Raw genomic sequence first — 72,089 nt, 5'->3', positions numbered from 1 at the left:
TATATATATATATATATATATATATATATATATATATATATATATATATATATATATATATATATATATATATATATATATATATATATATATATATATATATATATATATATATATATATATATATATATATATATATATATATATATATATATATATATATATATATATATATATATATATATATATATATATATATATATATATATATATATATATATATATATATATATATATATATATATATATATATATATATATATATATATATATATATATATATATATATATATATATATATATATATATATATATATATATATATATATATATATATATATATATATATATATATATATATATATATATATATATATATATATATATATATATATATATATATATATATATATATATATATATATATATATATATATATATATATATATATATATATATATATATATATATATATATATATATATATATATATATATATATATATATATATATATATATATATATATATATATATATATATATATATATATATATATATATATATATATATATATATATATATATATATATATATATATATATATATATATATATATATATATATATATATATATATATATATATATATATATATATATATATATATATATATATATATATATATATATATATATATATATATATATATATATATATATATATATATATATATATATATATATATATATATATATATATATATATATATATATATATATATATATATATATATATATATATATATATATATATATATATATATATATATATATATATATATATATATATATATATATATATATATATATATATATATATATATATATATATATATATATATATATATATATATATATATATATATATATATATATATATATATATATATATATATATATATATATATATATATATATATATATATATATATATATATATATATATATATATATATATATATATATATATATATATATATATATATATATATATATATATATATATATATATATATATATATATATATATATATATATATATATATATATATATATATATATATATATATATATATATATATATATATATATATATATATATATATATATATATATATATATATATATATATATATATATATATATATATATATATATATATATATATATATATATATATATATATATATATATATATATATATATATATATATATATATATATATATATATATATATATATATATATATATATATATATATATATATATATATATATATATATATATATATATATATATATATATATATATATATATATATATATATATATATATATATATATATATATATATATATATATATATATATATATATATATATATATATATATATATATATATATATATATATATATATATATATATATATATATATATATATATATATATATATATATATATATATATATATATATATATATATATATATATATATATATATATATATATATATATATATATATATATATATATATATATATATATATATATATATATATATATATATATATATATATATATATATATATATATATATATATATATATATATATATATATATATATATATATATATATATATATATATATATATATATATATATATATATATATATATATATATATATATATATATATATATATATATATATATATATATATATATATATATATATATATATATATATATATATATATATATATATATATATATATATATATATATATATATATATATATATATATATATATATATATATATATATATATATATATATATATATATATATATATATATATATATATATATATATATATATATATATATATATATATATATATATATATATATATATATATATATATCTTTACACAAACATAAAATATTTAGTGTACGAAAGCAGGTCTAGTCAGTCAATTCAATTAATTATTATTTATAGCCAACCGGGGCCCTTCTTTGGTTTTCTCATAGAATTTGCAGATCTAATCACAAATTTAGCTACTTCTTTAGACAAAGCATTAATTGTTGTCAAAGTGAACACTATGTGACAGGGTGCAATAACATGCCGGAAATAACCATTAGAAGATGGTCAATTGTGGCCACGAAGGGATGCACATGGCCATCAAGATTTTTCAAATAGGCTGTGGCAGTGTATAAAAAACAGCAATGTAATGTCAGGTCAGCACTCTGTCAACCTGTGCATCAGCAAGGAAAAATTATCCTTTGTGACAGTGCAGGTGAATGTGCATGAGTGATTGTGTGGCCTTAAAAGCATTTGCAATGAGACTAAACACATCATTCTCGGGTGCGACAATGTTGCGGATGCTTGTCGCCCTGTTCCTTTTGGAGGAAACCCGAAAGATGCGATGCCCAGTAATAATCAGCCTGACTGTGGAGAATCCTCAGGGTTCAACTCAAGGTTTAAAGTGGCCATGTCTGAAATCCTACAGGTCTTTAATTTAGATGTTTTAGTTTAACTGTTACAGTGCTGGATTAAGAAAAATAGAGTTGCATTGGAATACACTGTTGAGCTGACTCTCACAGAGTCTTATCAAACATTTGACTTGTTACACCCAAAATTAATAAATAAATCTACTGAAATTAGAAATGGCTATGAAATATTATTTGCTTATCAAACACTTTTAGTGTTTAGTTTCAGTGAAAGTGGCATTTAATGTGGTTAGATTTTATTTAAGTGTCTGTGGAATAAATGGTATTTTGTTGCTATAGAGTACAAGACACTTTACTATAACTACCATAATTTCCAGACTATTAAGCGCACCCATATATAAGCCGCACCCACTGAATTTTACAACGGTTTTTATTTTGAACATAAATAAGCCACACCTGTCTATAAGCCTATGTCTACACTGAAACTAATGAACTTTACACAGGCTTTAACGAAAGACAGTGTCTGTTACACGGTGTAACTGGTGAAATGTTGTGGCTCCTTTAATAGCAGTGCGGTATTTTGGGAACAGGCTGCCGCCGCATTTTTCCGGTATTACTGCATGTGTGCAAGACCAAGGAATATGTCCTTATTATTTTCTGATGCTCATTTCTAAGTTTCTTTGACTAACCCCTAACGCTGTTGCCAAGAAAAATAAAAAAGCACGAGTTTTGGAAACACACAGGTGAAGTGCGTTTTTTCGTTTCCGTTCGGAAATTTCATTGGTCTAATGTTATGTCTCTCAGTTTTTTGGCTTGAAGTTTGTGAAACCGGGAAAAAGCCAGGAAAAATTAATTAATAAGCCGCTTCATTGTTTAAGCCGCGGGGTTCAAATCGCGGGAAAAAAGTAGCGGCTTATAGTGTGGAAAATACTGTAAATATTGCCCTTACACTTAGATTTTAACAGCAAGCCTGAAACATTTATAAACATTTTCTACATAGATAAACCTGGTACTATTGAATATATTGCCTGACAGTGGACAACATTTTGTGGACACCTGACCATAGGTTTCTTTGTTTTTTTAAACATCTTATTCTACATTTAGTCCACATTTGCTGTTATCATAACCTGCAATTTTCTTCAATGTCCTTCCAGATTTTTGAGTGTGCTTGTGGAGATTTGGTCTTATTCAGCCACAAGCATGTCAGTAGCGTCAGGTACTGATGTAGGGTGAGGAGGGCTTGACTGCAGTCAGCCTTCCAATTCATCCCATAAGTGTTCAGTGGGCTTGAGATTAAAAATCTATAGCAGGACACTCTCCATGTATACCACATTTTCATGTAGTTGGCTTTGTGCAAAGGGGCACTGTCATGCTGGAACAGGTTTAAATTTACTGTAATGTTTCTACATTCAAAAACATTTGTGTGACTTTGTGGTAACGGTTTGGGAAAGAATCAATAATAACTGAAAAATTCAGGTGTTCCAATACCTTTTGTCCATATTTTGTTAGAAAGTAATTTTTAGATTAAGAAAAATGTTTTTCCAGTTGATCTGATGCGTGCACACACAAACACACACACACACACACACACACACACACACACACACACATGATGTTAACAAAGTGTTTATATAATATAATTTACTTTTCGTGAAAGTGACACGTTCATTTGTTTCATTTTGCACTGCAGCCACAAAGCTAAAATTGCTAACAAGGATTACGATGTGTAACACTCGGTGTAAAATGTCTTGTTTAAAAATCTTTCAACACATTGTAATTAACTAGGGCTGTAGCTATCGATTATTTTAGTAAGTACACACATCACTGTATATTTTACATATATAAACAGAAGATTGGCAAAGAAATAACCCAAAGTTTAAAACTACATAATGTAATAATATCTGTCTGATATACTGTAGTCTGTCAGGTCTGCTGAAAGCTCAAACTCAGAGCAACTCACACACTCACATGCCCTTTATCACCCAGCTACCAATGAAGCAAACCTGTTACATACATAGACATTTCTGCCAGATATTATAGGGACTTTCAGTCACACACCCTATGCAGTGTTAGTGCTGTTGTTTTTGCACTCCAGTTGTACTAAATCTTGATTCCATTGATTGATTCTACGCTTTTGTATCTTGTTTGCTGATTTGCTGGAAATATTTCAGAACAGAGTTGCTTTTACACTGAAGTGACAGTGCCCATTCATGGAAAATAAACATGCTTTATTAAACAAATGTATAATGTCAATTCTGTTATAAATTTTTTTAATAAAGCATGTTTATTTTCCATAAATGGGCACTGTCACTTCAGTGTAAAAGCAACTCTGATCAGAAATATTTCCAGCAAATCAATTCAGTAACCCAGCCATTAGGGTTGCACAAGCCAGTGCACTCTTAGTGCCAGTCCCAAGCCCGGATAAATGGTAGGGTTGCGTTAGAACGGGCATCCAGCATAAAACATGTGCCAAATCAAACATGTGGATCACGAATACGGATGATCTGCTCCCTAATGGGAGAAGCCGAAAGAAAGTTTTATAATGTCAATTCAGTGCACTGCTAAATCAAGCTACCATCTTCAGTAGGAAAGTTTATTTGTCAAGGCTGTAAATGCTATCCAGTATTTTATGTAGCATTGGAGAAAAGACAATTCCATACTTCACAACAGTTCATTGTCACTTGAGCACTAACCCATGTTGATAAGCACTGATCATTGGCCAACTGTGCTGAAGGGCCACACTGTGGCCACTGCACATGGTCACATGATCATTGTTCCTGTATTGCAACCACTGTTACAAAGTCATGTTCCTTTTAGTGGTTAGTTTGTGTTTTGTTTTTTTGTGTTTTGCACAATTGCACATTTGCAATTATTAAAAAATGTCACTTGCATTGTTTTTCACTTCCCTTACAAGACACTTACAATTTTTAATGCAATTTGGAAATAGGTTACATGAATTAGATTCAGCAGTGAGTGTGCATAAGTGAAGTGTAGCCCAGTGGCCTGAAAATAGACTTATGCAGAATTATTTTTTCAGGCAAACTCACCTTGCTGCCATCATCAAAAATCTTTTTTTTTATCATTTTTGCAGAGCTTTAATAAAGTGTTAGACCTAGTTTCACATTCATACTTTTTAATATTTTTGATAGGAAGCAAAAGTTAAAGTAATAATCACCATTTTCAAGTTATAAAATATTTGAAAACCCAAAAGAAAAATCTCTTCATATTAGGTTTTTGTAGTATATTACTGTCAGGGAACCACCTGCCATGCCTTCCCTCGAGCCTTTACATGCCCGCAGCACCTCACCATCATACATAGTATCTGCACCTGGCGCTCATCTCCACTCACCCTATTTAACATTTCCCAGAAAGTCCCCGTCCGTTCTACAGGTTATGCTGAGGACTTTCATGGACTCTCAACTAGAGAAACTAACCCTACATTGGACTTTCCTTCCCTACGGATTATCCGAGTTCCGTTGGACCTTCCTGTTCCAAGGATTATATCAGTTCGCTCGGATCCTACCTCGCTCCCTCACGAGGATTCCGGATTTTTTAGAATCTCTCGGTGCGGTGGATGGTATTTGTGTTCTGTTTAATAAAACCCGATTCTTAAGTATCTTCGCTTTCGTGGCTAAGTTCTTCTAGCCTAACAGGAGAACGGACCTACACCGAAAAGAGAGGAAAAGAAAAGCATTACCACACATGGATCCACAGGTGGGTGCCACCGCGGATACGATCAAGGAACTCGCCGCCGCTCTCCGGAAAGCATTTTGCGCCGGCTTCCACCAGCCAGGCTTCACCACCTCCCTCCAGTAGCCTGATGGTTCTCCCGGCCACGTTTTCCGGGAATTCCGGGGCCTAGTGTCATGGCTGCCTGTTCCAGGTGTCTCTCTACATCGAGATGCAACCCCACAAGTTCCCATCCAACCACGCTAAGGTGGCATTTCTCATCTCGCTGCTTTCCGGGAGAGTGCTCGAATGGGCGAGAGCACTCTGGAGCGTCAACAACGCAGCTATCGCCTCCTTCGCCCAATTCACGAATCATTTTACAGAGGTATTCTCTACCGCATCAGGAGCCCTTACCACCACGGATCAGCTGCTAAATCTACACCAGTGGAACGACAGTACTACGGACTACAGACTTTGTTTCCGCACTCTGGTGGCCACTAGCGGTTGGAATGAGGCTGCACTCCTGGAAGTTTACCGATTGGGGTTGAGCTAAGACATCTGGTTAGCCATTGCAATCTATGAAGACATGTTGGGGTTGGAGGCATTTATCCAGTGGTAAATTCGCACCTCACAGTGCCTCACAGCCTGCCGATCCCAGGAGCCAGCCTCAACCCTTGCTCCAAGCACCGTTCCAGCTTCTGAACCAGAACCCATGCAGGTGGGTGCTCAAAGGCTTTCTAAGAGTGGGAGGGAACTTCGCCTAGCAGTAGGAGCATGTCTATACTGTTGAAAGCAGGGACATCTCATTGCGCAATGCCCTGCTGGATCACAATGCCCAGCGTTGAGTACCGTAAATTTCTCATCTAACATCTCACCATTGTCCAAGCTCTTGTTCACTCTTCTAACTTCTGCTATATCCGTCCGGGTCTCTTCCCTAGTCGACTCCAGTTCCACTGGCAACTTCATCTCCCAGGCATGCCTAGAGCGGCTTCAGCTACTCCGGGAGAGGGGAACCCAGGAGCTGGCGGTCTAGACCATCCAGGGAGATAAGGTTTCTCGTCCTCAAACACTCTACAGTAAGCGGCATTTTGGGTTGACTCTGGCTTTCAAAGCACGCTCCCAGGTGTTCCTGGGACCCGTGTGACATTCTCGAGTGGAGCCCCTGGTGCCAGAAACATTGTTTGCTTCCCTCTCCACACCTGAAAGCCATGACCCTAGCGGCTACACTCAATTTTTTTCTTAGGTAAAGGCTCAGATCTGGAGGGAACATGGATATAGAGTGTTTGGTGAACTGGTATATTTGTATGCTGTCATCCCCTCACATTCACACGTTCACTCAGGTTTGTTGACGGTGGTGTGGTGGGTCGTCTCTTATCCCAGAGATCCCTCATGTCTGTGTTACCTTCTGGTTCTCCCTTTTAGTTATGCTGCCATAGCGAGTCTTGCCGGAGTCCAAACTGCACAGTGACATTAACTTTCATACAACAATAAGGACACATAATAATCCATATCCTTCTCTTCCAGTTGCTCATCAGGGACAAATGTACTTACAAAGAACATATTTACTTTTAATCACCACATTATCTGTGTAAAGCTGCTTTGAGACAATGTTCATTGTTAAAAGTGCTATACAAATAAAAATGAATTGAATTGAATTGAATTGACTCGTGGAAGGCTCCCCAAAACCATTACAAGTGGAGATCCCGGTGGAGTACAGTGCCTATGCGAATGTATTCAGCGAACAAGCCGCAACCCGCCTACTACCTCAAAGACCCTGGGATTGTGCGATTAATCTAATGCCAGGAGCCAAACTGCCCAAGGGGCGAGTTTACCCCCTGTGTCGGCTCCCGAGAGTGTGGCGATGGAGGGATACATTAAACAAGCCCTACAACAAGTTTTCATAACCCCTTCTTCGTCCCCTGCAGCCTCCAGCTTCTTCTTCATAGAGCCGAAGGCCCTGCACTAACTACAGGAACCTCAATGCCCAGATCTCTCCTCTTCCGTATCCGCTCCCATTAATCCCGACCACCCTGGAAGACCTATGAGAGGTGCGCATCTTTACCAAACTAGATCTAAGGAGGGCGTAAACCTGGTACGCATTCGCGAAGGTGACGAGTGGAAAACCGCCTTCATCACCCCCGCCAGTCACTATGAGTACCAAGTCATGCCGTACAGCTTATCGCTCTCTCCAGCCGTATTTCAAACATTAATAAACGAGGTGTTTCGACCCTTCCTGCACCAGTTCGTTATAGTGTACATAGATGACATTCCCATCTTTTCTTGGACACTCAAGGAACATCATGACCAGGTGATTAGAGTCTTGGAACTTCTACGAAAACCCCACCTCTATCTAAGTCTCAGAAAGTGCGAGTTCCATTGCTCCGAAATTCAGTTTCTGGGTTACGTCATCAATGTGACGGGGATCCAAATGGTTGTTAAGAAGGTGAAGTCGGTCCAGGAATGGCAGCGCCCCACCTTGGTAAAAGACCTACAGAGATTCTTAGGTTTCGCAAACTTCTACCACCGGTTTATCCAGGGATTCAGTCAAGTGACTGCCCCACTCACTTCCCTACTCCGAGGGATGGCAAAAACCCTCACCTGGACCCCTGAGGCCAAAGAGGCTTTTGGAGAAATACGCAGAAGGTTCTGTGTCGCTCTCTTGCTAGGCCACCCGGATCCCCAACTCCCATTTGTGGTGGAAGTGGACGCAGCCACCACGGGCATAGGGGCCGCGCTATCCCAATGATCGGGGAATCCTGCCAGGCTACATCCTTGTGCCTTCCTCTCACGAAAGCTCTCCTCGACTGAACAGAACTATGAGATCGGCATACTTATGACCAGGTGAACCAATACTTTTGGCAATATAGTGTATTTATATATAGAAGGCATATTATTGTTTTGTTGTTTTTATGTACATCTTTATGTATATACCTTAAATGTAAGCTTGCTAGAAAGGCAGTGTGGCCTCTTGCTGGAATCATAAAGATCAAGTTCATTAAAGTGATTCCAATAGGAACTGACACAACAAATACAATATAATGTGATTGCACAGATGTCTATCACAGATAGCTGATGAAACATATTACTGTAATACCAAATTATGGTACCTGTATTGTGTTTTCATAGGATTAACAGATTGATATAAAATCTGGATTTAGAACATCTTATATAACTACATCTGCTGCATTCTTTTTGCCATGTTGAGTGCCTCATATGCCGAAATGGCATTAAATCTATACTACTACTTAAATTTTTTCACATTTTGCTACCCACATCACTGTATATTTTACATATCTAAACAGAAGATTGGCAAAGGGTTAGGATTACTCACACATTTACATGCCCTTCATCACCCAGCTACCAATGAAGCAAACCTGTTACATACATAGACATTTCTGCCTGCCAGATATTATAGGGACTTTCATGCACACACCCTATGCAGTGTTAGTGCTGTTGTTTTTGCACTTCACTTGTACTAAATCTTGATTTCATTGATTGATTCCACGCTTTTGTATCTTGTTTGCTGATTTGCTGGAAAATTTCAGAACAGAGTTGCATTTACACTGAAGTGACAGTGCCCATTTATGGAAAATAAACATGCTTTATTAAAAATGTATAATGTCAATTCAGAGCACCGCTAAATCAAACTACCATTTTCAGTAGTAATGTTTATTTGTCACTTAGGCTGTAAATGTTATCCAGAATTTTATGTAGCATCGGAGACATTATGGAGCATCGTAAAGACATTTCCATACTCTATCACAACAGTTCATCGTCACTTGAGCACTAACCCGTGTTGATAGGCACTGCTCATTGCCAACTGTGCTGAAGGACCACACTGTAGCCACTGCACATGGTCACATGATCATTGTTCCTGTATTGCAACCACAAAGTCATGTTCATTTTTTGTGATTAGTTTGTGTTTTGTTTTTTGTGTTTGTATTTCGCATTTGCAACTATAATAAAATGTCACTTGCATTGTTCTTCGCTTGCCTTACATAACACAAGTTTTCATGCATTTTGGAAATAGGTTACATGAATTAGATGACACGCTCAGACCAGCCCAGCCCACAGTCCCAGCATTCTGAGATACAGCCAAGTGTCATTTAGGATTCTCAGCAATGAGTGTGCATAAGTGCAGTGTAGCCCAGTGGCCTGAAAATGCAGGATTCCTTTATTCAGGCAAACTCACCTTGCTGCCCTCATCAAAAATCTGTTGTTTTAATCATTTTTGCAGAGCTTTATTAAACTGTTTGACCTACTTTCACATTCATACTTTTTAATATTTTTCATAGGAAGCAAAGGTTAAGTAGTAAGCACCATTTTTAAGTTTTAAAATATTTGAAAACTCAAGAAAAAAATCTCTTCATATTAAGTTTTTGTAGTATATTATACTTTGTTCAAAACTTATATTATCATCTATGTGCATTTTTTCCATGCATTAAGATTGTGTGTTTTTGTGCAAATTCTGCAGTTAAAGAAAATGCAAAAATATAAATGGTTCATGAAAAGGTTTTGAATGACCTTTTCGCATGATGACCAGCTTTTCTTGAAAAGTTCGTCTTATAAATATCCTTGTAAGTGAATCTGCGACCAAATAAATTTCTTCTCCTGCTTCAGGAGATGGCCATTGCCTTGCTTGTTTTGACTACTGCTTTGTCTCTCTGCTTATCTCTGGATGTCAATGAGAAGCCATGTATGCGAGCAAAGCACAACAATGCTCATGCCACCTTCCTCAAGCGGCATCTGTCTGATGGTTTGCCAAAGACATGGGACCAGAATGTGTGGAATGCACTGCTCAGGCAAATTAAGACATGTGGCAGACCCACGCAGTCCTTTTTCCATGAGAATGACAGAGAGCGTGTGAATGCAATGTGCACCAAGTCTGGTGGAAAACAGCACTTTGCCAACCTGTGCATAAGCAAGGAGAAATTCTCCTTTGTGACAGTGCGGGTGAATTTGCATGAGGGATTGTGTGGCATTAAAAGCATTCGCAATGAGACCAAACACATTATCCTCGGGTGTGATGATGTTGCGGATTCGTGTCGCCCTGTTCATTTTGAAGAAAACCCAAAAGTTGCGATGCCCAGTAAAAATCAGCCTGACTGTGGAGAATCCTCAGGGTCCAACTTAATGTTTAAAGTGGTCATGTTTGAAATCCTTCAAGTCTTTAATTTAGATGAACTGTTACAGTGCTGGATTAAGAAAAATAGAGTTGTAATGGAATAAACATTTGACTTGTTACACCCAAAATTAATAAATACATTTACTAAAATTAGAAATGGCTATGAAATATTATTTGCCTATCAAACACTTTTAGTCTTCAGTTTCAGTGAAAGATTCATTTGGTGGCATTTAATGTGGTTAAATATTATTGAAGTGTCTGTGGTATAAATGGTATTTTGTTGCTGTAGAGTACAAGACACTTCACTAGAACTACATATTGCCCTTACACGTAGATTTAAACACCAAGCCTGAAACTTTTATAAACATTTACTGCATGGATAACCCTGGTACTATTGAATATATTGCCTGACAGTGGACAACATTTTGTGGACACCTGACCAAAAGTTTTTTTAGTTTTCTTAAACATTCTATTCTAAATTTAGTCCCAATTTGCTGTTATTATAACTTGCAATTTTCTTCAATGTCCTTCCAGATTTTTGAGTGTGCTTGTGGATATTTGGTCTTATTCAGCCACAAGCATGTTAGTAGCATCAGGTACTGATGTAGGGTGAGGAGGGCTTGGCTGTAGTCAGCCTTCCAATTCATCCCATAAGTGTTCAGTGGGGTTGAGTTTAAAAATCTATAGCAGGCCAGTATCCATGTATACCACATTTTCATGGAGTTGGCTTCGTGCAAAGGGGCACTGTCATGCTGGAACAGGTTTAAATTTATTGTAATGTTACTACATCCAAAAACAGTTCTGTTTATAGCTGAAAAATTCAGGTGTTCCAATACCTCTGTACATATTGTGTGTAATTTTTTGAATAAGAAAAATGTTTTTCCAGTTGATTTAATGCGCATGCACGCACACACACACACACACACACACACACACACACACACACACACACACACACATGATGTTAACAAAGCTTTAATATAATATAATGTAACACTTTGGGAACACGCCTGAGTGTTCATGCTCTGAAATAATGTGTGTAATCAGTCAAAAATTTGACGCTGGCAAATATACAGTGCCTTGTGAAAGTATTCGGCCCTCTTAAACTTTGCGACCTTTTGCCACATTTCAGGCTTCAAACATAAAGATATAAAACTGTAATTTTTTGTGAAGAATCAACAACAAGTGGGACACAATCATGAAGTGGAACGAAATTTATTGGATATTTCAAACTTTTTTAACAAATAAAAAAACTGAAAAATTGGGTGTGCAAAATTATTCAGCCCCCTTAAGTTAATACTTTGTAGCGCCACCTTTTGCTGCGATTACAGCTGTAAGTCGCTTGGGGTATGTCTCTATCAGTTTTGCACATCGAGAGACTGAAATTTTTGCCCATTCCTCCTTGCAAAACAGCTCAAGCTCAGTGAGGTTGGATGGAGAGCATTTGTGAACAGCAATTTTCAGTTCTTTTCACAGATTCTCGATTGGATTCAGGTCTGGACTTTGACTTGGCCATTCTAACACCTGGATATGTTTATTTGTTAACCATTCCATTGTAGATTTTGCTTTATGTTTTGGATCATTGTCTTGTTGGAAGACAAATCTCCGTCCCAGTCTCAGGTCTTTTGCAGTCTCCATCAGGTTTTCTTTCAGAATGGTCCTGTATTCGGCTCCATCCATCTTCCCATCAATTTTAACCATCTTCCCTGTCCCTGCTGAAGAAAAGCAGGCCCAAACCATGATGCTGCCACCACAATGTTTGACAGTGGGGATGGTGTGTTCAGGGTGATGAGCTGTGTTGCTTTTACACCAAACATAACGTTTTGCATTGTTGCCAAAAAGTTCGATTTTGGTTTAATCTGACCAGAGCACCTTCTTCCACATGTTTGGTGTGTCTCCCAGGTGGCTTGTGGCAAACTTTAAACGACACTTTTTATGGATATCTTTAAGGAATGGCTTTCTTCTTGCCACTCTTCCATAAAGGCCAGATTTGTGCAGTATACAACTAATTGTTGTCCTATGGACAGAGTCTCCCACCTCAGCTGTAGATCTCTGCAGTTCATCCAGAGTGATTATGTCCCTCTTGGCTGCATCTCTGATCAGTCTTTTTCTTGTATGGGCTGAAAGTTTAGAGGGACGGCCAGTTCCAGTGGTCTGATACTCCTTCCATTTCAATATTATCGCTTGCACAGTGCTCCTTGGGATGTTTAAAGCTTGGGAAATCTTTTTGTATCCAAATCCGGCTTTAAACTTCTCCACAACAGTATCTCGGACCTGCCTGGTGTGTTCCTTGTTCTTCATGATGCTCTCTGCGCTTTAAACGGACCTCTGAGACTATCACAGTGCAGGTGCATTTATACACCATTTATAGACTTGATTACACACAGGTGGATTCTATTTATCATTAGTCATTTAGGTCAAAATTGGATCATTCAGAGATCCTTACTGAACGTCTGGAGAGAGTTTGCTGCACTGAAAGTAAAGGAGCTGAAAAATTTTGCACACCCAATTTTTCAGTTTTTTATTTGTTAAAAAAGTTTGAAATATCCAATTAAATTAATACATTTTGTTCCACTTTATGATTGTGTCCCACTTGTTGTTGATTCTTCACATAAAATTACAGTTTCATATCTTTATGTTTGAAGCCTGAAATGTGGCAAAAGGTCGCAAAGTTCAAGGGGCGAATACTTTATGAGCACTGTATATATATATATATATATATATATATATATATATATATATAATATACAGTGCCTTATGAAGTATAATACATTATATATATATATATATATATAATGTGTGTGTGTGTATGTATACAAGCGTGTCTGCTCCCAGGAACATATATATATATATATATATAAATATAGGCTCGTAGAGCTATGGAGTTGGGCGGAGCTAGGTCGGTTCCTGAGGGACGCGGCTGCGCACATTCTGTGCATGATCTGCGTTTATTGTGCCACGCACATTGTGCCGCTCATGCGATCCCTCCACTCCTGGAGAGTACTCCTCAAGGGGTGCTCTCACTCCTCATAGTAAAATAAAATAAAATAAATTGAAAATAGTAATAATAATAATAATAAATTATATATATATATATATATATATATATATATATATATATATATATATATATATATATATATATATATATATATATATATATATATATATATATATATATATATATATATATATATATATAGAGAGAGAGAGAGAGAGAGAGAGAGAGAATTAATTGGTCGGCTCATGAGCAGAAAGTCCCTCTGCTGGACGAGCACTTTTTCTGACACCAGGTTGCAACCTCCATGTCGGGATTTCCCGTTCTTTCCGGACCTCTACACTGAAGTGTCATGGTCAAAGGGTGGCCCCTTCAGCCCCTTTCAACATTGTATTCACACGTTATGGGGCGGAAAGTACACGGCTATGGTGCGATGCTGCAGGTTGAAGAGACGCTTGCGAGCTATCTCTCTCCCGGGATTGCTTCCTCTGTCAAGACCCCGAAATAAGAGTGGGAGGCAGCCATTTTGTGGAGCTTCGCCGTATGGCGGATCTGGCTCTCAGAACCATTAAAGAGACCGCTAGGGCCATTGGCTGGTCTATGGCTGCCCTGGTGTCCACCCATGCTGCTTACATAGGGCTTCTTGGCGGGGCAGCCCCAACCGCAGCCCTCCACCTCCTACCAGGGGGTGCGGAAACACAGCGTCGCGTCATGCTCTCCCCCTAGAGCCTTTTCAGGGCACTGCCCTGGCTCTAGGCACACCAGAGGTCAGTCTTGAAGGACTGATACCCCTAGGGCACTTTCTGGCAGCTTGGAAAGCTTTTCCAGATGTGTCTCAGTGGGTCCTGCACAAGCCGTAGATCGAGGCTACTCGATTCAGTTCGGGTCTCCTCCGCCCCATTTTCACGGGGTTCTTTCCACCCTGGTGGGAAGCCAGCAGGTTCTGGTCATAGAACAGAAGTAAACACTCTTCTGAAGAAGAAGGCCATCAAGGTGGTCCCTCCATCAGGACGAGAGTCCGGGTTATACAGCCGGTACTTCATAGTTTCCAAAAAGGACAGAGGGTTGCGTATTCTTAGATCTACATCAGTTGAACCGCTCTCTCATAAAACTCAGATTCAAGTTGCTGACCTTCAAGCAGGTCATGCTTCAAATCAGATCCAAGGAATGGTTTTTCACGGTAGGTCTAAGGGATGTATACTTTCATGTATCCATCCTACCTTCTCACAGGAAGTTTCTAAGGTTCGCTTTTAGTGCCAAAGCTTACCAGTACCGGGTTCTTCTGTTTAGCCTTGCCCTTTCACCCCGTACCTTTACAAATAGGTGGATGCGGCTCTGGCTTCCCTGAGGTCTCAGGGCATCCACATCCTCAAATACATCAACGATTTGTTCATCGTAGCTCAATCAGAGCAGTTGGCGGTATGGCATCGAGATGTCTTTCTCGCCCACATAAGGCGTTAGGGTTTTGGCTGAACACCGGGAAGAGTGTGCTATCTCCATTACAGGGAACCACCTGTCTCTGTGTCATATGGATTCGACTACTTTGCACGTGCAGCTTTGCCCTGCCCGCATTGGGGCCATCCTTATGGCCGTCAGGAAGGTCAGCCTCTCACTCTCACTTTTTCTCACTCTCACTGCTAGGGCTTATGGCAGCTGCATCCAGTGTGATTCTACTTGGCATGCTGTACATGAGACCCCTTCAGTGGTGGCTCAGGCCCCATGGATTCTTACGGAAGGGCAATCCCCTCCGCACCATCTTTGGGCCCAGGGGAAACTTCTCTCTTGGAGAGCAGTTGATTTCCTGGGCCAGTTAAACAAGGCAGCAGACACCCTGTCGGGGTAGGTGTTGAGACCTGGGGAATGGCGGCTCCACCAGGATTTGTGAGAAATTTGGAAGAGCCAAGGTGGATCTGTTCGCGTCTCGAGAGACGTCACACTGTCCCCTCTGGTTCTCCCTTACTCCATGGCTCAGGCGTGGCCGAGGCTGCGTCTGTATGCCTTTCCCTCTGTCTCGCTGCTTCCAGGAGTTCTGGAGAGTGTTCTCCGGGACAAAGTCCATCTCCTCCTGGTAGCTCCAAGGTGGCCGAGCAAACCACAGTTCGCGGACCTGGTAGCTTTCCTCAAGCACCTTCCTTTCCCGACTTTCCTGCCATTTTTCACCCCCGACCGAAGCTGTAGAGGCTGTGGCTGTGGCCCCTGAGGGGGCACAGCTCCGAGGTTCTGGTCTCTCCACCAAGGTGGTAGAGACCATTCTCCACTGCAGAGCTCCCTAAATTAGGAGGTCATATGCCGCCAGGTGGTGTCTGTTCTGCTCGTGGTGTGAGCACCACCAGCTGGATCCAGTCCACTACCCAGTTGTTTCAGTGCTGGATTCCTCCATGGGCAGTTCACCAAGGGGTTGGCTCCATCCACCCTGAAAGTCAACATGTCTGCCATTTCGGATTATCACGCCCCCGTGGCCGGGCAATATCTGGCAGAGTCCCGATGGTAACGTGTTTCCCCGGGACGACCTAGAGTGCCTGGGTGGGATCTGGCTGTCATTTTGGGGGTCCCCCCCTCCCCCCCTTCTAAGCCTCTAGCTGAGGCATCTTGGGGCACCTTTCTATTAAGACCCCGTTCTTGTTGGCCATCTGCTCTATCAAGAGGGTGGGGGACCTGCAGGCCCTTTCTGTGGCACCCTTCTTCCTGGAGTTTTCACTGGGTACCACCAGTGCCTTTCTGTCACCTATACGGGTTACATCCCCAAGGTGCCCTTGGTCATCCCATGACCCACAAGATTACAGGCATTCTATCCTCCTCTGTTCCAGGCCCCAGACCAGGAGAAACTGAACCGGCTCTGTCCGGTGCGCATACTGGACACCTACGTCCACAGGACAGGTCCTTGAAGAAGGACCGATCAGCTGCTTGTCTGCCACGGCCCTCCGAAGAGAGGCCTCACTGCTAATAAGCAGGCTCTGAGCAGTTGGATTGTTGATGCTATCACATCATCTTATGAGTCCTCTGGTCTCCCCGCTCAATTCGGGGTCAGAGCTCACTCCACCTGGAGTGTGGCTGCCTCAAAATCTCGGTCCTCTGGAGTTCCCTCAAAAACCTATGTAACTCTGCGGGTTGGTCCACTCCTCTGACCTTTTGTGCGGTTCTATAACCTAGATCGCAGTGCCGCTCCTGGCCCCTCAGTCCTTCTCTAGCTGTGGTGACAGACACACATTAGGCAGGGACTGGTCAGTCTCGCATGATTGGACACTCGTTCCTAAAGCATTTCAACGCAGCTTGAGTTCCTGAAAGGGAACGTCTCTAGGTTACGTATGTAACCCTACTTTCCTGAGGGAGCGAGACACTGCGTCTCTATGCCACACCTCCGGCATCCATGCAGCGCTTTCTTCTCCCATACAGAAGCTGCCGCTGCCCTCACTCATAGGCACTTTATACTCCTGGTTGTGACGCACCACACCGGTAACGGCCAGCATCCAATTTTTGACTGATTACAGACATTATTTTAGAGTGTGAACACTCAAGCGCATTCCCAAAGCGTTTCGACGCAGCATCTCGTTCCCTCAGGGAACTAGAGTTACATACGTAACCTAGAGACGTTCCTTTTTGCCTGAAAGTGACACGTTCATTTGTTCAATTTTGCACTGCAGCCACAAAGCTACAATTGCAAACAAGGAAATGAATGTGACAATGTGTAACACATGTAACAGTGTAAAATGTCTCGCTCAAAAATCTTTCAACACATTGTAATTAACTAGGGCTGTAGCTATCGATTATTTTAGTAATCGAGTATTCTACTGATTATTCCATGAATTAATCAGATGAGGAGTGTTTTTTTTTCTTATTAATGAGCAATACTAAATATACAAGAGAAAATAAGACGGGTCTCTCAAAATGAAAAAGTAATTTGTTTCCTTTTTAGAAACATTAACATTTTGTTGCCGAAATTGCATACAAGAATATCTGTGAAAACTGAACCCATATAGTAATTGCCATATTACATCAAAATGCAAATACAATAATTAATAATAATAAATAATTTACCTCGATGATTTTTTATATTAGATTTACTCAAATTAATCGAAGAATCGTTTCAGCTCTAATTCGAATACACAAAATCATCGAGGAGAGCAACATTTCTAATGATCAAATCCTCAGAGAGTCTTTGCCAAGGGGTGCCATGCGGAACATCCATTGGTCAATATGAGAGAATTGTACTCAAAGCACCAAATTTTAATAAAAAATTACAAGATACTCAAATATGTATGGTCCTGTCAAGCAGACAAAATATGAACATGATGAATAGGACATGTGGCTTTGCATGGTTACATGACATACAGCTGTTCCCCATTCGGGAACTTCGAGCTGCGTTGTAACGCTTTGGGAACGCCCCTGGGTTGTCCGCGCTCTAAACCACGTGTGAAATCTGACCAATAGGCGAGTTGTGATGTTCGTGGGGCTCGCAGGCCGATTTAGCAGAAGGTTTTGAGTCGGATGAGTCCTCTCCAGCCTCCCCTGCTGAATCGAGCGCCTGCTTGCTCGGGGATGCAGGCCCGACGGCTGCTTCTTCTCCCGGCATGAGCAGGATGAGATGATGGATGCTAGCGAGCCCGTGGACTCCTCAAAGCCATTTCTGTACAAGGAGCTCCTTGAGGTCGTGACACGGGTTGTGTCCAAACTGGATCTAGCTTGGACGGTTGAGAGGCAGAAGCAGCACCCAGTAAGCTGGATGAGCGTTTCAAACGTGGTTGGGACCAAGGAGTGCGGCTATGGGGCGCTAGCTAGCTATCTCTCTGGAGAGCAGGCCAGGCTGCGGGTTGCCTCCACACCATGAGTGTGTTGCAGGCATACCAGGCTGACCTGCTGCAAGATTTGGATGAGGGCCTTAGCTCTGGGGCCGATGATATTAAGGATTTGCTTCGCGCTGCCGACCTAACCCTTTGGGCCACCAGGCACACGGCGCGGGCCGTTGGTCAGACCATGGCGGCCCTGGTAGCCACAGAAAGGCATCTGTGGCTCACCTTATCTGACCTCCTAGATAAGGATAGAGCTGTGCTGTTGAATGCACTGATGAATCCTCCTGGGCTGTTTGGCGACGCTGTAACGACGTTCGCAAACAGGTTCCAGGAGTTTAAAAAGCAGTCAGCTGCATTTCAGTAGTACCTCCCTCGCCGATCTCGTGGGGCTGTTCGGCGGCAGCCCCAGAACGGTCCTTCCGAGCACTGCGAAGCCCAGAAACAGATTGTTGCCACCCAATCTACGCGGGCAGGGCCTAAGGGCCTAAGGGCCCCCGGCGACGCTCTAAGCCCAAAAAGGAACAGGCTGACAGCTTGGGAGGGGCTGCCAGAGGTCTCCCAGTGGGTCCTGCATACTGTAGAAAAGGGCTGCACGATTCAGTTCGTGTCTTCTCCTCCCTGGTTCAACAGGTTGTGTCCCCTGGTGGGACCCAAGCAGGAGGTGCGCACTCTCCTGGGGAAACTGGCCATCAAGGTGGTTCCCCCCTCGGATGGAGAGTCAGGTTACTACAGCCCGTATTTCGTTGTTCCAAAGAAGGATGGCGGGTTGCCATTGCTTTTTGAACCGCTCACTTATGAGGCTCAGGTTCAGGATGCTTACTCTCAAAGAGGTCATGTCTCAGATCAGGTCCGAGGACTGGTCACGATAGATCTGAAAGACGCATATTTGCACATTGCCATCCTTCCCACACACAGGAGGTTCCTGGGGTTTGCTTTCGGGGCAAAGCTTACCAATATCGGGTCCTCCCGTTTGGCCTAGCACTCTCACTCCGTACTGTCACGAAATGCGGGATGCAGCACTGACCCCGCTGCGGCTCCAGGGCATCCGCATTTTGAATTATATCAATGATTGGTTCATATTGGTTAATTCAGAGTTTGCACTTTCTCCAGTACAGAGAACCACTTTTCTAGGTGTGGTGTGGGATTCGGCCAGGTTGTGGGCACGGTTGTCTCCCGCCCAGATCAAAGTCATCCTCACTGCAGTCAGGAGGGTAAGAGAAGGTCAGCCACTCACTGTGAAGCAGTTCCAGTGGCAGCTGGGTCTCATGGCAGCAGCGTCCAGTGTAATCCCACTCAGCCTCCTCCACATGAGGCCGCTCCAGTGGTGGCTGCGGGGCAGAGGGTTTTCCCCCAGAGGGAATTTGTATCGTACCATCAAGGTCTTGCGGCGTGCCCTTCGAGCCTTGGATGTGTGGAAGGAACCGACGTTTCTGTCCTGAGGCCCCGTCTTATGCTTACGACGGATGCTTCCCTCACGGGGTGGGGAGCGGTCATGAGTGGCCACTCCGCCCAAGGTCTGTGGAGCGGGCCACGTCTCTTGTGGCACATAAATTGCCTGGAGATAACACTTCCTCCCAGGCATAAGGGGCCACCATGTGTTGGTCCGCATGGACAATACAGCGGTGGTCTCAAACATCAACCACCAGGGGGATCTCTGGTCTCGCCCCTTGTACAAGCTGGCACGAGAGGTCCTCCTGTGGTCCCAGGACAAACTCCTCTCACCGAGAGCCGTTTACATCCCGGGATGGTTGAATGTCAGAGCAGACGCCCTGTCAGGACAATGGCTAAGGAAATGGTGACTCCACCCCGAGGTAGTGGAGCAGGTATGGCAGAGGTTCTACAGAGCCCAGGTGGATCTGTTTGCGATCCGGGAGACTTCTTCACTGTCCCCTCGGGTTCCCCTCAGCCGTTAGGGCTGGATGCCATGGTACAGTCATTGCCGAGGCTACGCCTGTACGCCTTTCCCCAAACGTGCTGCTCCCAGAAGTTCTGAAGACAGTTTGCTGGGAAGGAGTCCGTCTCCTCCTGGTTGCGCCTCGATGGCTGGGCAAGCCATGGTTTGCAGACCTGGTGTCCCTGCTCAAGGGCCCTACATGGGAAATTCTTCCCAGGCGGAACCCTGGTTCACCCCCACCCAGAGTTGTGGAAGCTGTGGCTGTGGCCCCTGAGAGGGGGCACAGTTCGAAGCAGCTGGTCTCTCAAGCAAGGTAGTAGAGACCCTACTCCATTTTAGAGCTCCCTCCACGAGGAGGTCGTACGCCGCATGGTGGCGGCTGTTTACATCATGGTGTGAGCACCATCACTTAGACCCAGTTAACTGCCCGATTGGTTCAGTTCTGGATTGGTTCAGTTAACCCCTTTAACCCTGAAGGTTTACGTGTCCGCCATCGTGGCATATATCACCCCGCCTGCGGGGAAGTCACTGGGTAGGCACCCTCTGGTGACACGATTCCTCCACGGCACCTGGAGTCTAAGGCCTGGGACGCAACCCAGAGTGCCTCTCTGGGACTTGGCAGTTGTGTTGGCAGCTCTATCCGAGCCCCCCTTTGAGCCCTTGGCCGAAGTAGCCCTTAGGTACCTGTCGGTCAAAACCGCCTTTCTCTTGGCATTTTCCCCCTGAAAAGGATCGATGATCTGCAGGCTCTCTTCGTGGCCCCGTCCCGTCTGGAATTTGCCCCTGGCATGGCCAGAGTTTTTCTGTATACAAAACCGGGGAAGGAACCGAAGGCATTCTGCCCTCCTCCGTTTCTAGCCACCGGCCAGGAGAAACAGAACTGACTGTGTCCAGTGCGAGCACAGGACAAGTCCATGGAGGAAGTCGGAGCAGCTGTTCATCTGCTATGGCCCCAATAGGAAAGGTTTCCCTGCCAATAAGCAGACATTAAGCAGGTGGGTAGTGGATGCCATTTTGTCGGATGCCATCTTGTCTCGGGGTCAGGGCTCACTCCACCCGAAGTGTGGTGGCCTCTATGGCCTGGTCCGCTTGAGTGTCACTTCAGGACATTTTTTACGCTGCGGGTTGGTCCACCCTGCTGACCTTTGTCAGGTTCTATGACCTTGACCTTAGAGCCACTCTGGTCTCCTCTGATCTGCGTTGCTATATTGCTAAAAGTATTGGGCCACCTGACCTTTCCTGCTATATATGTGGTTCTTTTCCAAACTGTTACCACAAAGCTGAAGGCACTCAATTGTATGGGACGTCTTTACATGTGCTATAATAAAATTTTGCATTCACTTGAATTTGGAAACCCAAACCTGTTCCAGCATGGCAATGACCCTGTGCACAAAGGGAGCTTCTTGAAGATATGGTTTACATGCTTTGGAGAGAAAGATCTTGACTGGCCAGCTCTAATCTTATCCCTACTGATCACCTGTTGAATGAGTGTGAATGCTGACTGCACCCCAGGTCTCCTCATTTACATCCGTACCTTCCTTTCGTATTAACCTTAAAGCTGATGAACACAAATATCGTTAAGCACACTCCAAAATCTAGTGGAACAGCTTCCCAGAAGCAGTGTTGTGCTCGTTACTAAAAAATAGTAACTAGTTACAGTTACTCGTTACTTCATTCAAAAAGTAACTCCGTTACTTTGTTGATTACTTACACCAAAAAGTAATGCGTTACTGTTAAAAGTAACTTTATAGTTACTTTTTTAAAGAACCTTCTTTAATGTTCCCATTAATGCCCTTTTATGCGTTATGATCTATACACACACAAAACTGACTTAAACACAAAGTCATTTTTAAACACTATTTTATTGAAGTCAGACCAACACAAACTGAATATATCACAAGGATTTCTGAAATAAACAACAAAACAAGCTGAATTATATATTTGCAATCAAAAACTAAAGTGGCTTCTGCTGTTTTGTTGAGCTATTAAAAATGTTCCTTTCACAGCTGAAGTAGGAAAACTATCAACAATGTAGAACAACGGGTTAGCTTCTAGCTACTAGCTCCTCAGGCATGAAGGTCCTGGAGGTGTTTCAACAGATTGGAGTTGCTGTTTATCGCAGTAGATACGAGCTTTGAACCAGAAAGACACAACTTACATTTGACTTAAAAGTTTTTGTCTTTATACTCAACTAAAGTGAAATAATGAGCATATTTCCACTTTGAGAAACTCATCTTGCTCTCGCCTCAACTCGCCATTACTGCTGCACAGACCTGAATAAACGGAGACACGCCCACAGTGCGTCTTCTTTGTGTTTACAGTGGTTCATCCACCAATCCTACAATGCGTCTTCTTCCTGTTTACAGTGGTTTATCCACCAATCCTACAATGCGACGCGTCTGTAAACAAGTTAGGCTGTAGTCTACACTTCAGCCGAAATTAATTCATTTAAAAAAGTAACGGGTATATTATTGTTTTATGTACATATTTATGTATATACCTTAAATGAAAGGCAGTGAAAAGGCAGTGTGGCCTCTTGCTGGAATCATTAAGATCAAGTTCATTAAAGTGATTCCAATAGGAACTGACACAACACATACAATATTCAATTCAATTCAATTTAATTCATTTTTATTTGTATAGCGCTTTTAACAATGAACATTGTCTCAAAGCAGCTTTACACAGATAATGTGGTGATTAAAAGTAAATATGTTCTTTGTAAGTAAGTTTGTCCCTGATGAGCAAGCAGGTGGCAACTGTGGCAAGGAAAAACTCCCCGAGATGGCATAAGGAAGAAACCTTAAAAGGGAACCAGACTCAAGAGGGAACCCATCCTTATCTGGGTTGCACCGAATGTCCATTTGAAGCAGATATACAATGTTGCGGGGTACAGTGTTGATGATCAGAAGCGAACTGTATTCCTGAGTCAGTGTAGGAGACTGTTGACATTAACTACAGTCCAATCCATCCTCAAAGCGCCCGTTCTTACTCCAGAATTTCATGGAACCACCCAAGGTGTTGATGAGAAACTGTCCCAAGCTGCACAGAGTGGCCTCCAGTCGAAGAGAACACTATCCAGAGGCAGGCCTGGACGAAGTGGGAAGATCCACGGAGGGGAGAGGGGCAGGAACAGTGGTCACTGGAGCCTCAGGAGCAAGTTTAACTCGACCGAGAGAGAGAGAGAGAGAGAGAGAGAGAGAGAGAGAGAGAGAGAGAGAAGAGGGTGATGTCACTGTGCAGTTAATGTCACTGTGCAGTTTGGACTCTGGCAAGACTCGCTATGGCAGCATAACTAAAAGGGAGAACCAGAAGGTAATATAGACATGAGGGATCTCTGGGATAAGAGACAACCCACCACACCACCGTCAACAAACCTGAGTGAACGTGTGAATGTGAGGGGACGACAGCATACAAATATCCCAGTTCACCAAACACTCTATATCCATATAATGTGATTATAACAATATAATGCGATTTCAAAGATGACTGTCACAGATAGCTGATGAAACATGATACTGTAATACCAAATTATGGTACCTGTATTGTGTTTTCATAGGATTAACAGATTTATATAAAATCTGAATTTAAAACATCTTATATAACTACATCTGCTGCATTCTTTCAGTTTTTATTATATTTGTTTAACTTTAACTATGTAACTTACTTTTATAACTTAGTTTTTGCCATGTTGAGTGCCTCATGATGAAATGGCATTAAATCTATACTACTACTTAAATTTGTTTACATTTTTCTACACACATCACTGTATATTTTACATATCTAAACAGAAGATTAGCAAAGAAATAACCCAAAGTTTAGAACTGCATAATGTAATAATATCTCAGTGTCTTATATACTGTAGTCTCTCAGGTCTGCTGAAAGCTCAAGCTCAGAGCAAATAACCCACTCACATTCATCACCCAGATACCAATGAAGCAAACCTGTTACATACATAGACATTTCTGCCAGATATTAAAGGGACTTTCAGTCACACATCCTATGCAGTGTTAGTGCTGTTGTTTTTGCTGTTGTATTGTTAGTGCTGTTGTTTTTCCATTGATTGATTCCATGCTTTTGTATCTTGTTTGCTGATTTGCTTATAACATTTCAGAACAGAGTTGCTTTTACACTGAAGTGCAGTGCCCATTTATGGAAAATAAACATGCTTTATTAAACTAATTTATAATGTCAATTCAGTGCACCCTTGAATCAAGCTACCATCTTCAGTAGGAAAGTTTATTTGTCAAGGCTGTAAATGTTATCCAGAATTTTATGTAGCATCAGAGGAAAGACAATTCCATACTCCATCACAACAGTTCATCGTCACTTGAGCACTAACCCATGTTGATAGGCACTGCTCAATGCCAACTGTGCTGAAGGACCACACTGCGGCCACTGCACATGGTCACATGATCATTGTTCCTGTATTGCAACCACAGTTACAAAGTCATGTTCCTTTTTGTGGTTAGGTTGTGTTTTGTTTTTTGTGTTTTGCGCAATTGCACATTTTCAATTATTAAAAAAGAACTTGCATCATTCTTCGCTTTCCTTACAAGACACTAACAATTTTTCATGCAATTTGTAAATAGGTTACAGGAATTAGATGCTCAGCCCAGTTCACAATCCCAGCATTCTGAGATACAGCCAAGTGTCATTTAGGATTCTCAGCAGTGAGTGTGCATAAGTGCAGTGTAGCCCACTGGCCTGAAAATAGACTTATGCAGGATTCATTTAATCAGGCAAACTCACCTTGCTGCCATCATCAAAAATCTGTTTTTCGAATCATTTTTGCAGAGCTTTAATAAACTGTTAGACCTAGTTTCACATTCATACTTTTTAATATTTTTGATATGAAGCAAAGGTTAAAGTAATAATCATTTTTAAATTATAAAATATTTGAAAAACCAAGAGAAAAATCTCTTCATATTAGGTTTTTGTAGTATATTACTGTCAGGGAACCGCCTGCCACGCCTTCCCTCGAGCCTCCACACGCCTGCAGCACCTCACCATCATACTAAGTATCTGCACCTGGTGCTCATCTCCACTCTATTTAGGCACACTTTCCCAGAAAGTCCCTGTCCGTTCTACAGGTTATGCTGAGGACTTTCATGAACTCTCAACAAGAGAAAGTAACTCTACGTTGGACTTTCCTTCCCTACGGATTATCCGAGTTCCGTTGGACCTTCCCGTTCCAAGGATTATATCGGTTCGCTCGGATCCTGCCTCGCTCCCTCACGAGGATTCCGGATTTCTTAGACTCTCTCGGTACGGTGGATGTTATTTGTGTTCTGTTTAATAAAACCTGATTTTTAGGTATCTTTGGTTTCGTGGCTAAGTTCTTCCAGCCTAACAGAAGAATGGACCTACACCGAAAACAGAGGAAAGGAATAGCAATACCACACATGGATCCACAGTGATCAAGGAACTCGCCACTGCTCTCCAGGAAGCTCCTGGGTCCCATGTGACATTCTGGAGTGGAGCCCCTGGTGCTGGGAAATTTTTTTGCAACATCTCACCTCTCCACACCTTAAAGCCATGACCCTAGTGGCTACGCTCGTGGAAGGCTCCCCAAAACCATCACAGGTGGAGGTCTCAGTGGAGTACAGTGCCTATGCAGATGTATTCAGCGAACAAGCCGCAACCCACTTACCACCTCACAGACCCTGGGATTATGCGAAGTCATGCCGTACGGCCTATCGATCTCTCCAGCCGTATTTTAAACATTTATGAACGAGGTGTTCTGACCCTTTCTGCACCAGTTCATTATAGTGTACATAGATGACATCCTCATCTTTTCTCGGACACTTAAGGAACATCGTGACCAGGTGACTCGAGTCTTGGAACTTCTACGAAAACACCACCTCTATCTAAATCTCAGAAAGTGAGAGTTCCATTGCTCCAAAATTTAGTTTCTGGGTTCAGTCATCAATGTGGTGGGGATCCAAATGGATGTTAAAGAGGTGAAGGCAGTACAGGAATGGACGCTCCCCACCTCGGTGAAAGACCTACAGAGATTTTCAGGTTTCGCGATCTTCTACCGCCGGTTTATCCAGGGATTCAGTCAAGTGACTGCCTCGCTCACTTCCCTACTCCGAGGGATGACAAAAACCCCTGAGGCTAAGAAAGCTTTTGGAGAAAACGCAGAAACTCAGAAACGCAGAAACTCTTCCACTCCAGAAGAGTGGAGGGAATTCTAAGAGCAAATTGAGACTAAATGTGGTATTCAATGCTCAAAAATCACAGTTTTTATGTACATATTTCTAAATATACATTAAATGGAATCTTGCTAGAAAGGTAGTGTGGCCTCTTGCTGGAATCATGAAGATAAAGATCATTAAAGTGATTCCAATAGGAACTGACACAACACTTACAATATAATGTGATTTCACAGATGACTATCACAGATAGCTGATGAAACATGATACTGTAATACCAAATTATGGTAGCTGTATTGTGTTTTCATAGGATTAACAGATTTAGAACATCTTATATAACTACAGGCTGTATCTATTTCGATTATAGTTGAGAAATTCAGGTGTTCCAATGCCTTTGTTCCTTTGTTCCAATGCCTTTGTTAAAAAATAATAATTCTCTTTTAAACATCCGTTCTGTATCTCACTATGGGAATCACCTCAGGCGTGACCAATCCTGGAAGCATCAATCACACCACGTCTGTCAGCTGACAGACCAATCATGACAGTAATGCGGGAAGTCCCGCCTCCCTATATACATCGCTGCTGACGGTCCCTGCCTCATTCTCTTTTTCTTCCCCGTGAAGATCCTTTTTCAGGAAGCTATCCTCAGCAGATCTAGGGGTTGTCGCTTAACTGTTCACGGACACGCTGTTGAGGTACGTCTTCGAGCACGGCTGCTTATTATTCGCTTCTGCTGTTCCTTTTCACCTCAAGTTGAGCGAATAGTGAGATATCTTTCAAGACCCGTTTTTTGAGAGGCATGTTGTGGTGATCTCGTTTTTAGCTCCCGGTGTTTGCACCTCCGTTATGGTGACTGCGAGACCGTCTGGTTGCACGGCGGCGGGGAAAAATCCCTCTATGATCTCGGCTAAAGACTCTCATCCCCTGTGCATAGTGTGTTTAGGAGTCAGACACGCACAAACTGTGCTCGTTGACCCCGAGTGCTGCCAGCACTGCTCTCGTTTCCCGTTAAGGTTTCGGGAGCGCCGAATGCAAGTTGCGGCCGCGAATAAAGGAGACCCATGCCTCTCTCCTCCACCCACGGAGGGAGACGAGGCTGCTTCTCAGGCACAATGTAACTGGGGAGAGTTGATGGACGAGGTGTCTCCTGTCCTTCCTTCGCTCTTTGATTCGAACCTTTTAGTGGGGGACAAGGGTGAGGAAGAAGAAGATGATGAGGTTGCTCATTTTTGGAGGGGGATTTGGAGGACGAGGAGGAGGATGCTATCCTTCCTCCTGATCTTCTCTCCAGGCCTAGAAGTGCTACTGGCGCTTACCCCATGCCAGGTGAGCTGGACCTCGTTAAGATGTGTAGGAGAGCAGCCAAAAAGCTCTCTATAGACTCGCCATCTCAGCAGGTGCACCAGGATGCTGAGAGGGATTTATATGATGAGAAGAGGCTGCCATCGCGCACTTCCCCAGTTAAGCAGCTGATTTTTGCCATCCCTGCATGTGTCACAGAAATGCATAGTTTTTGGGATAAAACCTTTCTCACATAGAGTGCACGTTAAGGGTTTCTCTAGACTGGAGGTGCACAATATGGAGGTTTTGGGGATGTCCAACTCCCCCCGTCGAACTGTCGGTGGCGTGTCACCTCCACCCTAATTGACGAGTTGCTCTATCCTCCTCCCCATCACTGCCGGGGCGAACAGAGAGGCTGTCCGCCTCTTTTTTCCAGAAAATTAACCGCTCCTCGGCCCTGGCGGTTAGAGCTCTGAATGCCACCTCACTGCTCACAGCATACCAGGCGGAGCTTATGGAAGAGATAGGAAGGCAGATTGATGCTGGGTCACCTGACTCAGTTTTGTTGGAAGAGATCTGTGTCATTGCAGATATCAACCTACGTTCATCGAGGGGAGCGGTCCAGAGCTGCGGCCGCAGCATGGGCCTGGCTGTAGTGGGGGGCGAAAAAGCCCTATGGTTGGGTTTGACGGGCTTATCAGAGAGGGAGAATGTGGAGTTCCATGATGCCCTGATAAAGCCGAAAGCCCTTTTCAGGGCTGCAGTGGCGAATATGCGCCAGCAATGCAATCTATGAAAAAAAGATGGGGAAGCTTTTAAAGCATGCCTCCCAAAAAAGCCTACTGCTCGCCCCCCCAACCTGTGAGTCCGTATTTCACCTCTACATCCAGAGGGAGACAGCTGGGGTTTAGGGCCCTAGGCAACCCTCACCCCAGCAGTCAATGCACGTGGAGGCTCGCCAAAAGTTCTCCGGTTGCAGTGTTGGCACCAGTTCCGTTACTTTGTTGATTACTTACACCAAAAGTAATGCGTTACTGTTAAAAGTAACTTTTAGTTACTTTTTAAAGAACCTTCTTTAATGTTCCCATTAATGTTCTTTTATGCGTTATGCACAACACACAAAACTGAAAAAAAGTCATTTTAAACACTATTTTATTGAAGTCAGAGCAGCACAAACTGAATATATCACAAGGATTTCTGAAATAAATAACAAAACAAGCTGAATAATATATTCACAATCAAAAACTAAAGTGGCTTCTGCTGTTGTGTTGAGCTCTTAAAATGTTCCTTTCACAGCTGAAGTATGAAAACTATCAACAATGTAGAACACCGGGTTAGCTTCTAGCTACTAGCTCCTCAGGCATGGAGTTTCTGGAGGTGTTTCAACAGATTGGAGTTGCTGTTTATCGCAGTAGATACGAGCTTGAACCAGAAAAACACAACTTACATTTGACTTTTTTGCCATCCCTGCATGTGTCACAGAAATGCATAGTTTTGGGATAAAACCTTTCTCACATAGAGTGCACGTTAAGGGTTTCTCTAGACTGGAGGTGCACAATATGGAGGTTTTGGGGATGTCCAACTCCCCCCGTCGAACTGTCGGTGGCGTGTCACCTCCACCCTAATTGACGAGTTGCTCTATCCTCCTCCCCATCACTGCCGGGGCGAACAGAGAGGCTGTCCGCCTCTTTTCCAGAAAATTAACCGCCTCGGCCCTGGCGGTTAGAGCTCTGAATGCCACCTCACTGCTCACAGCATACCAGGCGGAGCTTATGGAAGAGATAGGAAGGCAGATTGATGCTGGGTCACCTGACTCAGTTTTGTTGGAAGAGATCTGCGTCATTGCAGATATCAACCTACGTTCATCGAGGGGAGCGGTCCAGAGCTGCGGCCGCAGCATGGGCCTGGCTGTAGTGGGGGGCGAAAAAGCCCTATGGTTGGGTTTGACGGGCTTATCAGAGAGGGAGAATGTGGAGTTCCATGATGCCCTGATAAAGCCGAAAGCCCTTTTCAGGGCTGCAGTGGCGAATATGCGCCAGCAATGCAATCTATGAAAAAAAGATGGGGAAGCTTTTAAAGCATGCCTCCCAAAAAAGCCTACTGCTCGCCCCCCCAACCTGTGAGTCCGTATTTCACCTCTACATCCAGAGGGAGACAGCTGGGGTTTAGGGCCCCTAGGCAACCCTCACCCCAGCAGTCAATGCACGTGGAGGCTCGCCAAAAAGTTCTCCGGTTGCAGTGTTGGCACCAGTTCCCCCAATGCTCGAAACTTCTCCCCTCTCCACCCATGGGGTTATTCAAGAGGGAGGTCAGAAGGTTCTGTGTTCATTCCCAAACATATAAATGTGTTCTGTGCATCCAGGCAGTGGGCCGAGGGCACAGACATGTGTAAAAAAGTACATAAAAACACACACAATAAAACTCAAATCAAAGTTGCTAGATGGTGCTACCTCGCCCTCTGTGAGCGGGAGCCGCAGCGACAATGTTTTTCCAGTTGATCTGATGCACGCGCACACACACACACCCACACACACGATCAGTGTTGTGCTCATTACTAAAAAATAGTAACTAGTTACAGTTACTCGTTACTTCATTCAAAAAGTAACTCCGTTACTTTGTTGATTACTTACACCAAAAAGTAATGCATTACTGTTAAAAGTAACTTTTTAGTTACTTTTTTAAAGAACCTTCTTTAATGTTCCCATTAATGTTCTTTTATGCGTTATGCACAACACACAAAACTGAAAAAAAAAGTCATTTTTAAACACTATTTTATTGAAGTCAGAGCAGCACAAACTGAATATATCACAAGGATTTCTGAAATAAATAACAAAACAAGCTGAATAATATATTCACAATCAAAAACTAAAGTGGCTTCTGCTGTTGTGTTGAGCTCTTAAAAATGTTCCTTTCACAGCTGAAGTATGAAAACTATCAACAATGTAGAACACCGGGTTAGCTTCTAGCTACTAGCTCCTCAGGCATGGAGTTTCTGGAGGTGTTTCAACAGATTGGAGTTGCTGTTTATCGCAGTAGATACGAGCTTCGAACCAGAAAAACACAACTTACATTTGACTTTTTTTGTCTTTATACTCAACTAAAGTGAAATAATGAGCATATTTCCACTTTGAGAAACTCGTCTTGCTCTTGCCTCGACTCGCCATTACTGCTGCACAGACCTGAATAAACGGAAACGCCCACAGCGTGTCTTCTTCGTGTTTACAGTGGTTTATCCACCAATCCTATAATGCGTCTTCTTCATGTTTACAGTGGTTTACCCACCAATCCTACAATGAGTCTTCCTCGTGTTTACAGTGGTTTATCCACCAATCCTACAATGCGACACGTCTGTAAACAAGTTAGGCTGTAGTCTACACTTCAGCCAAAATTAATTCATTTAAAAAAGTAACGGGTAACGCACCATATGGTAACGGTAACGGAGTTACTTTATTTTTAAAAGTAATGCGTTACAGTATTAGTTAATATAAAAAGTAACGCGTTGGATCTAGCTTGGCTGTTCGAGAGGCAGAAGCAGTGCACACCCAGTAAGCTGGATGAACGTTTCAAACGTGGTTTGGACCAAGGATTGCGGCTCAGTGGTGATGCTGCGTGTGGAGGAGACGCTAGCTAGCTATCTCTCTCCTAAGCATAGCATCGTCGCTAAAGGCCCCGGTATTCCCTACTAAGCCGTTGCGTGCAACATCAGCCTTAGTGGGGAAGGCTTACACAGCAGCAGGCCAGGCTGCGAGTTGCCTCTACACCAGGAGGTGTCAAGGGCCGCAGTACGCTGCTCTGGCAGTTCGGGTCCAGGAGGCCGGTCTGTTAACCCTGCCATGAGACGGATAGTTGCAGATGGGGGAGATCCGCCACCTCTCGCGAGGTGTCATCGGCTGCAGAGCACCGTTCCAGCCGCTCTAAATGGTTTAGAGGCCAGAGGTCTCCCAATGGTTCCTGCATACTGTAGAGAAGGGCTGCATGATTCAGTTCGCGTCTTCTCCTCCCCGGTTCAACAGGTTGTGTTCCACCCTGGTGGGACCCGAACAGGCTTTGGTCCTGGAACAGGAGGTGTGCACTCACCTGGGGAAACGGGCCATTGAGGTGGGTACCCCCTCGGAGTCAGGTTACTACAGCCTGTACTTTGTTGTTCCAAAGAAGGATTACGGGTTGCGTCCCATTTTGGATCTTCGCTCCTTGAACCGCTCACATATAAGGCTCAGGTTCAGAATACTTACTCTCAGAGAGGTCGTGTCTCAGTTCAGGTCTGAGGACTGCTTTGTCACGATAGATCTGAAGGATGCATATTTCCACATTGCCATCCTTACCGCACACAGGAGGTTCCTGAGGTTTGCTTTTGGGGGCGAAGCTTACCAATATCGGGTCCTCCCGTTTGGCCTAGCACTCACACCTCGTACCTTCAAGAAATGCGCGGACGCAGCACTGACCCCGCTGCGGCGCCAGGGCATCCGTATTTTGATTTATTTTGCCCTTTGAGCCTTGGATGTGTGATGGGAACCGACGTTTCTGTCCTGCGGCTCCGTCTTAGGGACTCCTTGTCATCACGTGACACTTACGATGGATGCTTCCCTCACGGGGTGGGGAGCAGTCATGAGTGGCCATTCCGCCCAAGGTCTGTGGAGCGTCTCTCATGGCACATAAATTGCCTGGAGATAATGGCGGTGTTTTTGGGGTTAAAACACTTCCTCCCGAGCCTAAGGGGCCACCATGTGTTGGTGCGCACGGGCAATACAGCGGTGGTCTCAAACATCAACCACCAGGGGGATTTCCAGTGTCGCCCCTTGTACAAGATGGCACGAGAGGTCCTCCTGTGGTCCCAGGGCAAACTCCTCTCACTGAGAGCCGTTTACATTCCGGGACGGTTGAATGTCAGAGTAGATGCCCTGTCGAGACAATGGCCAAGGCCTGGGGAATGGCGACTCCACCTCGAGGTAGTGGAGCAGGTATGGCAGAGGTTCTACAGAGCCCAGGTGGATCAGTTCGCGAACCGGGAGGCTTTGCACTGTCCCCTCTCTCTCTCTCTTTTACCCAGCCCGTTAGGGCTGGATGCCATTGTACAGTCATGGCCGAGGCTACGCCTGTACGCTTTTTTTGGAGAGAGTTCGCCGGGAAGGAGTCCGTCTCCTCCTGGTGGCACCTCGATGGCCGGGCAAGCCATAGTTTGCAGACCTGGTGTCCCTGCTCGAGGGCCCTCCATGGGAAATTCCTCCCAGGTGGGATCTCCTCTCGCAGGCGGGCAGAATCCTGGTTCACCCCCGCCCAGAGTTGTGGAAGCTGTGGCTGTGGCCCCTGAGAGTGGGCACAGTTTGAAGCAGCTGGTCTCTCTACCGAGGTAGTAGAGACCCTACTCCATTCCAGAGCTCCCTCCACGGTGGCGGCTGTTCACGTCATGGTGTGAGCACCATGACTTAGACCCGGTTACCTGCCCGATTGGTTCAGTTTTGGAGTTCTTACAGGAAGTTTGCCATAGGGTTAACCCCTTCAACCCTGAAGGTTTACATGTCCACCATCGTGGCATATATCACCCCGCCTGCAGGGCAGTCGCTGGGTAGGCACCCTCTGGTGACACGTTTTGTCCGTAGCACCCGGAGGCTAAGGCCCGGGACGCGACCCAGAGTGCCTGTCTGGGACTTGGCAGTTGTGTTGGCAGCTCTATTCAAGCCCCCTTCGAGCCCTTGGCTGAAGTACGTTACCTGATTGGACACTCGTTCCCAAAACGTTACGACCAGGCCCGAAGTTCCCGATTGGAGAACGTCTCTAGCTTATGTATGTATCCCTAGTTCCCAGAGGGAATGAGACGCTGCATCTCCATGCCACACTTCCTGCGGCGCTTACCTTCTCTCTGTGCAGAAGCCAGCATCGCTACCACCGCACAGCCATTTTGTAGCTTCCTGGTTTACACGACGTCCCCCGCCGGTGTCATCACGACTCGCCGATTGGTCAGATTTTACACGTGGTTCAGAGTGCGGACAATGCGGAGGCGTTCCCAAAGCATTACGACGCAGCGGCTCGTCATACGTACCCTAGAGATATTATTACTTAGGGTGTACTCACTTATCTCGCCAGATATATTTGATAATAATGGCTGTATGTTGAGTTGCTGAATTTAAACATTATATATATATATATATATACACACACACACACACACACACACACACACACACAGCGGGGAAAATAAGTATTTGACACATCAGCATTTTTCTCAGTAAGGGGATTTCTAAGTGGGCTATTGACACAAAATTTCCACCAGATGTAGCCATCAAGCCACATATTGAATTCATACAAAGAAGTATACAAGTTGAGTCATAATAAATAAAGTGAAATGACACAGGAATAAGTATTGAACACTTTATATAATACTTTGTAGAAAAGCCTTTGTTGGTGATTACAGCTTCTAGACGCTTCTTGTATGGAGAGACCAGTCACCTGCATTGCTCAGAAGTGATTCTGGCCCATTCTTCCACACAAATGGTCTTTAAATCTTGAAGGCTCCTTGGGCCTCTTTTACGAACTTTGATCTTCAGTTCTCTCCATAGATTTTCTATGGGATTTAGGTCAGGTGATTGAATGGGCAATTCAAGCAATCTGATTTTCTTCATTTGAAACCACTTCATTGTTTCCTTGACCTTGTGTTTGGGATCATTGTCTTGCCGAAATGTTCACCCTCTTTTAATTTTCAGCTTTCTGGTAGATGGCAGCAGATTTTTATCCAGAATGTCCCGGTACATTTCTCCATTCATCCTGCCTTCAATAATATGAAGTCTGCCAGTACCCCTTGATAAAAAGCAGCCCCAAACCATGATGCTTCCACCCCCAAACTTAACTGTTGGAATAGTGTTCTTGGGGTGGTGGGCAGTGCCATTTCTTCTCCAAACATGGTGTGTAGAATGACTGCCAAAAAGTTCAATTTTGCTTTTATCTGACCATACTATAGTCTCCCAATAATCCACAGGCTTCTCCAAATGCTCTTTTGCAAAACTTTAACTGAGCCTCAACATGCTTTTTGTTTAGCAATAGAGTCTTGCGGGGTGAGTGTGCATGGATGCCATGGGGGTTCAGTGCATTGCTTATAGTTTTCTTTGAAATAACCGTACCTGCTGATGCAAGGTCTTCCTGAAGTTCTGCACGAGTGGTTTTTGGCTCTTGGCAAACTCTCCTGATTATTCTTTGGACTCCTCAGACAGGGATCTTACATGGAGCACCTGATCGTGGCCGGTTTATGGTGAACTGATGCGCTTTCCATTTTCGGATAATGGCTCCCACAGTGCTCACAGGAACATTCAGCATTCTGGAAATGCGCCTATAACCATTCCCATCAAAATGCTTTTCAACAATAAGATTATGAAGATCTTGAGAGAGTTTTTTGCTTTTACCCATCATGAAGTCTTTCCTGTGTGCCTCCTGGGTAATGAGAAGCCTTTATAGGCCATCAATTAGGACTAAAGCAGCTGATATCAATTAGTACTGATAGGGGGCAGGGTTTCTCTCTCAATACTGACAGATTTTAGGTGATCTCTTGGCTTTCTATGCCATTTTGCACCTTGTTATCTTCATTTATTATGACTCAACTTAAACTTATACTTAAATGTTCTGATTTCTCTGTATGAATTCAATATTTGGCTTGATGGCTACATCTGGTGGAAATTTTGTGTCATCTGGTGGAAATTTTGTGTCAATAGCCCACTTAGAAATCCCCTTACTGATAAAAATGCTGATGTGTCAAATACTTATTTTCCCCACTGTGTATATATATATATACAATATATTGCTAAAAGTATTGGGCCACCTGACCTTTTTGCATTCACTTGAATTTGGAAACCCAAACCTGATCTGTGCACAAAGTGACCCTGTGCACAAAGGGAGCTTCTTGAAGATATGGTTTACATGCTTTGGAAAGAAAGATCTTGACTAGCCTGCTATAAAGCTCTGATCTTATCCCTACTGATCACCTGTTGAATGAATGTGAACACTGACTGCACCTCAGGTCTCCTCACCTACATCCGTACCTTCCTTTCGTAATACCCATATGGCTGATGAACACAAATATCCATAAACACACTCCAATATCTAGTGGAACAGCTTCCCAGAAAAGTGAAGGGAATTCTAAGAGCAAATTGGGGCTAAATGTGGTATTCAATGCTCAAAAATCAAAATATAAAAAAAGTACTTATGACCAGGTAAACCAATACTTTTGGCAATATAGTAAGTACATATATATATATATATATATATATATATATATATATATATATATATATAAAGGCATATTATTGTTTTGTTGTTTTTATGTACATATTTATGTATATACCTTAAATGGAAGCTTGCTAGAAAGGTAGTGTGGCCTCTTGCTGGACACATGAAGATAAAGATCATTAAAGTGATTCCAATAGGAACTGACACAACACTTACAATATAATGTGATTTCACAAATGACTATCACAGATAGCTGATGAAACATGATACTGTATTACCAAATTATGGTACCTGTATTGTGTTTTCATAGGATTAACAGATTTATATAAAATCTGAATTTAAAACATCATTTACAACTACATCTGCTGCATTCTTTCAGTTTTTATTGTATTTGTTTGACTTAACTATGTAACTTACTTTTGTAATTTAGTTTTTGCCATGTTGAGTGCCTCATATGCTGAAATGGCATTAAATCTAAACTACTAATTAAATTTGTTTACATTTTGCTACACACATATATTTTACATATCTACATTTTACATATTTTGTATATTTTACATATCTAGAAATAAGAGAAATAACAAGAAATAACCTAAAGTTTAGAACTGCATAATGTAATAATATCTCAATGTCTTTTATACTGTAGTCAGTAGCATCCGAGGAAAGACAATTCCATACTCTATCACAACAGTTCATCGTCACTTGAGCACTAACCCATGTTGATAGGCACTGCTCATTGCCAACTGTGCTGAAGGACCACACTGCGGCCACTGCACACGGTCACATGATCATTGTTCCAGTATTGCAACCACTGTTACAAAGTCATGTTCCTTTTTGTGGTTAGGTTGTGTTTTGTGTTTTGTTTTTTGTGTTTGTGTTTGCAATTTGTGTTTGTGTTTGCATTTGCAATTGTCATAGAAAATGTCACTTGCATCGTTCTTCACTTCCCTTACATGACACTTACAAGTTTTCATGCAATTTGGAAATAGGTTACATTAATTAGATGACACGCTCAGCCCAGATCACAATCCCAGCATTCTGAGATACAGCCAAGTGTCATTTAGGATTCTCAGCAGTGAGTGTGCATAAGCGCAGTGTAGCCCAGTGGCCTGAAAATAGGCTTATGCAGGATTCATTTAATCAGGCAAACTCACCTTGCTGCCATCATCAAAAATCTGTTGTTTTAATCATTTTTGCAGAGCTTTAATGAACTGTTAGACCTAGTTTCACATTCATACTTTTTAATATTTTTGAAAGGAAGCAAAGGTTAAATAATAAGCACCATTTTTAAGTTATAAAATATTTGAAAACCCAAGAGAACAATTTATTCATATTAGTTTTTATAGTATATTATTCATTGCCCAAATCTTATGTTATCATCTATGTGCATTTTTTTCATGGATTAAGATTTTCCTGGGGATTGAAATCAAGGCAAACTGTGTGTTTTTGTGCAAATTCTACAGTTATCTGCAACCATATTAATTTCTTCTTCTGCATCAGCCATTGTGGAATGAAAAATCAACTAGGTTATAAGCTATATTTGAGTGTATTTGTGGTTTGCTACAGATGCAGTGAGCTCTGACTAGTGTGGTCTCTGATCATCCAATCATAGGACATGAAATGCAGAAGTTTTTAACTGCCTTCTAGGGGACTTTGGAGTGGCCACATCTTCTAAAGACTTGCTTTGATTCATTCACCTTCAATTAATTATTCCAGGAAGCTGACCGAAGACACGTGAAACTCTCTTTTCTTAGCACTGACAAACAAATGGTTTGATGTCATCTAGGAACATTGGCATTCCGTAGGTAGAGCTTGGTGAAGATGACAGAGCAAAATGCAAAAATGCATTTAGAAACAGTTGAGTTCCCCCCTCCCCTTCCTCACAGTGGTTTGACCCACTGCCTGCTTTCCCAGTTCATCTCACCTACTCTACACACACGAGTCAGGTGTGTGGCTGCGGCTCAATTAATGTTCAACTCCATTAACTAGGCTATTTTATTCACTTTAAATAAAGCGATTATCTTTAATGTAGCTGATGCAGACTTATTCATAAATTAGTTGCGGAAAAAATGCTGATTAGCGATGTGATTTTCCATGAATTTGCTATATTATCGATTAAAATATGACTTATCTAGTGAACGTTAGCTTGTTTACAATAGCTTGTAGCATAGTGCACTGACACTAACACTGCAACTAATGTACTAGTGCACTGACACTAACACGCCAAAGCCGTTTCCCATGCAGTGTTTTATTTGGGACGACTTGGCATAATGTTAATTTAACATTTACGGCCACAATTAGCATATTGTTTATCTGTGCATTTACTAAATGAGCACTGTGCTACATCTGAACTGACCACACTGTATTTTTTGTATAATCAATTTCTATTCTGTTCTTAAGTGTCTTCATAAATTTTAAATAAAATTGTAAACCTTTTTTTAATTACTTGTTTTTATTGTTGTGATTATTTTTTTATGATAGTTTTACTTTATGTAAAGCACTTTGAATTACCATTGTGTTTGAAAAGTGCTACAGTATAAATAAACTTGCCTTGCAGTGTCATAGACTAGATAAAATGGCGGAGAAAAGGAAAATGGACATAAGATAATTTTTCAGTGCACCTAAACCATATCTTTATAAGTACAATTTGACTGTATTATTTGTGTCCCCTTCAAAAATTGCTCATGAGAAATTTTTATATTTATTATCCCCCCCTACTGTTAAATGAAATTTTCGCCCATGGTGACATAGTGCACACTTTGTGACAGGGTGCATTAACATGGCAGAAATACCCATTAGAAGATGGTAAATTGTGGCAACGAAGGGATGCACATGTCCATCAACAATTCTCAAATAGGCTGTGGCAGTGTATGAAAAACAGCAATGTAATGTCAGGTCACCGTAAATTACTTTAGTATTTGCACAGATGCACTCTGTCTCACTGAGACCTGGATTAAACCAGGTGATTATATGGGTCTAAACGAGTCGACACCGTCAGGATATGTTTATAAGCATGAGCCCCGTCAGACTGGTCGTGGGGGGGGTGTAGGAACCATTTATACTGCTTCTCTTAATGTTAGTCAGATGTTAGGATTCAGCTTTAAATCATTTGAAGTGCTCGTTCTTAAAGTTGTACTTTCGGACATACATAGTAAACTCGCTCTGGTCACCGTGTACAGACCCCCAGGACCCTCGCTGATTTTCTTCAAGAGTTTGCTTGTTTTCTATCAGATCTCTTGATCAATTTTGATAAAGTGCTGCTTGTAGGAGATTTTAATATTCATGTAGATGATGTAAACGATGCTCTAGGATTATCATTTGTTGACTTATTAAACTCTTTTGGGGTTAAACAAAACGTCACCAGACCAACTCATCGCTTTAACCACACACTAGACTTAATAATATCACACGGAGCAGACGTCACTGATATAGATATTTTACCTCAGAGTGATGACATCACAGACCATTACCTCATACTGTACACACTACCGGTAGAGCAGATTAGCCGTGTTGCACCACGTTATCGACCTGGTAGGACTATTGTTCCAACCACTAAGGACAGATTCGTAAATAACCTGCCTGATTTATCTCAATTTCTCACTAAACCCATAACTACTATTAATCTTGATGAGATAACTAAGAACATAGACCTTATCCTCACTAGCACATTAGACACCGTTGCCCTATCCGGTTAAAAAGGTTAGAGACCAAGCACCTGCATCTTGGTATAATAGTCATACACATGCCCTCAAGAGAACAGCACGTAATCTGGAGAAAATGGAGGAAAACTAAATTGGAGGTATTTAGAATCGCGTATAAAGACAGTATGCTCAGCTACAGACGGGCGCTAAAAGCTGCTAGAGCTGAACACCTGAGCAAACTTATAGAAAACAACAAAAACAATCCCAGGTTCCTTTTCAGTACAGTAGCTAAACTAACTACAAATCAGGGCTCTGAAAATTGTGTTCCATCACAGTTTAGTAGTGAGGACTTTATGATTTTCTTCACTGAAAAATAGATAACATTAGAAAAACAATTGTGGCAGTTCAACCTCTTACAGCATCTCCTGAGACAGTGTTACCTTCAACTCCACAACTCCACTGTTTTACATGTATAGGACAGGAAGAGCTGTATAATGTTATTGCCAAAGCTAAATCGACAACATGTCAGTTAGATCCAATTCCTACTAAATTACTGAAGGAAGTGTTATATACAACTGGTGAGCCTCTTCTAAATATTATTAACTCCTCACTATCTTTAGGTCACGTCCCTAAATCCCTCAAGTTAGCAGTTATTAAGCCCCTCATTAAAAACCTAATCTGGATCCAAACACGTTATCAAATTACAGACCAATTTCAAATCTCCCATTTATGTCTAAGATTTTAGAAAAGATTGTCGCTGCACAGTTATGTTCCTACCTGCAAGAGAACAATATCTTTGAAGAATTTCAGTCAGGTTTTAGGCCCCATCATAGCACAGAAACTGCTCTAGTTAAAATAACTAATGACCTGTTTTTAGCTTCAGACCAAGGCTTCATCTCGCTGTTGGTTTTACTAGATCTTAGTGCTGCATTCGACACTATAGACCATGATCTCCTCCTAGATCGCTTACAAAATTACATCGGCATTCAGGGACAGGCATTAAGCTGGTTTAAATCCTACCTGTCCGATCGTTACCATTTCGTAGATTTGAATGGAGAGCTATCCAGGCTAATGCAAGTAAATTATGGCGTGCCGCAAGGTTCAGTTCTAGGACCCTGCTCTTCACAATATACATGCTTCCGTTAGGAAATATTATTAGAAGGCATGGAATTAGCTTCCATTGTTATGCTGATGATACTCAGCTATATATTTCATCTAAACCAGGCGATACAGCTCAATTAACCCGGATGACTGAGTGTGTTAAGGAACTAAGAGATTGGATGACCCATAACTTTCTACTTTTAAATTCTGATAAGACTGAGATTTTGCTCATCGGCCCAAAAACTGGTATACAGATGCTCCAGCATCTCAACCTGCATTTAGACGGATGTTCTGTAACCACTAGTTCAACGGTAAAAGACCTGGGTGTTATTTTAGACAGCGACTTGTCTTTCAAAAATCACATCAATCAGGTTACAAAACAGCCTTCTTTCACCTTAGAAATATTTCTAAGCTAAGAAATATGTTGTCTATATCCGATGCAGAGAAGCTCGTCCATGCGTTTATGACCTCCAGAATAGACTACTGTAATGCGTTACTAGGTGGATGTCCTGCTTCATTAATAAACAAGCTTCAGTTAGTCCAGAATGCAGCAGCCAGAGTTCTTACAAGGTCAAAAAAATATGATCACATAACCCCGATCTTATCGTCCCTACATTGGCTTCCTGTTAAGTTTCGAATAGACTACAAACTATTACTTCTCACTTATAAAGCACTAAATGGTTTGGCTCCCGTGTATCTATCCAGTCTTTTAACACGCTACAATCCGCCACGCTCCCTGAGATCTCAAAACTCTGGGCTTCTAGTAGTTCCTAGAATAGCAAAGTCCACTAAAGGTGGTAGAGCATTTTCACATTTAGCTCCTAAACTCTGGAATAGTCTTCCTGACGGTGTTCGGGGCTCAGACACACTCACCCAATTTAAGTGTAGATTAAAACGTATCTTTTAGCAAAGCCTACACATAACACACATCACATCATAACCTTGTGCTCCAGAACATCTGATCACATGCACATTATCAACTTGTGCTGTTAATATCATGAACAGCAGCTACGCTAATTCCTCTCCACTGCTTCTCTTTCTCTCCCCATCCCGAGGCATCCTGAGGTTGCTCCAGCTCAGTCACCTCCCACCTCGTGATGATTACGGACCTTTAAAGAAGTAGATGCCGAACTCACAAACATCCTGAACCATCTAGAGACGTACCAGTGCCATTTGGATCCCGCTACATGTGTGGAGTTTTGACATTGGACCTCCTGGAGTGTTTAAAGGCTCTGGCATGGAGAAGCTGATGCTGGATCTGTGGTGATCACAAATGCTGAGCTTATAAAACTCGGAGCTACTAACCATATAGACTGTTTAAGACTGCAGAAAGAACATTACTTATAATCTTATACTCGAGTAATCATGTTAGTTCTCACTCTCCAGTGTTCTGTATTGTTGAAAGATTTATGATCAAACTCTTGATGTCACCCAGATGAGGATGGGTTCCCCTTTTGAGTCTGGTTCCTCTCAAGGTTTCTTCCTCATAACATCTAAGGGAGTTTTTCCTTGCCACAGTCGCCACGGCTTGCTCATCAGGGACAAATGCACACCATTCACCATCACTGTTGATTTGTGTAAAGCTGCTTTGAGACAATGTCTGTTGTGAAAAGCGCTATACAAATAAACTTGACTTGACTTGACTTGACTTGAAATTTTTATTTGGACAGTTTTTTATTGTGTTTTAAGGACATTTTAAATTTGCGAAAATATTATTATTTTATGATTCTAAGCAGTCCTCCATGCAGGTGTGTGTCAAAATGATGCCCATTGCCCTGCTTGATTTGGCCACTGCTTTGTCTCTCTGCTCATCTCTGGATGTCAATGAGAAGCCATGTATGCGAGCAAAGCACAACAATGCTCACACCACCTTCCTCAAGCGGCATCTTCCTGATGGTTTACCAAAGACATGGGATTCCATGAGAATGACTGAGAGCAAATCAAATCAAATCAAATCAAATCAAATCAAATTTTATTTGTCACATACACATACATACAGGGTACGACATGCAGTGAAATGCATGTGAATGCAGTGTGCACCAAGGCTGGTGGAAAACAGCACTCTGCCAACCTGTGCATCAGCAAGGAGAAATTCTCCTTTTTGACAGTGCGGGTGAATGTGCATGTAAAATTACTCGCACAAGATCTTTCAACACATTGTAATTAACTACGGCTGTAGCTATCGATTTTTTTAGTAATTGAGTCAGTTAAAAAGTACTTATTCTTTATTAAAGAGCAATACTAAATATATAAGAGAAAATAGGATGGGTCTCTAAACATGAACAAGTAATTTGTTTCCTTTTTAGAAAAATTAACACCTTATTGCTGAAAATGCATACAAGAATATCTGTAAACCCATTTATTGAATTTAATTGCAAAAATGCACACACAATCAAACAGGTGTTTTATATGCATATGTCTAATATACTTTTATAGTTTATATTTTTATAGTCTTTTACAATCGTGAAAAATGCAGATTTTCTGCAAAATAAGTAGGTTTCTTCTAAGGAAGGAAACAAAATGCAAAGTCATGTTATGTCTGTTAAAATATTTGAACCATGTAGCGACACTAGATGGCACCACTATCCAAATGATGGCCAGAGACTCAGCGGTCATGTTTAAGGCCTACCAGGCTGAATGATTGCAGCTGTGGGACCCAGAGGATTTTAGGGGATAACCTTTATACTACTACACGTTTGCTACACTCTGGTTCTCTATCTGTCGATTTTTTCAGGAAGCCCTTTTAACTTATTCAAATCCAAATGTGCTTCTTTTATAATGTGGTGCACTGAAATTTCAGTCTTTTCGCTGAATGTCTTACATTTTTACCCCATCATCTGAAATCCGTTCAAGCCTATAATATATTTTATCATTTTTATCTTTTAGCCTTTTTAGTGCTCAGAGTATAGTTAAACTGTATATTTCACGTGTTTTTACTGTATATTTTTGTGTTTTTGTGAACAATTCTGCTGAGGTCACAGCACAGGTATACCACCAAAGCAAGGCAGACAGGCTGGTACAGTGCAGGTTACAGTGGAAAAAATGACCTGAAAACCACACTGCAACAAGGGGACCCAGTGCACAGTGCAAACTCTCTCTGGGAAAAAGGAGGAAAACATAAGCAGAAGCTGAAAGAATGAGTGTGGAGTGAAAAGCTATGGATGGGTGGAGGAAAGCTACCAGACAGTCAGAGCAGGGTGGAGAGAATGTGTGGAACTGCTCTACTTTAACTTGCACGTTCTGGCCAAAAAGAACAGAATAAAAAAAACTTACTCTGTATATAAAATAAGGTGTGAGCTTGGGAAACACAGTCTGTTTTCATTCCCACATCCCTCTCTCTCTCTTTCTCTCTCTTGCTCTCGCACTCTATTAATTCCATATCAGTTACAAACTACAACTTAAATGTATCTTGACTGAAAAGTTTTGACTTGGAAAACCATCGTAAGAAGCTACAAGTGAGCAACAACATATAACATATGGCCTTTACACCTACAGCAAGTCTGATAACATGTTTAATGCAATCTGACTTTCAGAGTGAATATAATAAGTGATTGGTAGAGTATGTTTGGCATATTGAATGTTGTATTTCTTATTCAACATACGCATGCACAGTACTGCTCGATTTACACTTTGGTGTAGTTTTGCAACATGCAAATTCCAAGTGCATGGAAAGTTTTATAGAATTGAGTTAACAGAGTCTACAGCTAATGGCAAATACAGACAAATGATATATTACAGGAAATATGAAGCTTAAGTGTTTTAGTAATGCATTTGGCTATCGCAATATTAAACAACAGCTTCAAAGTGCCTTGGTATAGATTCTTTAAAACTATCGACTGGACAACAACATTCTTCCAGGTATATTTCAGAGTATATTCTAATATAATATTCTATATTCTATTCTATTCTGGTGTTTTGATCATGGTAGTGGAGAGAAACATGTCTAACAAACAGTCCAAAGCTTTTAGTAGTGTTTCATTGTGTGTTTTGGTAAGTGGTATGCTAAAGTATAAGATTTACATTATTTTCATTCTCAAATCATCAAACCATTCAGTTAGCCCATTAAGCGTATTTCCCATTACATGTATGTTCCCTACAGTGTGTAACCAATTAGTTCTTCCCTTCTTATCACCACGTCTGGCTGATTTGTTCTCAGATGTTTTTTGCCTTTTTTATTTTATATTCTTTCCTCCAGAGGTCTACTAAAACATTCTCTCTATTATTTACCGTCATCATCTTTTATTTTATATCAGCTCTCTATATTCTACCTCCTTCTTATCCAGCTCTGACTTCTCTTTGTTTCTCCTCCTATTAAATCTTTTTGCACACTTTTTTTTTCAGTCAGGTTGTTAAAAGCTGACCCACATGCAGTGATCAGCAGCACAAGGACTACTCCAGCTTCCAAGATACAACTCACTGGCAGCTTTGACGAGTCACACACTAAACCATAAACACACACACCCTGGCTTCAGAAGCCTTAGCTGCTGAAGGCTGTTATGGGTAAAAGGGTTCATTTGCTGGAAAAAAAAACTAAACTAATAAAACATCAAATATGAGGATGTAAGTATTCTGAGATTCCCATCAGAGTGACAAAGAAAAATGGATAATCCAATTCCACCATCAGATCTTTCCTTTGTGTACTTTTGTATGTCTAATCTTTTTATCTTTATTTCTTTGGTTACTCTTCTTCTTTTGTTCCCGAGTCTTTGCCACACTCCCCTTAGTTGCAGGTGTTTTGCATGTTTTATTGCTCTGGTAGATGTTTGATTGGAGTTGGAAGAGAACAGAGGGTTTATGATGCCTTTGTCATAAGGGCACTAACAAAAGCCCTCACTCCAGTACATGGAAGTTTCAAGAAGGCCTCCACCATTTTCCCAGGTCAAGTGAGAAAGTAAATGGGGTTTGTGTATACATTTCAATGTTTGTGGGTGTGCATGTGTTACACTGTGCATCCTTGTAATCTTCTTGACTATTAATCTTTTTCTTTCTTTCTTTCTTTCTTTCTTTCTTTCTTTCTTTCTTTCTTTCTTTCTTTCTTTCTTAATAAATGGGTCTGATAATAAGATTTTCTAAAAGCAAGGGAAAAGAAGGGACAGGGAGGAGAAAAAAGGAAACTCTGGGCAAGTAACCCAGGCATCTGAAGAAAACTCATTCCACATGTTGCGTCACGCACACACACTCACACGTAGGTCTCAAATGACTGAGCCTTAGATGGATGGTGTATGTAAATAAAAAAATTTAAATTATCTCTTTTACGCACACATCCATCTAGGGATCAGTTAATCTGCATTCTGAATCAAATCCACATGACTCATCATGAGTCAGAAATCCCTTTAAATGGGAAGAAAAAGAAAGAAAGAAAGAAAGAAAGAAAGAAAGAAAGAAAGAAAGAAAGAAAGAAAGAAAGAAAGGGGCAAAGAGGTTAGAAGAGAGAGAGATGGAAGTGGGTGGAAATGGGGATCAGATGGTAAAGGTGAGGGCTCAAGGTCAGGTTTAATGCTTTGACTGGCATGGGTTTAATGCATCCAGGGACTTAACAAGCACCACAAATCAATGCTGAACCTTGTAACAGGCTCACATAAAGTATTTGTTTGAATTAATTTGTGTGTGTGTGTGTGTGTGTGTGTGTGTGTGTGTGTGTGTGTGTGTGTGTGTGTGTGTGTGTGTGTGTGTTACCTCAGGGAGAAAAAAATAGGAGATTAGACCACAGAAGGAAGTGATTTGGGAGATAAATGGATAAGCGTGGATAATGGATAAGCAATGAGTTTTGCTTGAACTTCCTCCACTGCCTGATTTGACTGCATGAGGGATAGAGGAAGGAATAAAGAGAGTGCTGCTAGGAGAGTAAAGAATACACATTGCAAAGAAAGGACAGAACTATATGTTTGAGAGATGGACAAAAGAAAAGAGAACAGGAGCTACAAAGAAGTCACAAAAGCAATCAGGCATCAGTTTAAAATAGCCCAGTATCAAATGTATTCATGTCTCCTGCAGAGGTTAATTTAGCACTGAAAAAAACTTAACATTACATTTGTCCATTAAAAAATTGGAAACACATTGGAAATGGAATTAAACGAAACTCAAATCCCATTCTGAAAAGACAGAAATATATACTGTCTGTTTGCAAAGTACCTCTACTCTTTCATTAACTATTCTCTCTCTCTCTCTCTCTCTCTCTCTCTCTCTCTGTCTGCTCCCATTCGCTCGCTGCCATTCCCTTTCTTTCTTTGATCTCCTGATCTGAATCATTCCCACTCTTATTTTCTGAAGCCTAGAACAATGCAATAAAAAATGAGCTAAGCACCAGTCCACGCCTCTCCCTCCCCCCGACTTTCTTTTTTCTGCAATCCCAGCATCTCTGCAGTGTGCCTTTGGAATGCAGTCCCAGCATCACAAAAGAACAAAAGAAGAGACAGTGGGAGACAGGGAGGGAGGGAGTGATGGAGAGAAAGTGGGTGAGGTGAACTGGAACCAAAGAAAAGAAGGAATGAGGACAGAGAAGAACAAGAACGTTGAGAAAAGCCCTGGTGCTCATTAGACCCACAGGGCAGAGAATAATTGTCTGACAACACTCTTCATTCCACTCCCTCTGTCCTTCAGATATTTATGAATAATATACCCCCAGGTAAAGGGCTCCTATTGTGCAAAGATCATTGCAGGAACTGCTAGTGGATATGCTGACAAACTGGTCCTCTTTAATTTCTCAAGAGATGGAAATGTATACACACTCCACAGATTGACATTAGAAATAAACTTTAAACATGCACCTGAAAAAAATTTTCACTACCTGTTACAGCCACCCAACAACTTTACACTCTTCTTTAAACTTTATAACAGCTAAATGACACACTGGAGCTCTAGTATTCTTCTAGCTTAAAATCTACATTCTGAACAAGTTTCTGCTAACATCTTAATTTTTACATCTAGAGCAACCCTTAACAGTTTGTACCACAGCAAATGTGCTGCATCTCAATTCACCTACGGTTCACTGGAATTAATGAAACGGGAATCACCTGTCAGATCCAGCGCCTTTTTCCAGGGCTCGGAAGCCCGCTCTTTGGTGTTTTCTTCCCCTCTTGGAGAGGGTGCAGCACTCCATCTCTCTTCTTCTAAAGAGAAGGACAAGAGGGGGTGCCATATTGGACGAACCCATCTACATGCACCCACAGCCAGTCCAGTTCGAGGAGCTCTTGGAGGTAGTGACTCATGCTGTTTCTGAGCTTAACATCGCTTGGCCAGCTGACAATCACGGGCAGCGTCCTCTAAATAAATTGCTATCGAGGTCACTGCCTCCACACTGAGGCCTACCAGATCTGCACACTGAGGTGTCTAGATCCTGTGGCAGCCTTTATTCGGCTGGCCTCTTAGTTCCAATGTCTCCCTCTACTCAAACATAGTGAGACTGAAAGAGTGTGGCTATGGGACGCTAGCTGGCTATCTCTCCACTGTTGCGGTAATACAGTAGTCATAATACGCCGTAATACAGTAGTTGACAGGTTTAAGGAGGCAAAAAGACAGTCTGCAGCATTTCAGAGCTTTCTCCCTCATCGCTCTCACAGGGCTTCGAGAGGTCCAGGAGCTCAGCATTGCCATTCGCACCTGTACGCTTTTTCCCCTGTTGCGCTGCTCCCGGGAGTTCTAGAGAGAGTTTGCCAGGATGGAGTACATCTCCTCTTTGTAGCCCCATGCTGGCCAGGCTGGCCATGATTCACCAACCTGGAAAACCTTCTTGGAAAACACCCTACTTGATAGATTCCTCTCAGGCGGAATCTGCTGTCTCAGGCAGGGGCGATTTGCTTCACCCCAGCCCCGAGCTGTGGGGACACAGCTCTTAGTCACTGGACTCTCGGTCGAGGTGGTAGAGACCATTCTCCAATACAGAGCTCCCTCAGAGCTCCCTCCATGCAAAGTGGCACCTGCTCACTTAGACCCAGTTAACTGCCAGGTTGGCCCAGTGCTGGAACCAAAGGGTTGTTTTCTTTCACCCTAAAGGTTTACTTGTCCGCTATTGCGGCTTATCGTGCTCCGCTTGCTGAGCAGTCAGTAGGGAAAAACCCGCTGGTGACACGTTTCCTCCGAGGTTCCCTGAGGCTGAGGTCTCAGGTGAGACTCAGAGTGCCTTTGTGGGACCTGTCCATAGTTCTGGAGGCCCTGTTTAAGCCTCCCTTCGAGCCCTTTCTCGAGGTGCCTTTGGGGTTTCTAACAGTCAAGACTGTTCTACTACTGGCCATCTCATCTCTAAAGAGATTTGGGGACCTTCACACCATTTCCGTAAGCCCCTCTTGTCTGGAGTTCACTCCAGGCATGGCCAGTGTCTTACTCTACCCCAGGCCGGGGTATGTCCCCAAGGTGCCCTCGGTTGTTCCACGACTAGTTGTGCTCCAAGCATTCTATCCTCCTTCTTTTTAGGCCCTCGAACAGGAGAAGCTTAACCGAGCACCGGACACATACATCCACAGAACTGCCTTATGGAGAAAGTCAGACCAGCTGTTTGTCTGCTAGAGTCCGTATAAGAAGGGTCTCCCTGTGAAAAAAGCACATCCTCAGCAGGTGGATTGTGGATGCTATCCACTTCCCTAGGGCCTTTTCCTCTGGAGTGTCTCTCCAAGACATTTGCAAGACTGCAGCTGGTCTATACCACTGACCTTTGTCAGGTCCTATAGCCTGGACAGTAGTGCCACTTCTTGCTCCTCTGTCCTTCGACTGAGCTGTGCCCATCCACACTAGGTAGGGATTGATCAATCTGGCAGTATAGTAGTTTCCAAAGCATTGTTGATGCAGCTCGAGTTCCCGAAGGTTACATATGTCCCCCTGGTTTGCAGAGGGAACAAGTCTCAGTGCATCCCTGGTTGTGATGTCACCACGCCGGTGGCATTGTGCTTTTTACGTTGGACTGATTGCACATGTGGTTCAGAGTGTGTACACACAGAGGCATTCCTAAAGCATTGTTGATGCAGTGTCTCGTTTTCTTGCTACACACCCAAAAGTACAGCAGTGATTTCAGAAAAGGCAAAAAAAAAAATCATAATGTGATATGACTGAGTCAAATTAGGAATTTGTTGAATTAGTCTAATGCATCCTGCTATTCTCAGCATGGCATATTTCCATGTCTGGTCTAAAATAATTTCCTGCATGAGGTGCAATCTGTTTTATGGCAAACTTCTGGATCTGGTGCATTTATCAACATTTGTTTCTCCGTGGTGCTTAAGTGATATTTTTTGTTTCACTGCACAGGAAGGTGTGTTTTATTTCATTTGTTTAGTGCATGTGATGTACTTTATTTAGCTTTTTGAGTAAAGCTTTAATGGTACATCAATGGTCCATTTTTAGGTGAAGATAACACTATATGGAAAAACACCTCACCATCACACATACAGTATGTGCCTTCTTGAACAATTCATTGCACATTTAGCCCTATATTGAGAAAGGGAGAAAAACTGAGAGAGCAGAGAGAGAGAGAGAATGAGAGAGAGAGAGAGAGAGAGAGAGAGAGAGAGAGAGAGAGATGAAATCAGGTATTTATGACTTGGGAGGGCCGCTGGTTTCTAGTTGTAATTCATCCTACTGTAGTACAGGACATGAAGTAAGCCTGCAGCCAAAGAGTTAACACCTGAACAAAGCATGTGTATGACAGAGCCGGCGGGAGAAAGTGGGGGCAGACAAGTTAGATAGATAGATAGTCTCCGTGATATTTGAGAGCAATGACTTGCTGTGTGTTGGACAAGGAAGAACTAGTGTGAACATGAAGTCTTTGTTTTTGTGTAAACCTGTTGCGGGTTATGGCGTGTAGCTTACTGCTGTGTGGCTCAGGTCGGCTGTAATACGAGCAGTGTCAATTTGTCATTTTTAAAATAATGAATGTCCCTATTCACTGGGTGGAAACATCTCTCTTCCGTGTGTGTGTGGTAGGCGGGGGGCGGGGGTATTTGGGGGTACAGGAAGCATCGGGAAGTGGACAATGTTTCAGCGCATGCAGGATCTGGAAGCCTCGGGGTGCTGCAGTCGCCTCGGTAACGCGCGTGCACTAAATGCGACGTTCTTGCGCTATCCATCAAAAGTCAATGTTTAACGACCTCTTTGTACAGCTAAAGTCCATCATCCATCATCTCAGTCTCCCGAGCCCCCTGTCTTCATGAAGTTAGAGACCCTCACCCGCAAAAAAAAAAACTTCTTTTGCCCCGTGGCCCCTTCGCTTTTCTTCCGTCAGAGCAGCATGGGGGCCAAAACGCAGTGCCTTCTGGGTAAATAATACCTCCCTGAATCTTGTAGGATCCCCCGTGTTTTCTGTGTATCCAGTTATCAGTTAGAACTTACACACACTGCAGAAGTTCATTGAGCGAAAGAGTTTATTAAACAAGCAAGAAATGCCATGTGAACTGTAAGTTCTGTAGAACTGAATGTGTGCATCCTCTACACCAGAATGAGTTTTGTGTGTCTGCTGCATGCACTTATTTGTGCAGCTTTATAAAGTGCACAAGATTCTCCATGCTTTGGGCTAAGAGCAAAATTCCCCCAACCAGTGCACTAATACAGTAGGAACATTCTACTGGACAGGATTCAGGTCTGTCAGCGAGAAAAGTCAAACAGAGACCTTATCAAGCTTATATAACAAAATAAAACCGAGCCGTGAATCATTTGATACCAAGCTGCACAAAAACAATACAAACTTTTTGACATTTATTTTATTTCCATTTTATTAACATTGGCGGTCTGCATGGTGTTTTCTTTTTTTTAAATAACCATTTCTGCCTGTGCCTATTTCCTGCAACATTTTCAAGCTCGCACTGATTCTGCATTATGGTAGATTTATATTTTGTATGATATATGCAATAATTTCATTCAAAAATTAATCATTTAAAACGTGTACTAGTAATATGATACGCACGTTGTTGTGTTTAGATATAGGCGTAACTTTATTTTGTAACTTTATTTATTTTTATTCATCTTAAATGTTTTAATATATTTGCATATACACACACACACACACACACACACACACATAATATGTGCAAAAATATTAATAATTTAACATTTGAGCCAATTAAGCATTTTTCTTTTTTTTTAAACAAAATATGCATGAAAGGGTTAAGGGTCACGTTCATAATTACTAACACCATTGCCAGTATTTATGACCGTGACCCTTAACCCTTACATGCATATTATACCTTCATATTGGCACAGCATGCATTATATCTTAAACTAACTAATTAAAATGGTATCGAATAAATGAATGTGTTTATTGACAATATCAAAGTCATTGAAAGATATATATATATATATATATATATATATATATATATATATATATATATATATATATATATATATATATATGAAAAGTGCGCCTTTAGAAAGTAGCGCGTTCTAAGAGGGCGTGACTCGGGGGCGGACAAATGTCCTCATCTCGATTTCTGACTCGCTCTTTGATTCAATGGGCGTGGTTAGGGGCGGAGTTTTCGGCTAAAAGGTGCGAGTCCTTGCGGTTATAGTGGAGGATAAGAGTTGTGCAGCTCGTGCGGTCCACTTTAAACAATTTTATCCGGAGTGTTTGCTGATTGATAAGAAATTAAGAAAAACGGAAAGATTTGAACATCTTGCCATAGGAAACAACAAAACTTGATTCAAAATACTAGGTGGAAAAAAACTGAAAGAAAACACCAGAAAATACAATAGGATCACAGCTGTAGAAATAACGAGTGAATTAGGGAAAGACAGTTAGACAGCATCATGGAGCGCAAAATCCCTGACTTTTCCGGTACCTGGAAAATGAAGAGCTCAGAAAACTTCGAGGAGCTTCTGAAAGCACTGGGTAAGCCATTATAACACAATTATGAAATTAATAACAATTATACAATTTTGAAAAACAAGATCATGGCTACAGGGCATCAAAAATTTCACTTCTCCTTCCCAGGCACTCTCACTCTGTTCCCCCCACTAGAGTAGGGGGTCTTTATCATACATGCACTCACTTGCAAATCTGTAAAAGGAGCCTAACACTGAACTTCCTCACCCCTCATTTTCTTTATACAATAGTCAAATGATGCACTGATTGCACCTCTGCATTGCTTTTGTGGGTGTTTATAACACTGTGTTGAAAATGCTTGTGCATCCAGCTATGCATGGTTTCTTGCCTGGAATGAACACTGAAGAAATCCTTTGTGGTTTTGTGTGTGTGTGTGTGTGTGTGTGTGTGTGTGTGTGTGTGTGTGTGTGTGTGTGTGTGCGCACAAATGAGAGGGCATCAGAACTGACTAGTCACATGTTCTTTGACCCTAGTTCATTAAACTGCTGTTAAATGGCACCATTGTTCTCACCAGAATAACCGGAGTTGCTCTGTGTGTATATGTGTGTGTGTGAGAGTGTGTCAGTGTGGCAATGCTATACAGTATATCCTGCTTTGATTTGTGTCCCACTTGCACAAGGACATTTTGTCGGTGCCCGTTAAGCACCAGTTGTTACCTGAGGCCAAGCAGGACTGGCAGAGATGGGTTGATGGGTTGGAGCCAGGTTGTGTGAGAGTGCACAGGGCCATGAAAGAAAGACGATTAGACTGAGAGAGGGATAGAGTGAAAGAATGCATGTGAATACTGCTTTGTCAGTAATATCTGTGTGTGGGGTGTGTCATACAGAGGATAGAGTCAGAGCAGGACTAGACAGACAGACAGACAGACATACTTACACTCACAAAGTGTGACGGATGTCCTTATAAAAAATGAGAGACAGGTCATCTCTGTGAGGAATGTATATGATTGACAGGTTGATTGACTGAGGGATGCCCTTTTGAGACTCTCTCTCCCTCTGTTCACCCCCTTCTAAGTGTAGTAGTCATCGAAATCAAGCTACTTCGGTTTCATGTAAATGCTCAGTGCACAGATGGAGCTGAGTTGTCACCACCTACACTCATTTTTCTCATCCTCCCTTTTGCTTTATTCTAAAACACTTCCTCTGACCCCTGAACTGTGACACTGACACTAACCCTGACCGCCACTGTGTGTGGTCAGTCATGCCCAGATCATTATTGGTGGCTGAGAGGTGGGTGTCATTGTGTTATCAGTTGATGTGCGTAAAAGACTTAAAAGGAACTTAAATGAAAGACATGATGGAGCTGACCTCATTAGCTGTGCTTACGACAGAAATACACTATGCAATAAACAGATACCAGTGCATGTTGCAGGAAAATGTTTGAGGGACTAATGTTATTACACCATTAGCCACTGGTTGCGAATGAGTTACAAGTGTTTTTGCATGGTTTGGTGTGTGTGTGTGTTTGTGAGTTTGTGTGAAGAAAATATAAACTTACTTGGACCACCTTTATGTCAAAAATTGCCATCAACTTTCATTTTGTTTGCATAACTTTATTTCTCTGTGTGTGTGTGTGTGTGTGTGTGTGTGTGTGTGAGTTGAGTTTTGGTTTCCCCTGTGTGGGTGTCTGTCTTGGTGTGTATATATACCCTTGGTGACAGGTGGGAATGTGTGTTAGGGAAAGAGTGTGAAATTCAACTCGACGCACCAATCCAGAAATGCACACACACACACACACACACACACACACACACACACACACACACACACATACACACACACACAGGCCACTTGATGCAACTAGAAGCCCTGTCTAGACCCTCTTTTTTCCTTCTTATAATTTTTACTTTAATTTTGTCTTTATTTTCTCTTTTTCTCTTCTTGCTCCTTTTTATCCATCGCCCATTTCTTTCATAACTCTGACTTTCCCAGTGCTCGGTTCACAGGAAAGTGTAACAGATTACTGCATGCCCTGGGATCATTAAGCTCCTCCATTTTACACACACACACACACACACACACACACACACACACACACACACACACACACACTGTTTTAATTATTGTAGCTTAACTTGGCTAGACTGCCAGGACAGTGAGTAATCTGTAACTGAACTCAGAGGGTGTGTGTGTCTTTTGATGATGTCATCAGATGGTACCCATGGGGAGGACAAATATGCAAGTTGAATTTTCAAGTCTTATGATCTCACTTACCCCCCACCCTTTCTCTCTCTCTAACTTTTTATGTCTGTTATTCTTTTCCCATTTTCTCCCAGCCTGCCTAGAAATGAAGATACCTGTATCAATAATATTTAGCGAAAGCATGTAATAAGGACTGACCTTTAAATCCAAAGAGGTTCACTGGCCCGTGTTTTAACGGTGATTTTACTTTCTCTGTGAGAATGCCTCAGGTGTATGAGCCCGAGACCACCGTTCTGTTTGATTTCTGTGTTGACAGTCTCTCTCTCTCTCTCTCTCTCTCTCTCTCTCTCTCTCTTTCTTTCTTTCTGTCTTTCTCTCTTGCCTTCTATTTTGTTCTCAGGTGTGAGCATGATGCTTCGGAAGATCGCCGTAGCAGCTGCATCAAAGCCATCAGTGGAGATTACACAGGACGGTGAGACGCTGTCAATCAAGACCTCCACCTCAGTTAGGACCACTCATGTGACCTTTACCGTGGGACAGGAGTTTAGTGAGGCCACAGTGGATGGACGGCCCTGCAAGGTACACACAGTTACACACTATGTGCTCAATGATTGTGATAGAGATTAACTTTAGTAACCAAAAAGAAACTTTTTCTAAATAAAAAAAATATATTTATGGGGACCAGCCAAATATTTCCACAGGAAATGTTATATCTTTAAGATATAAAATCACACCAGCACCCACACCAAAGGTGCATGGACCTAAGATGACAAGAGATTTTAAAACAGATGAAAATTAAATAAAATTAGGAAATGATTATATTCTGTAATATGAGAAAACATGCCACAATGATTTACTTTGTAAGTCTGTGATAATAAAACAGACCTTTATACTGAGTACTGATTTTGCACTTTGCATCTCTCCCTTTCATTATTTATTTAGTTTTATTAGTACACCAGCAGAAAAATGTCCTTTTATATACATATAAATATATTTGCAGTTTACATAAAGCAGTTTTAAATAATTGTGTTTGGCCCTCATATCTTTTCTTGTGTCTCAGTCAGCCTCATGCAGTTTTGACCACTTTATCTTTTACACAGGATATACAGGATAAAGTATATATATATATATATATATATATATATATATATATATATATATATATATATATATATATAAAACTCAAAAGTGCTAACATATTAAAGGAAAAGTATATATAAATATATATATATTTATTTATTTATTATTTTTTTTTTTTTTTAGAGAGAGTTTTTTATATGTTTAGGTTCTTCTGAGAAAAATCAAATATTCGAAAAGTCATTCAAATACAGCTGGACATAAATGCGCTCAAGCACACGCACACACACACACACACACACACACACACACACACACACACACACACAAATGGAACAGATGTCCTCCTTTCACCATGTCCAAATTAAACACTCCAAAACGCTCATTATAACCACATTACTCACTAAATCCTCTTTTCATTACTCCTTTCCTTTCCTCCGTGGGAGTTCACAGAGTTGCTTTGAGTTGTGCTATTTGTTCTGAATCCTCCACCCCTCATTATAACACGAGCTTGTTGTGGCACTGTCTGTAGAGCTTTCCTCGGTGGGAGACGGACAGCAAGATTAGCTGTGAACAAACCTTACAAAAAGGAGATGGCCCTAAGACTTCCTGGACTAGGGAAATGACCAACGATGGAGAATTGATCCTGGTAACGTTTATTACAAATTTTTAATTTAATTTAAAATGCAGGAATGGCCCACAAGGTACATGATCCATGCCATGTGTTCATTTTTTGTCTCTTCTTTTCAATTTCTTTTACAGACCATGTCTGCAGATGATGTCGTGTGCAAAAGAGTTTACATCAGAGAGTGAAAGAAAAAAATAGCCATAGCAGAAAAGTCATATTTTTTGGTTCCCCACTTCCCTGAATAGCCCTGTTGAGGCAAAATCTTCTTGGCAGAACCAGCATGTGCCACATTTTTTCTACGTGTTAACTTTAGACTACATACTAATCACTTTAACCTTAATACATGCATTTGCTAAATGTATATGACTGTAAGCAATATAAGAAACACATTCCACTAATAAGAAGTCCGTTTCCAGTAGGATGTTACATATAGTTGTTGTCTATACATGTTGTCTGTCTGTCCATGTTTGAAGTTTTGGATTTAAATAGATACAGTTACCCTTTACGCTGGTTGAGTTTGCATATCACTTTTCTGGAGGATTACCAAAGAAGGATTCTGGGAGATTGTCCATGATATAGTACATTAGGGTTTGAAAGGCATGCAAAAAGTTCAGGACAAAGACTGATTAAAAAAATTGTCAAGACTGGACCTTTTGCTTTTTCTGTACTAATATGCACAGGATAATATAATTATTTTTTTTTATCAAATGCCCATTCTCATACACTAGACATGATTGCTTAATCCAGAGCACTTTTTACAATTGGTGTCACTTCAATTTTAAATCCAATCTCTAATCCAAAAGCAGAGATCCAAATTTGCATCGATTCAGGTGACATGGAAATACCAAACCAGCAAGTTTAACGAGTAGTCAAGCTGAGGTTATAATAATAAAATTTGCTTGCGTCAATCTCAAAATGTTGTCCAAAGTTATGAAGTCAGTTTATCCTGTAAAGCCCTGACAGGAATAAGCATGTTTAGTGAACATGCAGGATTATGGGAAATTTTAGTGAAGATGCTGTACTTCATGACATATGTAGCTCTGAAATTCTTTTCTTAAAAACATGGTATCTAAATCTACATACTGTTCTCCTGATAGCCCCGTTTCCTCAGCATCTCTTCTCTTTTTGTTTGTTAAGGCCTTGTATATACTTCATTAAAATATTATACTGTTGTACTTTTTATTATGTGTCTTTTATATAAATGTGGTCAATAGTGATGAAGTTTATATGAGACCAGACAATAAAAAGGTGAAAATTCTTTTTTTGTGCTTTTCCTTTTTTTTACCTCTTAAATTCCTAGGTACCTGTTTAAAGTCTTGGGTATTTTTCACCTTTAAATATACCTTTGCTTTATTGTTGTACTGTAGTGATAGTGTATAGTAATTGCTGGATAATATACTGCAATGTGAATAAACTCAATAATATGGCAAGATGTACATTTTCACAAACTTTTTAAGTCGCTAAAATGGAATGTGGTTGTGTAGAACTGCTTATCTGCTCATCATGGATTTAGGATTGTGTAATCCAACTGCTGTTACCTGGTAATTTTGCTCTTGCACAAATAGGGCTTTAGACAGATTATTTTAATACTCATGTCAACTCTTTGTGACTAGAATAACTTGCTTACCTCTTTTTCCACCCCTGTGTCTGTTTCATGGGTTTTCCACCTCAGAATTTTTCCTTCTCTCTCTCTCTCTCTCTCTCTCTCTCTCTCTCTCTCTCTCTCTCACTCTCTCTCCCTTTCTCTTTCTCTCTCTCTCTTTCTGTTAGTGCTTACACTGACACATAATCTATCTTTCTGTGCCTTTCATTTTATTTTCATTACAGCTGCAAGGCTTTTGGAATGGATACATCCTACTCAAGTGCATCCAGTTCTGTTGCGTTCCAGTTTTTCAGCAGTTCCATATGTCCAACACATTCTTAGAATTTTCTGAGGGTGAAATGTCTCCTAGTCAGGTTGATTGTATTTTTTTAAATCTAAAATGAAATCAAGTTTAGATTCCCTGAAGTCTTTTGTCTGATTGTGTTTCCATGATTAAGAAAAAGATCTAGACTTTTTTAATCATAAGCAGTTCCTAAAATGACTGTTAACATATTTTTGCCATATTTTTGCCAGTATAAAATGCATTAATTTAATTTTTGACATTATACCAGTATTTTGCAGTAATGAACAGAATTAATGTCTAACCATCAATCCATCCATCCATTTTTATAACACACATCTTACACAGCATCATGGGGGGTCTAGCTCTGGGGCACAATAGGCGAGAGACGCATTGGACAGGTGTCTCCCAAATCAGAAAATCACAGGTACCATAACAATCACTTAAATACACACCACAAACCCATTTGTATGCTAGGAACAATTTGAAAATGCCAGTCACACATCACATGTCTTTGGACTAACGGAAAAAAAGTACACACGTACATGTAGAAGCATTCTCAGTTAAGTGACTTACAATCCTGTCACAATATTGCAGTAGTCAATTAATGAATTGTGTTGATTTTCTACAATATGTCCACGATTAGATGTTTGCTTGAGGGGTTTGGTGGTTAAGGTGTAAAAAGTCTGTAAAGTCTGAACATATAAGATAGTATATTATAAGCAAGCGTTGTTTGGGTGCATGAGATCCCTGGTGATGCAGATTATTTCAGATTGAAAATTAAATTTAAATTTAAGATGTAAATTTAGATTTTATATAAGCACAACAAAGTCACAACACTGATAACATACATTATGTCATATGAATTCACCACCTCACACAAAGCCTATGCGTAGAGATTAAATGGCACATCCATCGTAAACATTGGAAAATTAAGAATCAGAACATGGGCCAACAAAGCATGGTTCAGCGTTCAGAACCTGTAGGCAAGGAAGGAATGTGGAAAGGTTTTGGGGCTGATGCCTCCAGCTGTAATTAGTTACAGTGTGACCCTCATAAAAAAAGACCCTCTCTCTGCCTTCTGCCCCTATTAAACCTCCAAATAACAGCCCCTCCTTCTTCTTTTATTACCCCCTGGGGCAGTAAAAGGCAGCTGTCTCTTTACCCCCCCAACAAAAATACACACATATTCAAACACATACCAAATGCAAACGCACTAATTCATCACAGCCTTCACACATAACATCAAACAGTCACACTGCATACTCAGACCATAAAGCCACTACACACAAACACACATCGAGAAAATTCACACACAGATCCCTCCACACACATATGTTGTCTTCAAGATGTGTCCAGGTTTTGATCTTAAACCAGGCAAAAGTTAAAAAGCTATTGCTGTTTTGCGTATTGCAAGCCTCAGGTGTGTTGCCTCCTGGAGACAACACACTCACACATGCACACTCAAACACAAGCAATAGTTGCCAAAGACCATTTTAATTTTCCAGAAAGGTTTTACACTTAATTTATTTGTATTAATGCATATAATTTATATATAATATAATATAATGTATGAATTAATTAATGTAATACATTACAATAAATACAATTAATTAATATTTTAAATATATAATACAAGACAAATGCTTGTGTAGTGTATAATGTTCAGTATAGTCTAAAAGACAACTTAGGCATTCAAACATAGCACAGTATAGGGAAAAGTCTGAGAGTATCTGTTAAAGGTCTGACAGTAGAATGTAAGAAGCAGATGTCAATCTACAAGTCCTTATGGGTTGGGAAAACAGGATTGTGGGTCAGAATGTTTATTTGCCTCATTTAAGAATCCCACGCTGGCCACACCCATAAGCCTAGAGCCAGTCTAACAGAAATTCACAACCCACCCACACACACACACACACACACACACACACAAGGCTGGCAAAGTTTGGCATGTACTGCTATTTGGCATTCACACCCGCACATCACAGGCTAAGACATAACATGAACATAACACACTTCAGTATTCAACTTGAACAGGAAAACAGTCTGATAAATTTCTCACTTTAGTGCCACTTCATGCAAAAACAGGAAAGTTCTGAGGGGTTAAAGAAAGGTCTAGTGCATGTCTGTCCCGCATAAAGGTGTGGAGGATGGAGTCACACGGAAACTGTGGATGAAACCTTCACTCTTGGCCAAGTTTCTGTTCAACAATCAAAGCCTTATTTTTTGCATCCAGTGTTCCTGCTCCAGTTGCATTAAAAGATTGTGAATATTAATATTCCAAATTACACATTCAGATTTCAAATATTACATTTTTAAATAAAAAAGTGAATTGAAAAAAGTAGCTTGGGTAAATAAATTTAGAAGGAAAGGATGAACTCAGCAGTCACAAAAAAAGATCTTAGACATGAACTCAGTGACTCAGACATGACATTAAGATCAGATATCACAGTAATCCCAATACACACACCCAATAAATATGATCTATGTGGCCTTTTGCTTTTGAAGAATTGCAAAGATGTGTAAATGTATACCATCACTCTACAAATTCATACATGTGTATACACCACACACACACAAAAACACACAATGAGTGACAAGTCTATAAGCACAGGCCTTATGAAATTTTACACAATCATTACAGTGTGAACAGGACTGGAACAATACTCAGGTCCAGGTGTAAAATGTACCTATTATGTGAAAATAAAAGCAAGGCTTGGAGTATCAGATTGTTTAAAGAAGGAGAGAAAATGAAAACCTAGATCTTAATTGTTGTGAACATACTACAGGGTGAGATGAATGGTTTTAAAGCAGAAAAAAAAAACAAAGCCACTAGTCTTATTCCTTTAGGAGTTTCGACGAAAGCATTATTATTCTTTCAATTTTGTAATCAAACAGCAATTAATTTTCCAGACATTTCAAGATCTGCTAGTGATCTGCTAGTTGGACTCATAAAATCTTTGGCAATTTTCTAGATGCTTTCAACAACTCTGCAGTTCTCTCAGTGAGAAAGTGGCACAACCAGTTACAATCAATTGCTGTGTAAGTCAACATACGATTAATTGTAGTAATTGCAGTAACAGATACTGATCCACTGATCAAACACCATCTATAAACCTGATGAGTCAGCACCGCAATGCTAGCTGTAGCTATAAAAGTAAATGACCTTCCCAATAGCATATCCAAAATATTGACTGAGGTTTACATAAATGATAAAACTGTAGAGGTATAAAGAAATATATGACCTCATAAAAGACACTGAATGTTCCCAAATAAATAAATCAAATAGACATTTATACTCAGTTACTTTTTTATGTAATGGAAGTGAATAACCAGGAAGACTAATTAACCAAAGCGAATTAAGTAATGACGTAGAGACAGACAGCTGGCAATAAGAACTGCAGAAAATATGTAAGGCTTTAGTGAATGATTCATTTCACAAATCCAATATGGCTGAAGTCCATTCCATTGTCTAATTACATGTGTATTACACTGTATGTGCATACTTTTGCAAATGAACACCTGCTCATTCAAGCAATTACCAAAATTCAAAAAAGCAAAGAGAAAAACTGGTTATGGTCAAACACAAAGATCTAGGCAAACTGGTTGTTTACATTCTTGCATCTTTATATACAGATCTAAGATGAAGTGTGTAAGTCCAAACAGGAAGAATGTGACAATAATTCAGATGGTGCCCTCTGGTGTTCTTTTCAAGGCATTTCCACCTGCATAAAACGTTTTTGTTCTGGTTTTTCTTCATTTTGTTTTCACACCGTTCTGCAATCCCAGAAATGTTTTTTTTAATATATAAAACAGCCTGTCTGGCACCATTTTCCTTCCTCATTCTGCTGTGTGATGGGAACATGAAGTGAAGCTCTTTACCTGTGTCTCTTTAATTGCATTTATTAACAGGGGGACAGGTATTTCTATTAATGTGGCCAGCAGATACATACATACATACATACATACATATATGTAAAGATAATCTAAGTATTTGTTGCCAGTGCAATGCAAACATAGTGGCAGTGATTTGAATGAAGTGATGATGTTAACTGGATGGGCAAGATTTTCCCTCTGACTCACTTGCTTGCATAATAAAATACTAACAAAATAGCTGTTCACACGCAATAACGACCACACACACACACACACACACACACACACACACACACACACACACACACACACACACACTTATACATCCAGCATGCATCCTGGGGTTTGGAGCCTTCTTTCATTATCAGTAAAATAGGTGTGAATGTGGCAAGAGCCCTTTGCATTATAGCAATTGACCAGAAAAGAAAAAGAATTGTTGAGATAGTGGAGCAAGGCCTGACAGGCTGATTGTGAAAAGAAACGTCTAATTTAACTGTTCATTTTCTCACAGCCCAAACTTGTTGCCTAAGTGACATGTTTCTAAAACAAATCAACAAAAAACATGACTGAACATTCCTGCAGGTAAGTTATACAGCTCACAGCGGTTACAAATATGAAGACTTGTTTGCGTGAGTAAATAATGTGAAGACTGGCAACTTTGGCAGTATGCCTCGAAAAAAACGGGTCAACACACTGCACACATATTTCGAAAGAAAAGGGTTTTTTTTTTGTATGGGTGATTTCACAATTAGAGTGCTATTCAGAACTTACAATTCCTTTTGTACAAAGCCGTATGACTAAAACTGTGAAAATTTCATATTTTGTACAATTTGGGTTGAGGTTGTTGCATGTTATTAGTGTTCTAATATGTTTACCCAAAATCCATAACATTGCATGATGGCATTACTGCTATTATGTAGTTGCTAATATACTTATATACATATACAGTTAAGATTTACTGTCCTCTAAAAAAAACCTCAACATACAGCCATAAATGTCAAAATATAAAAAAATAATAATAAAAATAATGTGAGTACATTCTAAGTGATAACAGCTGCATGCTGTGTAACCATGCAAGCCATGTCCTATTCATCATGTTCCTGTTTCTTTTTGTCTGCTTAACAGGACCATACAATGCTTTGAGTACAAATCTCTCATACTGACCACTGGATATTCAACATGGCACCTGACTGAAGAACTCTCTGAGGATTTGAGAATTAGAATTGTTGCTGTTGACAAAGATGGCAGAGGCTATAAGAAGATGGGTAATACCCTGAATTTCATTGAGGGAAACACAGGTTCCAACATGTACTGTGACATTCTGAAGCAGAACATGATGCCCTCCTTTCAGAAACTGGGCTGAATGGCAGTTTTCCAACATTTTCAAACACACTGCCAAGATGACAACTGCCTTGCTGATGAAGCTGAAGGTGAAGGTGAAGGTGATGGAGTGGCCAAGTATGTCTCCAGAGAGGCATCCTCAAGCAGAAGCACTATGTGTCTAACATCCTGCAGCCCTGTGATGTCATTTTGGAGGAGTGAAAAGGATCCCAGAACAACCTGTGGTGAATTCTATTCCCAGGAGGATTAAGGCAGTGCTGGATTAAGGCAGTGCTGGATAACAATAGTGCTCACACAAAATATTGACACTTCAGACACAGTTTTAGCATGTTCACTTAGGGTGTACTCAATTTAGTTGCCAGATATTTTGACAATAATGGGTGTGTGTGATAATACGGTATACTATGTTGTTGGACATTTGGGCAGCAGAGCAAAACCATGTACTTGCAAGGCCAATACACGCTTTTGTGAGGACATACAAGCTCAGTGTAGAAATTAACCACATCGCCATACTATTATAGTCTTCACCATAACCTGATTATTTTATTTATATACATTTTACAATGCAGCTTAAAGTGTGTTACAGTGTTAAAAAGGTCAACAACAATGTACATTTATGGTACAAATATAGTGAAATGGGCCTATAAATATTATTGGCATATTATTATAATGTATAATAATATTCAGACCAGCAATGAATATTTACAACAAGCAAACAAGTAGATATCTTCTGAAGTCGCTACAGGACATCAGAAGGGAGTCCTAGAGTAATACAGAAGTGAGCCTTTGCTGCCCCCTATGGGCAAAAATGTAATCTACGGATTTTCTCAGAATCTACTTCATTATTTCTGGATTGCACAACGCGAGATGAATGCAGCACGCATTTCTGTTTGACCATTTCTATTAAAACCATAAATTAATAAATATAAAAATGTAAACAGGCTTGTCTGTTTGAGCAACTGGCTCAGTGCAACAAAAGAGAAGTATGAAGTAGTCTATGTTCTTTCATGTGTCTAATAGACATGAACAAGTTCCTTGAAAAACATCTATGACCTTTGAAAGATTGTTCATGCTCTATGTTGTGTATGGTTTCACTAATAATAAACATACATTTGCATAAAGCATTCAGATTTATCTATGTCCATGTTGATCAAAGTATAAAAAACTTGAAAAGTAGTAATTTAAGGTACATTTTAAACTAAAATATGTGATTAAAATGCGATGCGAGTTAACTCATAATAATCATGCGACAATCGATTAACAGCCATATTATCTATATCTATCTATCTATCTATCTATCTATCTATCTATCTATCTATATATATATATATATATATATATATATATATATATTTTTTTTTTTTTTTTTTACCATCAATGGTATATTTTTACCTTCAGTGGCCTATTTACAAATAAATAAATAGCAGTGTGATAAATAAGGGTATAAGGTCCATATGTACAGGAGTGAGGGTGAATAATGTACAGAAGGTGCAGTAGGTAATTATATATGTATATATAGTAGTATACAATATACTGTGAAAAGATTGTGCATAGATGACGGGAGATGACATGCTCAAATGACATGATATAGTTATGCACAAGTATGAATGTTGTATGATACAGTATATACAGAATAAATATGGGTGGAATATACGATAGTGCAGTGATGAACAAGTTATGGATGGTGCAAAAATGCATAGTGGATAAGCAGTGCAAAAAAAATGAGATTCTTTAGTCTGTTTGTGTGGCTCTGTGGCACCTGTAGCATCTGTCTTATGGGAGAAGGGTGAATAGTCTATGATTGGGTAGCTGAGTGCCAATGATTCATTGGGCAGTTTTCACCACCCTCATATATATCACTAACACTACATGTATTCATTTGCTAGCTTAAGCAGTTTAATGGCCCATTTATGTTTATTAGAATTAAGAAGATTTTATATTATTTACAAAAATTAATATTTATTTTGTTTTACCCCTAATATAGTTAATATTAACTTGTTTAAATTATCTGATATATTTTAAAATAAAAGGCATATTTTTTTTAACACTAGCCAGTAATTTGTTATAGAGCTGCTGCTGGTAGTACTGACAGCATTAATTCTGCTTATAATAATACTAACAACAAATTACTGAGGAAACAAAATCCAAGGACCTTGCACTGCAAAGCCACAATCTACACATGGCTACCATACATACAAAAATACCTTTGTGCCACTTTCCCCAGCTATTCAGTAGATAAACTCAGTTATAATCTTTATGGTGGAAAGCCTTACAGCCATTCTGAAAACGTTTCACTTTTAGCTGCAGCATTCACTTATGGGACATTAATGGTAAGCTTTATCTTCATTGACATTTACTTTTGCGGTATTTAGCAGATGCCCTTTTCCAGAGCAACGTACAAAAGTGCTTTGAGTCTCTATCAATGAATAAATCTACACTGGTATGCAAGATTACAATTTAAGATAAATCAGCCTACAACTCTTCTTCTTCTTTCGGCTTCTCCCATTAGGGGTCGCCACAGCGGATCATCCGTCTCCATTCCCCCCTGTCCTCTACATCTGCCTCTTTCAAACCAACTACCAGCATGTCTTCCCTCACCATATCCATAAACCTCCTCCTTGGTCTTCCTCTTTTGCTCCTTTGTGGTGGCTCCATCTTCAGCATTCTCCTACCGATATCCCCTATGTCCCTCCTCTGCACATGTCCAAACCATCTCAATCGCGCCTCCCTCACCGTGTCTCCAAAACGTCCTAATTCACGGTCCTTCTAATAAACATGTTTCTAATCCTGTCCATCCTTGTCACTCCCAATGGAAATCTCAACATCTTCATCTCTGCTACCTCCAGCTGCACTTCCTGTTTTTTACTCAATGCCACTGTCTCTAAACCATCCAACATAACAGGTCTCACCACAGTCCTATAAACATTCCCTTTCACTCTTACAGATACCCTTCAATCACAAATCACTCCCGCCATTTATTTCCACTCACTCCACCCTACTCTTTTCTTCTTCTATTAACTTCTTGAACACACTCTCCATTACTTTGCACTGTTGACCCCAGGTACCTGAACTCATTCACCTTTTCCACCTCTTCTCCCTGCAACCGCACCACTCCACTGCCCTCCCTCTCATTCACACACATGTACTCTGTATTACTTCTACTGACTTTCATTCCCCTTCTCTCCAGCACATACCCCCACCCATCCAGGCTCTTCTCAACCTGCTCCCTGCTCTCAAAACAAATCACAATATTATATGCAAACATCATAGTCCATGGAGACTCCTGTCTGACCTCATCCATCAACCTGTTCATCACCACTGCAAACAGGAAAGGGCTCAGAGCCTTTGCTGTCACACTGCTGTCACATTGTCCTCGTACATGTCCTGCACCACTCTCACATACTTCTCATGTCGTACTTCTTACCTTGTCGTATGCTTTCTCCAAATCCATAAACACACAATGCAACTCCTTCTCCATCAACATTCTCAAAGCAAATATTTCATCTTTAGTGCTCTTCCTTGACATAAAACCATACCGTTGTTCACAGATGGTCACCTCTTCTCTCAGTCTGGCTTCTACTACTCTTTCCCATAACTTAATGTTGTAAATGATAAACTTTATTCCCCTGTAGTCACCCTTATTCTTAAAAATCGTTACCAGAACACTCTTTCTCCATTTCTCGGGCATCCTCTCATCATCCAAAATCTTCTTAAACAATCTGGTTAAAAACTCCACTGTCATCTCTCAAAAACATCGACATGCTTCTACCTTCATAAAGACGATTATGGACCTTTAAAGAAGTAGATGCGACCCCGCAAACATCCCGAACCAACTAGAGACATACCAGCGCCATTTGGATTCCACCTCATGTGAAGTTTGGACATTGGACCTCTTTGAGTGTTTAAAGGCTCTGGCATGGAGAAGCTGGAGTTGGATCTATGATGATCGCGAATGTTGAGCTATTTTATGAGTTGCTCAGTAGCTCCTAATTCCATAATTGCAACTGAATGTATAAGACTGTAGAAAGGACATTACTTATAATTTTATATTTCGGTGCTAATGTTAGTTCTCAATCTCCAGTGTTCTGTATTGTTTAAAGACTATAATCACAGTCTTGATATCACTCAAATGAGGATGGGTTCCCCTTTTGAGTTTGGTTCCTCTCAAGGTTTCTTCCTCATAACATCTAAGGGAGTTTTTCCTTGCCAGTCACCATGGCTGCTCATCAGGGATAAATACACATCGTTTACCTTAGCTCTTAAATTTTGTAAAGCTGCTTTGAGACAATGTCTGTTGTAAAAAAGTGCTATAGAAATAAACTTGACTTGACTTGACTTGACTTGACTACCGATATGTCATCTCGTCCTACTGACTTTCCACTCTTCATCTTCTTAATCGCTGCTCTCACTTCCTCCTTACTAATCCTATCCACTTCCTGCTTCACCATCTCCACATCATACAACCTTCTCTCTCTCTTATTTTCCTCATTCATCAGCTGCTCAAAATACTCCCTTCATCTTCTCAACACACTCTGCTCACTAATCAACACATTTCCATCTCTACAGTAAGTTGCCCAATCATCCCACACCTCTTCACCACCACCACCATAGAGAAGAGGCCCCTGTCTAGCCCCTGTCTAACCTCTTCTCTGAATCTCACACTACAGTCTTCCTCCTTCAGTTTCCACCATCTAAATCTTCTTTCAGTCCTCACTCTCCTCCTCTTATTCTTCACCTACAAAACCATCCTACAGACCACCATCCAGTGCTGTCTTTAAAGTCTAATACAGAGATTTAATATATTGACTGGCCTTATGTGAATGACCCAAATACAGTATATACATTTAAAACACTTATAGACCTTAAAACACTGATATTGTAACTTTAATAAAAAAAATAAAAAAAAGCATTTGCTGCAATAAATATATTTCATAAATATATTTATATGGTTTGGAGAGGAAAATCATGAGTAGCCTGCTATAGAGCTCTGATCTCATCCCTACTAAACACCTTTGGGATGAATGTCAACATTGACTGAACCCCAGGTCTCCTCACTTACAGGAGTACCTGACTTTACTGACACCCTAATGGCTGATAAAGGCAAATGTCCACAAACACACTCCAAATTTCTTCTTTCGGCTGCTCCTATTAGAGGTCGCCACAGCGGATCATCCGTCTCCATACCACCCTGTCCTCTACATCTGCCTCTTTCACACCAACTACCTTCATGTCTTCCCTCACCACATCCATAAACCTTCTCCTTGGCCTTCCTCTTTTCCTCCTACCTGATGGCTCCATCCTCAGCATTCTTCTACCAATAGAACTCATGTCCCTCCTCTGCACATGTCCAAACCATCTCAATCTCGCCTTCCTTAACCTTGTCACCAAAACATCCTACATGGGTTGTCCCTCTAATATACTCATTTCTAATCTTGTCCATCCTCGTCACCCCCAACGAAAACCTTAACAACTTCAGTTCTGCTACCTCCAGATGCACCTCCTGTCTTTTACTCAATGCCACTGTCTCTAATCCACAGTCCTACAGTGCTATAAAGTCCTACAGTCCTATAAACTTTCCCTTTCATTCTCGCAGATACCCTACTATCACAAATCACTCCTGTCACTCTTCTCCACCCACCCCACCCTGCCTGCACTCTTTTCTTCACTTCTCTAACACACTCTCCATTACTTTGCACTGTTGACCCCAGGTACCTCCTCCACCTTCTTCACCTCTTCTTCCTGTAACCGCACCACTCCACTGCCCTCCCTCTCATTTACGCACATGTACTCTGTCTTACTCCTACTAACTTTCATTCCCCTTCTCTCCAGCGCATATCTCCACCTCTCCAGGCTCTTCTCAACCTGCTCAATACTCTCATCACTAATCACAATATCATCTGCAAACATCATAGTCCAGGGAGACTCCTGTCTGATCTTGTCCGTTAACCTGTCCATCACCACTGCAAACAGGAAAGGGCTCAGGGCCAATCCTTGATGCAGTTCAACCTTCACCCTGAACCAGTCTGTCTTTCCTACTGCACACCTTACTGCTGTCACACTGTCCTCATACATGTCCTGCACCACCCTCACATACTTCTCTGACACACCTGACTTCCTCATACAATACCACAACTCCTCTCTTGGCACTCTGTCATGCGCTTTCTCTAAATTCACAAATACACAATGTAATTCCTTCTGTCCTTCGCTATACTTCTCCATCAACATTCTCAAAGCAAATAATGCATCTGTAGTGCTCTTCCTCGGCATGAAACCAAACTGTTACTCACAGATGGTCACATCTTCTCTTAGCCTGGCTTCCACTACTCTTTCCCATAACTTCATGGTGTGACTGATCAACTTGATTCCCCTGTAGTTACTGCAGGTCTGCACATCTCCCTTATGCCTAAAGATCGGTACCAGCACACTTCTTCTCCATTCTTTAGGCATCCTCTCACCTTCCAGAATCTTGTTAAACAATCTGGTTAACAACTCCACTGCCATCTCTCCTAAACATCTCCACGCTTCTACAGGTATGTCATCTGGTCCAACCGACTTTCCACTCTTCATCCTCTTAATCGCTGCTCTCACTTCCTCCTTACTAATCCTATCCACATCCTGCTTCACTAACTCCACATCATCCAACCTTCTCTCACTCTGATTTTCCTCATTCATCAGCTGCTCAAAATACTCCCTCCACCTTCTCAATACACTCTCCTCACTAGTCAACACATTTCCATTTTCATCCTTTATTGCTTTAACCTGCAGCACATCCTTCCCAGCTTGGTCCCTCTGCCTGGTCAATCGGTACAAATCCTTTTCTCCTCCCTTAGTGTCCAACTTCTTATACAGCTCCTCATATGCTTTTTCCTTGGCTTTCGCCACATCCCTCTTTACCTGCTGCCGCCCCCTCCTTGTACTCCTGCCTACTTTTCTCATTACTCTGTCGATCCCAATTCTGTTTTGCCAACCTCATTCTCCTTATGCTCTCCTGCACTTCCTCATTCCACCACCACGTCTCTTTGTCTTCCTTTCTATTTCCAGATGTCACACCAAGTACTTTTCTAGCTGCCATCCTCATCACTCCTGCAGTAGTTGCCCAATCATCCAACACCTCTTCACCACCACCAAGCCCCTGTCTGACCTCTTCCCTGAACCTCACACTACACCCTTCCTCCTTCAGCTTCCACCATCTTATTCTTCTTTCAGTCCTCACTCTCCTCCTCTTCTTCTTCGCCTCCAAAACAATCCTACACACCACCATCCGATGCTGTTGAGCTACACAGTCCCCCGCCAAACACCTTACAGTCTCCAATCTCCTTCAAGTTGCATCTCCTGCATAGAACATAGTCCACTTGTGTGCACCTTCCTCCACTCTTATAGGTAATCCTATGATCATCCTTCTTCTTAAAATACGTATTCACCACTGCCATTTCCATCCTTTTATCAAAATCCACCACCATCTGCCCTTCCACATTCCTCTCCTTAAGGCCATACCTACCCATAACCTCCTCATCACCTCTGTTCCCTTCACCTACATGCCCATTAAAGTCTGCCCCAATCACCAATCGTTCTTTCCTAGGTACACCATCCACCACTTAATCTAATTCACTCCAGAATCTTTCCTTCTCCTCCATCTCACAGCCAACTTGTGAAGCATAAGCATAAGCACTTGCAATAAATTGTGAGTAACATATAGATACAGGAAAAATTCAGAGTGAGGAAAAATGGGATCTAAGTGACTTTAACCATGGCATGGTTGTTGGTGCCAGACAGGCTTGTTTAAGTATCTGATTAAACTGCTAATCTCCTGATGTTTTCACACACAACTGTGTTTAGATTTTATATATATCATGTGTGCAGAGTATCTTCAGACTGAAACACCAACTGACAAGAGAGAGACCTGAAGAGATTGACTGGGCTGATCTGAGTTGACAGAACATCTACTGTAATTCAAATAAGGTCTCTTT

At 40.8% G+C, this 72,089-nt stretch overlaps 1 protein-coding gene across 1 annotated transcript; it reads left to right on the top strand.

Annotated features, from left to right (window-relative positions):
• The first annotated feature begins 52,856 nt into the window (after nt 1-52,856).
• On the top strand, nt 52,857-58,280 carry crabp2a (cellular retinoic acid binding protein 2, a). Its single transcript, XM_046846181.1, has 4 exons — nt 52,857-53,182; nt 55,718-55,896; nt 56,927-57,043; nt 57,157-58,280. The coding sequence occupies exons 1-4, from the start codon at nt 53,101-53,103 to the stop codon at nt 57,205-57,207; spliced, it is 429 nt and encodes a 142-aa protein (XP_046702137.1). The 5' UTR covers nt 52,857-53,100; the 3' UTR covers nt 57,208-58,280.
• Nucleotides 58,281-72,089: the final 13,809 nt, after the last annotated feature.

The sequence above is a fragment of the Silurus meridionalis genome, chromosome 4 (genome assembly GCF_014805685.1).
Source record: "Silurus meridionalis isolate SWU-2019-XX chromosome 4, ASM1480568v1, whole genome shotgun sequence".
NCBI lineage: Eukaryota > Metazoa > Chordata > Actinopteri > Siluriformes > Siluridae > Silurus > Silurus meridionalis.
The sequence above is the reverse complement of the archived record's forward strand: the minus strand, read 5'-3'. Positions and strand labels throughout refer to the sequence as shown.

What these genes read in the sequence shown, in the direction of transcription:
- crabp2a (XM_046846181.1), top strand. Translation starts at nt 53,101, where the DNA reads ATGGAGCGCAAAATCCCTGACTTTTCCGGTACCTGGAAAATGAAGAGC. An exon ending in GGAGCTTCTGAAAGCACTGG is followed by an intron (nt 53,183 to 55,717) that starts GTAAGCCATTAT and finishes TTTTGTTCTCAG; the next exon opens with GTGTGAGCATGATGCTTCGG. An exon ending in ACGATGGAGAATTGATCCTG is followed by an intron (nt 57,044 to 57,156) that starts GTAACGTTTATT and finishes TTTCTTTTACAG; the next exon opens with ACCATGTCTGCAGATGATGT.